Source organism: Miscanthus floridulus, chromosome 13, assembly GCF_019320115.1.
Source record: "Miscanthus floridulus cultivar M001 chromosome 13, ASM1932011v1, whole genome shotgun sequence".
Taxonomy (NCBI): domain Eukaryota; kingdom Viridiplantae; phylum Streptophyta; class Magnoliopsida; order Poales; family Poaceae; genus Miscanthus; species Miscanthus floridulus.
In genome coordinates, this window is record NC_089592.1 from 18015878 (window position 1) to 18087966 (window position 72089).

Consider the following 72089-nt stretch of genomic DNA (forward strand, 5'->3'; position numbering starts at 1 on the left):
TAAGAAGAAGATCAAGCCTAGCAATCAATCTACACAATTCAGTTCTAGCAACAGCAGGATCATAGTTCCAATTATGCAAAGACCCATCAGCATTAAAAGCTAGTCGAGACTGAACCCTAGAAGCATTATCAAGTTTCTGTTTGCAAGATTTTTGGTGCTTAAGAATGTGACCAGTACCAGCAGCAGATCTAGCACTCAACACAGTTCTACACATCTTACATATAGCTCTAACACGCATATCGACACCATTAATCTTCTCATAAACCTCCTCAAAGTCACCCTAGCACTTAGACTTGCGCTTACCAAGTCCAGAAACAGCACCAGAGGAAGGAGTACGAGTACCATTACCATCAGCATTACCATTAACACTAGTGCTCTTGGAGTGGGTATAGTCCACCATCCCTGTCCCCGTTGCCCCTGCATCGACGGCATCGACGTCGATCGCCGGCTGTGTCCCGCGGGTGGCGTCATCAAACACCGCAAAGGGGTCACGGCCATCGTCGTCGTGCTCCGGGGACAGCCCAGCCGCGACCAAGTCATCGTCGCCAGTCACAGGGCCCTCGGCCACGGACGGCTGAACTCCAGCACCGATCCTCAACGGTGCGCGGCTACGGCTTGGCCGCGGTGCCATTGTCCGTCGTCCATCTACGCCAAGGCTAGTTGACGACGAGGCATCGGCAGCAGACCTGCAAAGAAAAAGAACACGAAAAGAAGAAAAGGATGAAAAAATAATCCCAAAAACAGAATCAAAACACTGAGAAACGTATAGATCTAGGGGCTAGGGTTAGGGTTACGAATGGGGATGGACTTGCCTGCGCAACCGGAGTCGGATGAGAAAATGATCCCAAAAATAGAATCAAAACACTGAGAAACGTATAGATCTAGGGGCTAGGGTTAGGGTTATGAATGGGGATGGACTTGCCTGCGCAACCGAAGCCCGGCGCCGGAGAAGACGAGGGCCACACAAGGGCAAGACGGGATTAAGAAGGATGGCGAGCGACGCCGGAAGAGAGACGGGGAGGCGGACTCACATGTTCATCGACAAACAGAGGAGAGGAGTAAAAAGGAAGACGGAGAGGGACTGAGGGAGCAGGGAACTCAGGGAGAGGTGATGGAGCGGCGGCGATATCACCGGATCCAAGGACGACGGTCGCACCGGCGGCGAAGATGGATCGATGAGAGGAGGCGAGTGGCGACGAGCGAGCGACGAGCGATCGAGCAGGTGTAGAGTGCGGCAGGCGGTTGGGAGGCGAATGGGGTTAGGGTTAGGGTGGGGGTGGGGGCTAGCCGAGGGGGTCGCAGGTTATATAGGGAGGAGGCCAGGAGGAGAGGGGGGCGTTCTTGGGCCGTCAGGCCGCCGGACCTGCTTGCCTGCTTGCGGGCCGTGCCGTGCCGGCCTAGTGGGCCTAGGGTGCGGCCAAGCACGGTCCTGCACTCCCGTGCCGTGCCAGCCCTGGGCCCATTGACCTTCGGGCCGAGCCTAAATAGCGGGCTCCAGTGCCTGGACTCACGGGCTCGGGCTTTGTGCCCAGATATGTCCGTCTGCCCGTAAACATGCGAAATCCTGGCCCCGCATGGATATTTAATATGAAAACCGCTCGATCTCCCTCGCCCCCCTCGTTCGCCGCAGCTCGTCGCCCCGCCGCCGCCGCCGCCCGCCCTTCCCCTGCCCCTGTCCTGCCACCAGCGAAGCCTCGGGCCTCGGTCGGAACCCTAGGGCCCGCTCGGTGGGAGCTCCAGGAACGGCCGGCGAGGAGCGGCGGCCGCCGCCACCCGCGCCCGCCCTGCGCAAACGCCACCACCCGCCGCCGCCCTGCCCCTGCCCCTGCCCTTGCCCTGCCACCATCGCCGGCACAGCCGCCTCCTGCTCGCGCCGCCGACGCGCCGGTTCCTGGAGTTGCTCCGTCGCCCCGACGCCGCCGGACGCCGCCGCCTCCACGATCGACCGCCGCCGCCCCGACGCGCCGCCAACTCCACGATCTGAGCATCGCCTGGAAAAGGTAACATCGCTTGCCTCCTTCCTTTCCATTTCTCGGGAGGCACAAAACCCTAGCAGGATTCCGACTATGTATTCTCTCTGTCTCGCTGCGGTGATGGTGAAGCAGCAGGAGGATTCGTACCAGGAGGTCGGGGTACGGCGCGGTGATGGACCTGATGCTGGAGCTGGTGAGCAGAGGGCATGGGAAGGGTCCAACGCTGCCGTCCTCGACGGTGTTATCACTCCCAGGTGAGGTTCGCTCTTGCGATCCTTTTCGTTTATCTCGACTCCCTCCCCTCCCTCCTGTGATCCCGAACTCTTCTCTTACGAGCCCGCGGGTAGAGTGGAACATTAGAATTCCCATGGTCTGAGTCGTTGTACGAGTCAGGATCTGTGCTTAGGGTGTTCTGCAGATGCGATTTAGGGCGTTTAGGGTGTTTTGCGGATGTGATTTATTAGAACTTTACGGCAATAGAGTTTTCCTACTGGCTTGTCCTTAGTCCTCATTGTTATACTGAAGGTCTCAGTCCAATAGTCTGAAGTCTGAACTTCTCTCCTAATCTTCAGCTGATATACTTAACATGCCATTCTGATTGTAGCTGAGGAAGTTAGCTAAATATGGTCTTATGTGTTTAGATTTTCAGGTTGAGATGTCTTATATCTAACTGCAGACATCAACTAGGTGTGGTATTAGCTAAATATGGTCGTATGTTGTTGAATTTGCTTTTTTGGTGTTACTGCCACTTGTGAAACACCATCACAAAGTTGAACTTGGAGACACTTGGTAGGCTTTTAATTGAAGGCCAATTTGCAGATTTTATTTCAGACATAGCACAATAAACTGGCTAATTTATATATCATGCAACAGACTGACGTAGATATAGGTCAACCAAGAAAAGCATGAAAGAAACATGAGAGATGGTCAGTGCATTACTAATGTGGATGTAATTCATTCTGATGACATTCTTGTGTCAACAGAAGCAATTAGCTTGCTTTCAAGTAATGTTACTTTTATTCTTGAGATATACTGAGCTTGTTTACTTATCAGTTGGAACTAGGACAGCTTCTGATTCTGGCATAGGAAAAGCCATGAAGCTGCTAGGAAAAGCCGTCTAAGAAAGAAGGTAGTTTCATCTACCTGATGGTAGATAGTATTTTCCTTGTGCATGAGGACTGTATTTAGTTTCTGTTTTCTGTCTCTATGTTGAACAACTTGAGAATAGCAGGCTGAAACTTAGCCAGTTGGAGCAGGAGCTCCGGCGTGCTCGCCAACAGGTATGGTCGTCATGTACTCGTGTTTTTTTGGATTCGACAAATCTGAGCTATCGCCTTTGAATGATTTTATGGTAGCTATGTTTGTTCTAAAAAAAAGTTCAGAAACCCTGCCCTTGTGTCCAAAGAGAAGAGATCATAGTATTATGAAAAACATGATGATGTTCACAACATATTACTGAGAATCCATCATCATCGAAACTACTGATTATTATATTTATTAACAATATATTGTTGATATAATCAGTTGTTTCATCACAAACTAGATAGTGTTAGCTATTATGCCTCACCAGAAACAAGCTGCTACCATCCAGTAGTGGATTGCGTCTACAGTCTGATTGTCGTATTCTTATATAGAGTTGACAATGGGAAGACCCTTTTTACTTGGTTACTTCTATTCAAACTTGTCCTTGTTATGCTTTTTGGAGCAACAAGAACGGAAGCCAGCCTCAAGCGACTGGCAGCCAGGGGCCTGCAACAGCCAGCCGCCTGCAGTAATAGGTTAGTGTTGGACAATCCAACCACTGAGTCACTGACAGCAATAGCATCTCTAATGTGTAGCTAGGTGATCTACCTTTTCCAGATTTGAGCATTCGAACTCTGATTAGCATTAGCATCTAGAAATAGAGATAATCAGTGAGAAATTGTTATTTGTCGACTTCTGTGATCCGATCTTAAAAGTCTAGCAGCATATATCCTACATCAATTCTATCTAAAGATATAGAGTGTTGTCTGAAGGAGCTGTAGTCAAGCTGCATTTTCAAAGTTTTTTTTAACTTCCTGGTGATCAGCAAAGAGTTTCATGAATAATAGTTGCATAGGTTTTCCATTTTCAAAATTTCCTGAACTTCCTGGTCTATATACATTTTTAGGTCATGCATTTTCAATGTAATTCAAATAGGATATATGGTATTCATTTATTCATATAATTCAGAGTTTCCTAGATTCACATAGTTCAAAGTTTACTAGCAAGGTGTCACGGTTCAGTCCTTAGGTTTCGGCTGTTTTCCCATTGCAACGCACATTGTGGCTGTTTTCCCGTTGCAACGCACGAGCATGTTCCCTCTGTGGAGGTAATGGATATCGGAGATTTCTTTCTACCGATATAAAACATTATCTTAGACGCATCACAGAAAGGTCTATACGGTAGAGTTTGTGAGCCTGCGATGCCGTGCACTCCGTGACTATGTTAATTTCACGAACTTTGCTTTTTTTTTATTAAATGTCATTTTAACGTCGGTATTTAGTTTCACAGTATTATTATCTTATCGTCTTATCGTGCTATTGTGTTTTTAGTACAAAAGTTTAGCTGTTCCATAGCAACGCACAAGCACGAACTTTTATATTTCCCTCTTGCAACTGTCCAATCAATTTGAAAAGATCAATTCTTTGTAAAGAAACTTATTTCTTTTGATAATTTGCAGGTCTCTATCCTTCTTTGATAAGTTCTGTTCGAGTGCAATGATTGAGTGTTTTTCCACGAGGAGGATCGAGGAAGATTGAAATAGTTGGCATTCAGTTGATGTTTATTTCCAAGTATCCTTTTGTGGTAACCTAGCAGGAACAAGATAAATTGATATCATTCAGGCCTGCTTTACAAAACATTGTTTAGATGGGTCCTTCATAACAAGGTAAATACTTCTGTACCAAAACGTCATGAATTCGTCTGCAACCATTAGCTCAACGATTTCAGAAGCAGATCTTTGTTTTCTGGAAGGAGAAATATCTATAGGTGTCGGAAATAAAAAATAGCAGTCGTATACAAGAGAAAAATCACCTTGATGCAGTTTTGTGTAACTCATGTAGAAGGTCAAAGCAGTAGATTTTTAATGAATTGACTGAAACTTTTGTATGTACTCTGAACTTGTAGGTTTTGCCCTACCTGCACCTAATGGCGGTGGGATCTGCTGTTTTCCTCTGTCTCAGAATCAATACACGGTACAACAAATTTACTCATGATCATTGCAGAAAATTTAATTGTCCGTGTTTTCTTATGCATGACTCATCCATTACTCATTAGATAATAATGTATAAAATCTTATAGAATCCCTGATTGGACATTCAATATAATATACGTAGAACCATGACATTTTTAGTGGATATGATGTCTGACCTATGGGTTTAATTTGGTCTGGAGTAGTGGATTTTCTAAGAATGGATACCAATCCTCCACGTCTTGCGATAGCATTTTTATACCTCGAAAACCTCGTATGGTGTGCGCCACATCATGTCCGCTTTCCGTTTCCACCCACAGAAAAGAACAGGAGCGACAGCCCACAGTTGTCACCTTGTGTGGGCTCCTTTTTCCTTCTAAAAAATCTCCACCAATCACCAAATCATATGAATCCTTTGAATTCTTCTAGGCTTTTGTTTACTTCAATCTAGGACTTGCTCTTCTCGCCTATTCGCCCTTCCTGGCTGGAATAGGCACCCTAACCAATCCTCCTGAACTTGCCTCAGTGTTATATATATTGTTGAACATACATTATATTAGTTTACATACACTGTTCAGATTTAGCATCCAATACTCTTCAGCAGTGAGTACTGAAAATTGTAACTTGTAGACACTGTTTACTTCATCACTTCATTTAGGCTTAATACTCTAATCCTTATCTGATTGACAAACCTGATAAGTAGACTTTCTTAGGTATTTAATTTTTAAGGAATTCTCAGGAACACATGGTCCCATTTGATGATTTTGGCACCCCTACTGGTTGTTAGAAACTTGTGGAAGTCTACAGAATCTAAATCGTCACTTAGCTTTTAGAGCTGCAACTTGGTTCCATATATTTCGATAATGATCTTTGGGCTGCTACCTTACTGAAGTGATCATGAACAAGATGATAATTTCGAACCAAAACTTATTATTATATAAATTGTTATATCCGCCAATGAAAATTATTTTATTTGGTCACACATATTTATTTGTTACCTAAACTTGCCTCAGTGTTATATACATTGTTGAACATACATTATATTAGTTTACATACACTATTCAGATTTAGCATCAAATACTCTTCAACAGTGAGTACTCTATGTGTGCCTATCTATATATCCCATGCTTTAATACTGCTTTTGCAATAATGAACCTGCCCCTATGTCCGTCCCTCAACAAGAATAATAGTAAATGAGAGAATTACTTTGAAGCTCCTCTTTCTACAGACGTTGAAGAAAAAAAATTCCCTCAGCTTTGATCCCATTGCCAAACCATTAAAATCATGATGTAAATCACAAATTCAATGGCAATGATAGCATCATGCAGAAATACGCATAATTTTCAGGCTTAAGGGTGTACTGACCTCTCACGCCTTTCGGCATCATGTAGATGCAGTAGACCTGTGTGGCTGCATGTGCTTTGTGTGAAGTCAGACCATATTTCATATGTCACTATTGTCCCATTTGTTGATTTTGGCACCCCTTATGGGTTGTTAGTAACTTGTGGAAGTTTGCAGAATCTAAATCATCACTTAGCTTTTACAGCTGCAACTTGGTTCTAGATATTCGATAATGATCTTTGGGCTGCTACCTTACTGAACTCAGGTTCTGCCGCTAGGAGCAGGTGGTCTTAACTGCCGTAATTGACAGCGTTGCCACTCCCAGGTTAGCCTATATCATCACTTAGCTTTTACAGTTGCAACTTGGTTCCAGATATTTCGATAATGATCTTTTGAGCTTCTATCTTACTGAACTTTAGGCTACCGTCAACTTAGTTTGTACCACAATCACCATGAGTGCCACTCCTAGTCCCCAGGTTAGCCTATATCATCACTTAGTTTGTATTTGCAACGGAGGGAATAGTTACAAGTGCATAAATGTAGACATGGAAATGAGTTCCAATCCGTAAATGGAGTGCTCATGAAGTTGATGATGTTCTGTCTTTTCTCAATTGCATGCCATTGAGCAGTTGACGCAGCTGCAAGTATCTAACTGGAGCTGACCCTATCCCCTTGAAGCCCCTTGAAGCCTATTTATTCTTTGTTTATTTTAGCTTTTCAGCCATCAGCTAACAGGCTAAAATATGGTTACTCAAAGAGACAAGTACCTGATGCAAATGCATGTAAACGTCCAGCCCTTATAACTTGATTTAGACAATGCTTGTATTATCTGTACTGAACTGCAATTTTTTTTATGTTTCTGTCAGTGCACCATCACCATGCATTAGTCATCTCTGAGAGATAAGAGCACTGTAGGCTCTGAGAAATAGTACCACATGTTTTAGTCTGGACATTTGGAGCTACAAAGCTTCCAATTATACATGTTGGGCTCAATTAAGAGTTTATTTTCAAGTTACATATTTTTTTTTGTTTATCACAGGTGGAAATAGTTTCTGCACAGCTGTCGGTGATTTGGCTACATGTGCTTCCATTACTTTGGTTGGTTTGTAAGTCCTTCAGGCATACCTGTTCGTTCATAGTGCCAATTGTCTTCATTGGGTGTGTGATTGTGTGGAGCCAAATTTTCTAACACTATTGTAACTCTGACTATTGTAACTCTGATTGCTTTGGTATTTACTGCATGTATCAGTGTTTCCTAATTAGCATAAATTTTGATTCATTCATGTAACTCAGGGATAGGCTCTAGAAAAACTTGCTTACAGTAACTTTGTTTGATTATGTGGTTATCCTTCAGCTACTCTGTATTTTTTTAACTGAAGCTACTCTGTATCTTCGGTATTAGAAAATAGAATCAGATGACTAGATAACCCTGTTGTGTTTAGTGCTTGCGAGCACGGGTAGTACTATTCCTGTTTTTGTCAAATTATCGTCATAATTAATTTGCCAAATAGCTTTGCTGGTGCATAACTACATCAGCCTGTAACTGTGATGCGCGGATGCAGAAATTGTTATCTATTACATTATTATGTGATTGTAGTAGTTAATTCTCTGTCTGATAATACTTCCAATCCAATATAAAAAAAGTTTCTACTTTTTGAACTGGACAATGATAGGAAATAATCTGAACTACTATAGTTTTTGGTTGGAAGTCCATGTGCAGTAAATTTATACTTTGTAGTCTTTTGTTTGAAGTTCTTGCACTTAGTCCTGCTTGAGTTTAGTTGCCATCAGCTTTTCACCGTAAACGAATATCATGAATATCAATATTTTCTAATATAAACTTAGTCAAAGTACATTTTTTTAGATGGAGGGAGTATTTCACTCTTTCTAGCGTCAATGGAAGTTTTTATCACTTGCTCTCATGGACAAGTTTGATAATACGAATTTATTGGTTAATTTTGTGTTTAGTGAAATCACAATGGAACATATGCAAAATAATGAAGGTCGTACACCATTTGAAGACTTAACAAACATTCATCAATAGAGGATAATTGTTTATACTCATGTCCATAGACACATTCACTTGTATTATTTATGATAATTAAGCAAATATTTATCAACTTATTTTCAAACAGGTGACCATATAAGCATCAAATTCACAAGCGCAAATAGATGAACGTGCGCAGCAGTAAAAGAGAAGAGAAAAGCACGACTATGCATCAATGACTCAAGAAGAAAGGGATGAAAAAAAAAAAACTTAGGGAAAAGTATCATCAGACAAAGGAAAACACGGATGCCACCAAGCTAAAAAGGGAAAGGGAAAAGGCACGGATTGGCGGCAATGACTCAGGAAGAAATAAATGAAAAAATAGAAAGCGTCAGTGAACGATATCATCAGAAAAAAGTAGGTAAATCTAATTTTGCTTTTCTGAATTCAGTGTTGTCATTTTTAGTTTATTTAATATATAGTGAATGACATGTGGTACCAGTTGGAGTTGATTCGACCACGGAAAGCACTGATGTCTATGAAGATAGTGACCTGGCTACATCGAAACAACTCATACAATCCTATGAAGATTGATAAAGATAACACATGTATCCATTTTGGTTTTTTTTTCCTAGATACTAATTATTTTTTCTTGTGTTTGTATGATGTCGAGGCCAAGGTTAATATCATGTTATTATATATACGTAAATGAATACTCTGATAAATGTATAGATCAAAGTGGCATGATTGGCATGACTGATGCATCACCTGATCTAAATCCTAGGTACATTGTTTTTTTTCATTAATGTTATCTATTTGAGAAGAAAAAGTATAGTGGGCGGGTTCATGACAATGTAATAATAAATTAATGTTCTTGCAATATGTGTTCTTCTGTATTTTATTTGAGCCTGTACTTTTCTATTATATATAGGTGCTGTAAATGCATCCAGGTCCATCGACAATATTGTCACGTGTCCAAAAGAGCGTAAGCGTAAGCTAGATAGAGCACGAAGGGCTACAATGTCTCCTGAACAAAAGGCGCTTTTAAATAAGAGACGGCGTGACTTGTATGCACAGAAAAATGCTAAAAAACTGCAAATGACTCCACAAGAGAATAAGTTGAAACGAAAAGAGAGCAAGAAAAAATATAATAGGATGGTGAGAGAACATCGAGCCAACAATTTGCATTCAGACTCGATAGCCATGGAGATTCCTCACTTTAACCTTAGTTTATTTTCCCTTCTTCACCTCAATCGCATGAAGCGCCTTCACACGAGATTGAAATATGCAAATTGAGGGGCACGCCTGTTAATGTCGCGCCAACTGTAGTTCAAAATCCAAAAGTCCAGACCCCTGAAGTGGTTGCGATAGACCATACTGAAAGCATCTAGGCCCCTAGTTGGGTTTCAGTGATTAATGACAAAACGTGATTACGGTGACTAATGTGTGTTTTGCAGAGGCAATTAAGTTAGGTCACGGTAATGGAGATCGATTGGGCTATCATGGTGGTCATGCCCCTACGATGGAAATCGTTTCGGTTTTCAAAGGATGGACGACAAAGTTAAGAATGGACTAGTTCTAAGTGTCGTTTGGTGTTGAGGAGACACTTAGAGTAGTTTAGGACTTTGTTTTTCCTTTGGCCGTACTATTAAGGAGGGTATGGATGGGTAACTTGACCTAGGTGAGTCTAGTGAGTTAGGTGTGGTGCACATTTACTAAATCTAGGACTAGGTAGCTCCTAAAAAGCCCTTAGATCTATTGGAGTAAACTTCATTCACGTATGATTGAGAGTTGGAAGTGAATGGAGGGTCAAATACTGACCGGACGCTGGTTTCAGTGTGACCGGACATTGGCGCAGAGTCCGGTCAGTTCATTTGATCAAGGTGATTTCGTCTGGTGCGACCAGACGCTGAGAGGTGAGCAACCGGACGCTAGGTGCCAGCGTCTGATCGACTCCAGTAAGGTTCCAGAGAGGAAAAATCATGACCGGACGTGTCCGGTCACAACTTAAACACTAGAGTTCGGAAATAACTGACTGGAGCGTCCGGTCAACATGACCAGAGCGTTCGGTCACCCCATAGAGGCACATAACGGTTTGTTTTGAACATGGGTGTATAAATACTTCCTCTATTCGTGTGAGGGGGTACTTTTGCTCATTCCAACAACTGAGAAACACCTTTGAAAGTGTCAAGAAGAGCAAGATGCTAGTGAGGTGATTGAGATTTGAGAATCCCAAAGAGAGCTCTCATTAGTGAAAGCAAGAGTAACAAAGTGTGCATCTACCCTTTTCATTAGGCTTGTTGTGGTCAAGTGAGAGTTCGTGCTTCTTACTCTTGGTGATCGCCATCACCTAGACAGGCTTGGTGGTGATTAGGAGTTTGGTGATCATCCGACGGAGCTTGTGGATGACCCAACTCGAGTTGTGAGCAGGTTATGGGATGATTCACCGCGACGGAGTATCAAAGAATCAACCCGTAGAGAGCACTTGATCCTTGCACGGATCAAGGAGAGCTACACCCTTGCATGGGTGCTCTAACGAGGACTAGTGGGGAGTGGCTGACTCTCCGATACCTTAGTAAAACATCGCCGTATTCCTCCTTCTCTCTTTACTTTGGGCATTTACTTTGAGCAATTAAGTTCTTGTCATTTACATTCATATAATTGTCATGCTAGAGTAGGAATTGGAATATAGGTTGTTAATCTTTTGTGCGGTAGATCAATAGAAACTACTTTCTAGGCATAAGAGGATTAATTGGGCTAACCAGTAGGAACTTAATTATTACAAAGAATTTTAGAATTAGCCCAATTCACCCCCCCTTCTTGGGATATCTTGATCCTTTCAATTGGTATCAGAGCCTCGTGCTCATGTTTTTAGACTTAACTGTCTAGAGAAAGATTTCCTCACGAGGATGGTCCTCCTCCTATCTTTGAGGGGGATGATTTTCCTTATTGGAAAATCCGCATGAGAACGTATTTAGAAGCTCTAGATGTTAGGAATACTTAGAGCCACCTCACTAGGCTTCCCAAAACCTCGGGATGCTACACACCTACAAGGCGATGAGGTGAATTATGAGAAATAGAATGCAAAGGCTCGAAACATCATCTTTAGATGTCTTTGCAAAGATGTGTTTAACCTGGGTGAGGAACCACAAAGACGCCCATACACTATGGTCGGATATTTGTGCGCTCCATAGAGGAACAAAGAGCGAGTGTGAGGAACACTATCATCTTGTCATGAAAAAGCTAAATTTATTTGAGATGCTTCCTCAAAGAGAGTGCTAATGAAATGTACTCACGTTTGAATGCTCTTGTAGATGAAGTCAATGGGCTTGGACTCACTCAAATGCAAGCCATCCGACAGTTGTAAGAAATATTTTGAGTGTCCTCCCCATTGACAAATATGGCCATATTGTGACCGTGCTTCATCAAGGTGATCTTTCCACCGCTACTACCGACACAAATCTTGGGAAAGATCAATGCTCATGAGATATACATGCACATGACACCTCAAGATGGCTCATCCTCTATAAAGAAGAAAGAAAAAGACTTATCGTTTAAAGCTAGCCAAGAGAAGGGCAAAGCAAGACTTGAGTATGAGAGCTCAAGTGATGATGAAGTTGATGATGCTAGTCTTGCTCTCATGGTGAGAAGAATCGCCAAGATGCTAAAGAAGCTCAAAAAGAGTGGCATCAAGTTTGATGGGAAGAAAAATAAGTTTTTTCACTAGCTTTAGAAGGAAGCCAATCTCGGAGATGGATTGCTACAATTATGGAGAACTTGGTCATCTAGCACACCAATGCACAAAGCCCAAGAAAGACAAGTACAAGAACAAGTACAAGGGCAAGAAAGATGACTCAAGTAATGAAGAAGAAGAAAAACAAGCCATACAAGAAGAAAGATGACAAGAAAAAGGACTTCCACAAGAAGAAGAAGAATAGGAAGGCCTACATCATCAGTGATTGGCTCACAGGACATTGATTCATCAAGTTGCTCATCCGATGATGATAGTGATAATGAGAAGGTGGCCGCCATTGTGCTTGACTCTTCATCATCTTCACCAACACCACCGCTATCATCCTCTACACACCTATGCCTTATGGCCAAGGGTGAACGAAAGGTATCAAATGATGATGATAGTAGTAGTGATGATCATGCTAACAATGATGATTGTGATAGTGATAGTGATGATGATGAATTTGAATCACCTTCATATGATGAACTTGTCAAATTGTTAAATAAATATACTAGGATCATTAGAAAGACTAGAGCTAAGAATGACAAGCTAGAAGCTAAGAATGATTCCCTTTTAGCTAAATGTGATATAGCCAGAAAAGGCTAGTGTTGAGTTTAGAGAAGCAAATGATGCTATAACATCCAAACTCAAGGAGCTCAAATCTTATAAGAAAGAGCTTAAAGAAAAACATGATAAACTTGAGCTCATCACTAGCCATAACATGCTAAAAGAAGAATATACTACTCGTAAGATTAATCATGATAATCTTGTTATTGCTCAAGAATATTTATCCAATGAACCACATGATGCTACTAACAATGTTCTGGACTGCAAGCACGGTCTGCGATGGACTGCGTCCACTTCTCCCTATCCTCTCTCTAGCTCATGATGCGCTGGGTGCACCGAGCAGCTTAGGAGCGGTGGCTCCCTCCCTCCTATCTCGTGGTGGTGCTCCTCACCAGTGGCGAGCTCGCATGTTCTTGCATCGTGGTGGTTCGGCGCAGCTGCTAGGGGCCCTACGGCATGCGGGGCCATGGGGAGTTCACCGGTGAGCTAAAAACAGGGATGGCTTGGAGCTCTAGGTGACCGCATAGGTGTCACCGTGGCTCGTAGCAGCGCGGGTCAATGGCAAGCGTACTTGGGACATCAGCACAGCCCCAACATGGCTGCCACAGCCTCTCGGTGCTCTGGTGGACGTAGCTAAGGGGCTAGGTGAAGCTCTAAGGGCTCCGGTGAGGTTGGCCACTACGGTAGTGGCTCGATGGTGGCGACAAGCTACGGTGATGTGCCTATGGCCACGATCGGAGCCAAAAGTGGCTCATTTCCTTCAATTACGATCGTGAAGAGGCTAGACGACATGCTAGTGGTGACCAAAAGGCGTGGCGGAGTCCGCACCATGGAGAGGTGCATGGCGAAGCTCCTGCAAGCTTGCGGCTATGGTGAAACAAGGCAAGGCGGGGGCTTTCCGTTCAACTAGCTATGCGGCGAGGTGTGCGGGGTCTCAGTGAAGCTTGATAGCCAAATCTCGTCATGCGAGGTGGCCAGAGTTGGTTGGATCCTCTATGGCACGACACATCCCTCGGTGAGGCAAAGCTCGTCGAGGCACCTCACTTAACTCTACTGGCGTGAGATGGCTGGAATGAGGTGGTGATACAGCGGACATTGGCCATGGTGCCCATAGCAGGTGCATTGTGTTGGCATCGACATTCCCGAGCGCCACTGGCTCGACAAGGCTAGGCCTTGGCTCGTCTGCGTGTGTGTGTGTGTGCATAGCATCACCAAGGGGGAGAACACAGTGGCGTGGTAGGGTGTGTCCACGATGGTAAGCAGAGGCGACGTTGAGGCTCACCAGTGGTGGTGGTGGTGCTAGGCTAGCGATGCGGTGACAAGGTGGTGCTATGATGAGGTGGTGTAGTGCCATGCCGAGCTGCTATGCTGGTGTAGACGATCAAGGCATCATCTCCGGCTCTAGCAGCGGCTTCCCAGCGCTAGCAACTCGGCTTCCTCCTTCTTCTTCCTTCCTCCCTTCTCCGTCCTCTCTCAGTCTTGGTATGTGGTTGGTGAAGCCACCAGTGGTGCGGGGTGGTTAGGGGAAGGCTAGGGCACCAGCTTAGGGCTTTATAGCGTGATCACGGCCATGGCAGGCGGCAGACGACAGATGGAGAGGAAGGGGGTACGTGGAGGGTGGATATGGCCTCTAGGCTAGGGTTTAGGGCTCGGTGTGGGATCGCGAGTGGTTGGGCTCTCCTAATTTTGAATCCTCGATGGTTAAGGCAAGGACGGGCATTGTCAGGGGGGCATGGGTCCACGGTGATGTCATGCATGTCATGACGCAGGCTGGGAGAGGCTAGGCACGTTGGGGCTGCGGACATGGCGCGCATCCACACGTTGGAGCACAACGGCCAGGGGCACAGACGGCCAGGGCGTACGGGGGACAGCGGGATTCCCTCGGTCACCGATGCTCTGCTTTTGGAAAAGCAAAGGAAGGGCAGGGTTAGGGGATGATAGGTAGGGTCAGGCTATCGGTAGCAGAGTAGAAGACGACGACGGCACATCACGACACAGGCAGGCATGGCGTGGGCTGCTGCTGGGCCAGGTCAGCCACGCGCGAGCGCTGGCACACGCGCAGGATGGAGTTGGGCAGCATTGCTCAGGCTGGTGGCGGTGCACCGTGGGAACGGAGCTAGGCTGCGGCAGCTGGCTGGGCTGCTTTGGGTTTTACATTTGTTTCTCCTTTGCTAAATTCCTTTTCTATTTCTTTTCCCATTCTATGCTACCCCTTGGGCTCCTATGTGTGTGTACATGTATTGCCAAGCATGTACACACCCTTATGGGGTCCACTAGTGGTCAACTAGGGTATTAGGGTCAATGCCAAGCGTTGGCAACACACACACACAAGTTATTTGTAAACGTTGAGTTGATTTTATTTCATCACATAAAATCATGAAGAAGCGACTCACAAATTGAATTAAAAATGCATAATAATCAAGCATGCTAGTTTGGGTTATACTTGTGTAGCTACATGGGTGGTTTCCTAGTATGCACACTCACCAAGCATGGGTTTTGTTAGAAAAATGTTTAAGTTCAGATTTTTTGTTTTTGAAAAAACTAGGTTGTTACATCAATCTAGGCCCATCTAGTCCCATTCGACCTACAACAAATGGCTCAATGTTGGTATAAATTAATGCACATAGAGTAATCTGGAAAGCACACGGTTGGCCCCACATAGTCATCCTCTTGTGGTGATTTTTCTCGCGGCGGTTTCTAACCCCTATCTAATCCCGAAAAGTATATTTTCACTGTTACAAAACGTAAAGAGGATGACAGTGGTGTAAATCTATGGTAAAATCTAGGAAATCTACCTCATCCTAAATCCTCAGGTGGTTTTTCAAGTTCTAGAAAGATCTTAAGATGGTGGCCATTTACCTTGAATAGCGTACCTTCATCATTTTGAAGTATTACCGCTCCATGCGACGAAGTGATTATCACCTTGAATGGTCCTTCCCATTTGCTCTGAAGTTTTCCATGCTCGAATAATTTTACCCTAGAATTAAAAAGTAATAACTTATCTCTAGGGGAAAACTCCTTCTTCTTGATCCTCTTGTCATGCCATCTTTTCAGTTCTCTCCTTGTAAATCTTGGAGTTATGATGTGCTTTTTCACATCATCCATCAAGCTCAAAGAGTTGCATCTTCCCCTTAATTCCTACGGCGTCAAAAGTCCATGTTCCATCGCTTGATGGCATAGCGGGCTTTGAATTCTAGCTCAACAGGTAGATGACAGGTCTTCCCGTAGACCAATTGATATGGTGACATTCCAAGTTGTGTTTTATAGGCCGTTCTATAAGCCCATAGTGCATCTGACAGTCGATCTTTCCATGTAGTCCCCATCTCGTTGACCGTCTTTTACAGAATGTTCTTGATTTGTTTATTTGATGTTTCTGCTTAGCCACTTGTCTAAGGGTGATATGGAGTAGCGACATTGTGATGGATCCTATGTTTTGACAAGTAATTATGAAAATTCTTGTTAGTGAAGTGAGTGCCTCCATCACTAATCACCATCCTTGAAACTCCAAATCTTAGAAATATTGTTTCTTCAAACATCTTATTGGAGTTCTTTGAATCAGAAGCTTTGCATGGCATGGCTTCAACCCACTTGGAGACATAATCAATTGCCACCAAGATGTATTCATAGTTCTTTGATTTTGGAAAAGGTCCCATGTAATCAATTCCCCAGACATCGAAGAGCTCAATCTGGAGGTTGTTGGTGAGTGGCATGGCATCTCTTGAATTGATGTTCCCATGCCTCTAACACGCTCCACACCTCCTGATGAAGTCTTTTGTGTATTCAAACATGGTTGGCCAAAAGAATCCACTTTGCCAAATCTTCAAATGAGTGCGGGATGCACCTTAATGTCCTCCATATGGTGATGAGTGGCATCGTTCTATGATCTTGATACCTCCTTCCACCAGTACACACCTTCTGAGCAGGCTATCAGAGCAGACTCTGAAGAGGTACGACTCGTCCCATATATGGAGACGACTTTCGTATATGAGCTTCCTTTTTATTTTCCCCTAGTGGTACATAACCTCAACCATAAAGTTAACAATATTTACGTACTGTAACAACCCAAAAATCCACACACCAAAAATCCCAACTACAAATTTTTTTCTTTAAAACCCTTGAGTGATGATGTGGCATGTAGGAAAACCCCTAGCCTTGCACTAACTAAACCTACATGACTTGCACAAGTATCTCACCTCATCACCTTGAATTTATTTTACCACATAGCATACATCAAGTTGCATTATATTCAACATGGTGATTTGGATTTTATTGGATTATGTATTGATTAATAAAAGCCACCAAATATTTAATTCTACAATAAATAATTATATTAACATGGAACCAATATCCCAAACATATACCATGACCAACACTTTTCACCATGGAACATTATACCTTGGGTGCAACATGCTACTTTGATTTATATACACATGTGTGAAGCATAAAACAAAAATGGAAAAAGGAAAAGAAAAACAGAAAAGGAGAAAAGGGAGGAGTTAGCCTCGCAGCCCAAGCAACCGAGTCGGCCCAGCCTGTCTTCTACCACTAGCCGGCCCAGCTCACCCTCCCGGCTTCGCTGGCCCACGCGCAGCCGCAAGCAGGCCTGGCCCGACCATGCGCGGCCCACGCAGCCAGCCCGCACGCCACCACGCCGTCGTCTTTCCCCACGTTGGCTGACGGGTGGGACACCCTCATCACCCCCCTCCTTGGTCCCCTCCTCTGCATCCGGGAAACAGAGCGCAGATGCCGTGGGGGAAAAATCCGATGCCGCCTCAGCCCCTCTCCGCCGTCCGTGCCTCACAACCAACTGCGAGGCCATGTTGGATGGGCCACGCAGGCACCGACTGCCTGACAGGGTCACGCACGGTGCATGACCGCTGCCACACGCGCCTGCCATGGCCATGGCCAAGCCGTGGCCTTGTCGCCTCCCTGTCCCCCGCCTTTTTGACCAAGGAACACGAAAACGGTTTCACCAACGTACCCACGACCGCGTCGCGACCCCGTAGCCCAAGCCTCGACGTGATCACAGCCCTCCGCGTGCCCTTGGCCATCCCAGCCGCTCGCTCCGTGCCATGGCCAAGCTTCGACTATAAAAGCCCTAGCCCTGGTTGCCCAAGTGTGTTCCCGTGCCCCGCCGCCACCTTGTGGCCATCCACTGCACACTCGAGCCAGGAGAGAGAGGGGATAGAGGAGGAAAAAGGAGCGCCGAAGCCGCCCGACGTCGCCAGATTCGCCAGAGCGGAGGACGTCGCCCCGATCAACCACATCGGCGCTGCTGCTCGGCACTGCATGGCATCGTCTCGACATGGCCACGACCCGCCACTGCACCGCCATCCTTTCGCCTTCGACACCAAATATAGCCGCCGGACCGCCGCCATGACCGAATCGAGCTGCCACCATGGCCAAAGCCATTAGGGGCTCTAGAAGTCCCTTTGACCTGCTCGACGAGCCCGCTGGAGCATAGTGATGCTCACGCGCACCACATGTCCAGCCTTTGCCGCTGCAACCGTGCCATCCCCATACGCCGATGTGCTCGAGCAGCCGTCACCGTGGCTAGACCCCTGGGGAAACTTTGGCTGCCGCAATAGCCCCACCGTTAGAGTCACCGCACCTTGGAGAAGCCGTAGCACCACTCGGACGCGCCCCTTCGCCTCTAGCTAGGCTCACCGGTGAGGTACGCCACCGACGGGAACACACCGATGGAGAAACGGGGAGGGGCGGAGCTTCTCGTCACCCCGTGCACCGGGTGCACGATGCACCGCATGGCCTATGCTCGCATGGAGATGGTCCACCGTAGACCCAGCCTACGGTCCATGGACCAGCGCTCCTGAGTCCACTATGGACCGTGCCTGTGAACCAAAGCCCACTGGGAACCCAACTACGCCACGTGGCATCCTTTGCAGCGCGACACGTGTCTGGGCCGACCCAACCCAAATCTAGCCCTGTCTAGGCCCACCAAAGCCTAGTCAAGACCCAACCTGGTTGACCGTTGACCAGTCTGCGTTGACTGTTGACCGGGCCCACATGTCAGCGACACAGAAACTCTAGACCCACATGTCAGTAAGTGACGTCATGACAACGTCACGCGGGTCTCACCTATCAGTGACTGTGATCCATTGACCGTTGACTTGCCCGTTGACTTGATGTTGACTTTGACCAGACCCACAAGTCAGTGACCCAAGAGCCTCTGGCCCCACCTGTCGGAAACGATGACGTTGATGACGTCATGCTGATGTCATGCTGACGTCGGCAGGACCCCTACCTGTCAGCTCAGAACCGAGATGATGATGTCATGCTGGCGTTAGCATGCCACGTGGACCAGTCATAGTGTGACACGTGTCAGCCCTGAATTAATCAGCCTTTTCCCCAAATTCAGAAATGATTAAAACTTCAGAAATTCATAACTAATTCATACGACCTCAGAAAAATACGAAACTAGGATCAAAATTCATCTAAAATCGAGCTTTACGCAATGAACTCATGTTTAAGTGTATTTCACTCTTTTCAATTTTCATTGCTTCTTTATGCTACTCTATAGACGTCGCTAACGTGACTATAATTCAAACATATGCAGACTCAGAGGAGAACCAGACAGACGAGGATTGTGAGTACCGTGAGGAGTACAGAGACGACTTAACTGAAGGTGCCACATCCCACCCAATCTCGTAGCACCTATTACGCATGGCTAATATAGAACTGCTATTGCTTTACTTTACTATTATAATCATACTATGATAGGACTTGTATGGTAGTATGCTTACTTGATGGCCTTTACCTTGACGCAACCTTACCCCTGCATACCCTGCTATTAGGCTAGACACACGCTTACTGCTATATTTCATTGCTTATACTTCTACTACACTTATACTACACGCAGTAGTGACGAAACTAGTGCTGCGTGTGTGACTTAGGTGTATGGAGGGTGAGGGTTGTGTCGACCAAGTTAGAGTATACGACGAGCCTAGGGCAAGTCTTGCCATGGGGTGCTACCTGAACACCCCTAGATTGGATACCTATGGTGGGTAAATGGTATATGAGGTGGCCCTGGGTGTGAACCTGTGATGGGAGGAGCCTGGGGTGGAGGTGCTGTGGTGGCACGATAAATGGAAACCCTGATGAAGACATTCTGGCTTGGTCATCCCTAAGGCTTACTAGTACTCAGATTCACTGGGAAACCTTACGTACCACTTGCCCTATATGGTGCAGGACGGTCGGACTACTTGGTAGGATATTACCACTACTGCTAGGTTGATAGCGGACAGTGTAAGGAGGTACGGGGCACGGAGGATTCCCCCACACCCTTCCGAGACTTCATGGAGACCTTGTGGACCCGGCTCATGACTCATAGTTTTAGCCATCCTAGACTAAACTTGGGGTGTACCAGGGCTGAATGGTAGAGTGGCATTATCCTAGGCTAGCAAGCGGCCCGAATCAGCCCAGTTGACGATGGTCAGCGAAGAAGGCAGATCTTGTGGTTATGTAAAACCTCTGCAGAGTGTATGGTTGATCGATCGATACATGTGCCGACTTATCAGCTATGGACCTTTCCTAGGTTTCGCTTAAACTAGATAGTGAGATGAGTCCTTCTCTTCTTCCCTCGTGAGAGAGTGTCGGTGGTAGCCAGGGGCTATGGGCCTTGAGACAGTGCCGAGAGGGAGTTGGCCTATCGACTGAGCGAAGGTATGGGGATGGTGGTATATCGATCCCAGGATCGAAACCTGGCTCTAGAAAGGGAATGGGGTGGAATGTGTGTGGGAATGGTGTTAAAACTTGACCAACTATTATTATATCTTGATATGTTAAAACATAGGAAACCCCAGCCTTATAGGTTCCTTTTGAATATATCCAACTTGCATCTAATTTCCACAAAGCAATGCTCATAGGGTGGGAGTGGCCAGTACAAATCGTACTGATAAATTTTAGCACACAGGTTCTGCTGAGGAGTATAGCTTCGAGGAGTTTGACGGTTGAGGGGTTCATTCCTACGCTCGAGTTTGGCGATCTTATTTTCAAGCTATTCTGACTGAATGCTACTTTTGATTCCGCCAATGTGGCGATATAATAATTTATGTAATTCCATACTATTTGTACTCTGAAATTACGTTGTATGGATGTGATATTCGACTAGGATTTGGGTAATATGATCTACAACGGTCTTCTTACACTTCGACTCTATGGATTTTCCTTCGTGGAAATTCGGTCGTTTCAGTTGGTATCAGAGCCATACTTGACCATAGGACAAAACCCTTAGAAATTGACGATAGAATAGGACATGAACAGCCCTTCTTTCAGATATATACCGACCCTGCATTTACTTTTATGCAAGGCTTATCTATTATTGACCTACTACCACCTGTTCCTTAAAACATGCAGATGGCAATGAACGTCGACTAGCCGCCTCTAGGACTGCTGTCTCTGGACCACGCCAAGCTTACCTTCGACCTATGTGAGCTCGGGGGTTTTGCACAGACTCTCTGCTGAGTTCTCATCACGTTAGGAGTCCTCGACGAGCTTGTCCAGGTCACCCGCACTGGGAAGCCAGCTCAGGAAGGAGGAATCAAAGGACCGATTGTCACCTTAGTTGAGTTTCCAGCTAGCACTATCTTACCTTCTGTCCCAGCTTTCATCGAGTTGATTATAGAGGACATAGTCGAGGAGGGACTACAAGCTATCTCACACAAGGCACTTCGTAGAGTGATGAGGGACCACTATGAGCACCTAAAGACGACAGAGTTTCGTCTACTTCCCCAGGCCCTCGACCTTAGCCTTACCCCTAGTGAGGAGAGTTTCATAGCCGGCAGAGTTATCTTTGCCAAGGAGGACAGATGCCTTCGCATCTCAACTATTCACCTACTAGAGCAGGACAGATACGTGACCTAGCTGGAGCAGAAGAGACATTAGGATTAGGCCCTTCTGTGGGAGTAGCAGGAGCGAGACTCATAGGGAGTGCAGGAGCGAGCTAGTCTGCTTGAGACAGTTGCCAAGCTACTGGATGAGCTCAACCGCCATGAAGAAGTCCATAGAACCAAGGTCGCAGACTTACATGACAAAGCTGTCGACCTAGGCAATAGGAACTGCTACCTCGACAGCAAGGTCTTGGAGTTGCAGAGAGAGTTGGACGATAAGAAGGCTGAGTTCAACCGCAGAGGAGACAGAGAGAGGTCCAAGGGGATTGATATGCTAAAAATCCAATCTCGGAACAAGACCATAACTCAGGATCTAGAGGAGTTCAGGAAGAAGGCCGTTCGCAACTAGGGTCACCTGATCAAGGCACTCAGGCAGAACGAGTACCTACAGGACAAGTGTGAGAGGACATGGTAGGCTTGGCAGAAGTCTGACAAGAAGCGCCTTAGGAAGATGAAGGGTATGTGGGATCAGCTACCCAAGGAGATTCACAGCAAGACGAAGCCTAGGATAGAGGAGTTTGAGTTAGCCCCGACTCGCCTCAACCTAGACGCCTGCCCTACCCTACCTAGAGCCAAGCCTACTGAGGAGCTCACCGAGGCCTTGAAGTACATGTCCTGACTTCACAAGTCTGACGAGGAGATTGAGATTGAGAACAGTCGTATCCCAGCTGCGGTGTACGAGTTAGAGTAGATGACCCTGTGTGGTCATGAGTCATGTCAGTAGCTTCCATAAGTTGTACCCCATGATGTACCCCTTATGAGATGTAATATGAGACACTATGCATAGTATGATTCTCGCGAGTCTCCAAGTGTAGCTACTGGAGATGATGCCATGTAATAAAACCCATGTAATGAATGTTTTGGATCTTATTGCATCTTATGGATCTTAATGCTTCTTTGTATTGAATGTTGAATAGTATAAATGTTTTTCTTTAAATCATAAAAAAAATCATGTAATCATACTAAATTATAAGCACTTATGGCACACGCACTAAAATTCCTATGATCCATGTTGTAGATGCCGAACCACCGATCTAATCACCTAATGAACCGTGGACGTGCGCCCACCCCTGAACCAATCGAACCAAATGGGGGGTGTGGTGGCAACAACTGTGGCCATGGCCGTGGGCATGGACGTGGAGGGATACCCTTCAACCTAGAGAATACCCCGCTGCTTGAAGAAGAGAACATTCCACCGCCACCACCACCGACCCTGGCAGAGGTGATGGCGCAACAGACCCAGCTTCTTGCAGCTCTTGTTAACGGAGCAAACCGTCGCCAGGGAGGTCAGTATAATGACTTCCAAAGGAAGCTAGAAGGATTTCTGAAGCTAAGGCCACCTACCTATGATGGCACCAATCCTGACCCGCTTGTGGCCAATGACTGGCTCATGGAGATGGAGAAGAAGCTTGACCTCACTACATTCACCGACGATGAGTGTGTTGGAGCTGCCACACACCAGCTCACAGGTGCAGCACATGCCTGGTGGGATAGTTTCAGCGATTCCCATGAGGACCCTACCAACATCTCGTGGGAAGAGTTCGCTAAAGCATTCACTGGGTATCACATTCCCAAGGGTATCATGGAGGCCAAAGCCGAGGAGTTTCGCAACATCAAGATGGGAAAGGACAGGGTGACTGAGTACACTACTCGTTTCACCAGTCTTCTGCACTATGCACCTCCCTATGTTGTGAACTCTGAGAAGGAGAAGCTATACTATTACCGTAAGGGACTTAACCCGCACATCAAGCTGAAGTTTGGTGGTATTGAGAGTAGCATGCTGCATGCTCTGGTGGATCGCTGCATCCAGATTGAGAAGGACCGTGCTAAAGCTGGAGAGGAGTACAGGGAGAGGAAGTGTAAGCCTGAGGAGTCCTTCCGTGGATGTGATCGCAAGAGGTTCCACAGAGATGCACCATCCAGAGAACGCTCTCGCCATAACAGGGATGACAACCCTGGATCGAGTAGGGGCAGTGGAGGCTACACCACTAAATACTCCCGCCCTGCTCAGGATCGTTACACCCGAGACCGTTATGCTCAGGACCGCAATACTCAGGACCATTTCAACCGTTCCCGCTCTGTGAATGAACGCCCAGCACAGAACCGCTCTGCACCAAGCACTAGAAACTAGAAGGCACCCGCGCCAACCCCTACAGGTGGTACGCTTTCAAATGCTTCGCTTGTGGCCAACTAGGTCACAAAGCCGCTGAGTGCCCACATAACTCAGCTGCTCAGAAGTCTCAGTTCAAGGGATCTACTACCCGTGGATGTCTCAACCATCTAGACGCCGAGGAAGCATAGGCTACCCCTGACGTGGTGTACGGTATGTTTTTAGTTAATGACAATACTGCATCAGTTCTATTTGACTCTGGAGCAACTTGTTCTTACATATCATCCAAGTTTGCATGAGAGCATGACCTGCCTGTAACCCCACGTGGAAAGCCTATTATTACCAGCTCACCTTTAGGAGACCTAAAGTGCACCCACATCTCTAAGGGAGTGAGTCTTACCATTGAGGGTCTTATCTTTAAAGCCGACCTAACCCTGTTACCTTCCACAAACCTAGATGTCATCATAGGTATGGATTGGCTAACCATTCACCAAGGTATCATATCATGTTCACCTAGATACGTCCAAGTGACCCACCCATCGGGCCAAGTTATTAGATGTGAACCTCAGTCTGGAAAGTCTACTTCTATACTATGTGTCCTTAAAGCTAGTTTAGAACCACAAAAAGAGGAGACGACAGTTCATGATGTGTCTGTGGTCAGAGACTATCTCGATATATTCCCTGAAGAATTACCGAGTGTGCCACAAGACCGTGATGTGGAGTTCATCATTGATCTCTTACCAGGAATAGGACCCATTGCCAAGAGACCCTATCACATGTCAGTTGATGAACTAGCTGAGCTCAAGAAACAGCTTGATGAGCTCATCTTGAAGGGATATATTAGATCCAGTGCTTCACCCTGGGGATCCCCTGTTCTATTTGTTAAGAAGAAGGATGGCTCGATGAGAATATGCATTGATTACCGGAACTTGAACACAGTCACCATCAAGAACAAGTACCCTCTGCCAAGAATCGATGATCTGCTTGATCAACTTTGAGGTGCCAAGTATTTCTCCAAGATTGATCTCAGATCTGGCTATCATCAGATGAAGATTTGAGAGAGTGACATCACGAAGACAACTTTCGTGACTAGGTATGGGCAGTTTGAGTTCACCGTGGTGTCCTTTGGACTCATGAATGCTCCCGCATATTTCATGAACATGATGAATAAGGTTTTCATGGGTGAACTGGATAAATTCATGGTAGTATTCATTGATGACATCCTTGTATATTCACCCACCGTTGAAGAACATGAACATCATCTAAGAACGGTACTTGAGAAATTAGCCCAACATCAGCTCTACGCAAAGTTCAACAAATGCGAGTTTTGGCTATAGAAAGTTACCTTCTTAGGCCATGTACTATCAACTGAAGGTGTTGCAGTTGACCTAGCCAAAATTGAAGCTGTGAAAGAGTGGGATCAACCCCGTAATGTGACAAAAATCAGAAGTTTCTTAGGATTGGTTGGATATTATCGCCGATTCATCGAAAACTTCTCCAAGATAGCCCGCCCAATGACCTACCTTCTGAAGAAGACTAAGGAGTTTGAATGGACACCCGAGTGTAAACAAAGCTTCCAGAAATTGAAATAGAAGCTTACCACAACTCCTGTGCTAGCATTGCCTGATATCAGCAAGGATTTCATGGTCTATTGTGATGCATCCCGTCAAGGACCTGGTTGTATATTGATGCAAGGTGGAAGAGTGATTGCATATGCTTCCTGATAGTTGAAAGAACACGAGAACCGTTACCCAACCCATGATCTTGAGTTAGCAGCAGTTGTGCATGCCTTGAAGATCTGGAGACACTACTTGATTGGCAACAAGTGTGATATCTATACGGATCACAAGAGGCTGAAGTACTTTTTCACTCAGGAAGATCTAAATATGAGGCAACGCCGATGGCTAGAGTTGATCAAGGACTATGACCTAGAAATTCACTATCATTCGGGAAAAGCTAATGTAGTCGCAGATGCTCTCAGTCGCAAGAGTTACTGTCATACTTTGATCACTGAATCTGTACCACATGAGCTCAAGGAAGAGATTGAAGATTTCCAACTTGAGATACTACCGCATGGCTTGTTGAATGAGCTCTGCATACAGTATGATCTCACAGATCGTATCCGTCAAGCTCAGAAAAGTTGTAAAGAGATCGAATATCTCCGTAGTCTGATGAAACTAGGCTACAAGACCAACCACTAGGAAGATGAACTAGGAACCATCTAGTTCAAGAACAGAATCTGTGTTCCATCTGACCTAGTGCTACGAGAGGAAATTCTGTCAGAAGCTCACAATTCCAAGTACTGTATCCACCCTAGAGGTTCAAAGATGTATCAAGACTTGAAGAAACACTTTTAGTGAAAAGGTATGAAGACAGACATTGTGGAACATGTGGCACGATGTGACACCTGTAATAGAGTCAAGGCTGAACATCAAAGGCCTGTAGGATTGCTGAAGCCTTTTGACGTTCCCGAGTGGAAATGGGAGAGCTTATCCATGGATTTTATAGTTAGATTGCGCCATTCACAGAAAGGCAATGATTCCATCTGGGTGATTGTTGATCGTTTGACCAAGATTGCTCACTTTGTACCAATTAAGGCCAAGACCGATGTCGAAAAATTAGTAGATCTATATATTGAGCATATTCTCAGACTGCATGGAGCTCCCTCTAGTATTGTATCTGATCATGGTCCTCAGTTTGTGTCCCGATTCTAGGAAGCTCTGCACAAGTCTATTGGAACCAAACTTGATTTTAGTACCGCTTACCACCCATAGACAGATGGACAGACTGAGCGAGTAAATCAAATTTTAGAAGACATGCTTCACGCTAGTGTACTGAATTATGGCTCTGATTGAGAGAAATGCCTACCCTATGCAGAGTTCTCTTACAACAACAGCTACCAAGCCAGCATCAAGATGTCGTCGTTTGAAGCTCTGTATGGCAGACCTTGTAAAACACCTTTGATGTGGTCTCAACCGGATGAAAGATCATTCTTTGATTCCGCTAAGATCTAAGATGCAGAAGGAGTTGCTCAAGTGAAGGAGAATTTGAGGATTGCTCAAAGTTGATACAAGAGCTATGCTGACAAAAGAAGAAGAGAACTTGAGTTCAATGTGGGAGACTTCGTATATCTCAAGGTATCCCCGCTATGTGGAACTATCAGATTCCACATGAAAGGAAAGCTTGCCCCTAGATTTGTTGGCCCATACAAGATTTACAAGAGGATTGGAAAGCTTGCCTACAAACTTGAGCTACCTGAGGAATTGGCGGGTGTACATCCCGTATTCCATGTCTCACAGCTATGCAAGTGTTTGAGAGTGCCTGATGAAGTAGTTCCAACTGATACACTTGACATCCAAGACACTCTCGAGTATAAAGAGCATCCTATCAGAATTCTGGGTAGAGATAACAAAGAGACCCGAAGCAAAACTATTCCTATGTGCAAGATCTAATGGAGTAATCACACCGAGAGAGAAGCAACATGGGAGAAAGAGTCTGACCTCCGGCTACGATAACCTTACCTCTTCAAATAGTACGTTACGCTTTAATCTTGGGGATGAGATTCTGTTAAGGGGGTAGGGCTGTAACAACCCAAAAATCAACACACCAAAAATCCCAACTATAATTTTTTTTTTCTTTAAAACCCTTGAGTGATGATGTGGCATGTAGGAAAACCCCTAGCCTTGCACTAACTAAACCTACATGACTTGCACCAGTATCTCACCTCATCACCTTGAATTTATTTTACCACATAGCATACATCAAGTTGCATTATATTCAACATGGTGATTTGGATTTTATTGGATTATGTATTGATTAATAAAAGCCACCAAATATTTAATTCTGCAATAAATAATTATATTAACATGGAACCAATATCCCAAACATATACCATGACCAACACTTTTCACCATGGAACATTATAACATGGGTGCAACATGCTACTTTGATTTATATACACATGTGTGAAGCATAAAACAAAAATGGAAAAAGGAAAAGAAAAACAGAAAAGGAGAAAAGGGAGGAGCTAGCCTCGCAGCCCAAGCAACCGAGTCAGCCTAGCCTGTCTTCTACCACCAGCCGGCCCAGCTCGCCCTCCTGGCTTCGCTAGCCCACGCGCAGCCACAAGCAGGCCTGGCCCGACTGCGTGCGGCCCACATAGCTAGCCCGCACGCCACCACGCCATCGTCTTTCCCCGCACTGGCTGACGGGTGGGACACCCTCGTCATCCTCCTCCTTGGTCCCCTCCTCTGCATTCGAAAAATAGAGCGCAGATGTCGTGGGGGGAAAATCCGATGCCACCTCGGCCCCTCTCCGCCGTCCGTGCCTCACAACCGACTGCGAGGCCCCATTGGATGGGTGCCACGCAGGCATCGGCTGCCTGATAGGGTCACGCACGGTGCATGACCACTGCCGCATGCGCCTGCCATGGCCATGGCTGAGCCGTGGCCTTGTCGCCTCCCTGTCCCTCGCCTATTTGACCAAGGAACATGAAAACGTTTCGCCAACGCACCCGCGGCCACGTCGCGACCCCGTAGCCCTAGCCTCGATGTGATCATAGCCCTCCACGCGCCCTTGGCCATCCCTAGCCGCTCGCTCCATGCCATGGCCGAGCTTCAGCTATAAAAGCCCTGGCCCCGGTTGCCCAAGCGCGTTCCCGTGCCCCGCCGCCACCTTGTGGCCATCCACTGCACACCCGAGCCAGGAGAGAGAGGGGATAGAGGAGGAAGGAGCGCCAAAGCCGCCGGACGTCGCCAGAGTCACCGGAGCGGAGGACGTCACCCCGATCAACCACGTCGACGCTGTTGCTCGACACTGCATGGCATCGTCTCGACACGGCCACGACCCGCCACTACACCGCCATCCTTTCGCCTTCGACACCAAAGGTGAGCCCACGCACCGCCCTCTGCTCACCATCACCACCGGACTGCCGCCGTGACCGAATCGAGCCGCCACCATGGCCAAAGCCATTGGGGGCTCTAGAAGTCCCTTCGACCTGCCCGACGAGCCCGCTAGAGCACCGGGATGCTCATGTGCACCACATGTCCAGCCTTTACCGCTGCAACCGTGCCATCCCCGTACACCGATGTGCTCGAGCAGCCGTCGCCGTGGCCAGACCCCTAGGGAAACTTTGGCCACCACAATAGCCCCACTATTAGAGTCACTGCACCTTGGAGAAGCCGTAGTACCACTCGGACGCGCCCCTCTGCCTCCGGCTAGGCTCACCGACGAGGTATGCCACCGGCGGGAACACACCGGTGGAGAAACGGGGAGGGGGCGGAGCTTCTCGTCACCCCGTGCACCGGTTGCACGATGCACCGCACGGCCTGTGCCCGCACGGACATGGTCCATCGTAGACCCAGCCTACGGTCCATGGACCAGCGCTCCTGAGTCCACCGTGGACCATGCCTGTGAACCAAAGCCCACTGGGAGCCCAACTGCGCCATGTGGCATCCTTCGCAGCGCGACACGTGTCCGAGCTGGCCCGGCCCAAATCCAACCCTGTCCAGGTCCACCAAAGCCCAATTGAGACCCAACCTGGTTGACCGTTGACCGGTCAGCGTTGACTGTTGACCGAGCCCACATGTCAGTAACACAGAAACTCTGGACCCACATGTCAGTAAGTGATGTCATGCTGACATCATGACAACATCATGCGGGTCCCACCTATTAGTGACTCTGATCCATTGATCGTTGACTCGCCCGTTGACTTGACGTTGACTTTGATCGGACCCACAAGTCAGTGACCCAAGAGCCTCTGGCCCCACCTGTCAAAAACAATGACGTTGATGACGTCATGCTGACGTCAAGATGACATCAGCAGGACCCCACCTGTCAGCTCGAAACCGAGATGATGACGTCATGCTGGCGTTAGCATGCCACGTGGACCAGTCACAGTGTGACACGTGTTAGCCCTGAATTAATTAGCCTTTTCCCTAATTTCAGAAATGATTAAAACTTCAGAAATTCATAACTAATTCATACGACCTTAGAAAAATACAAAACTAGGACCAAAATTCATCTAAAATCGAGCTTTACGCAATGAACCCATGTTTGAGTGCATTTGGCTCTTTTCCATTTTCATTGCTTCTTTATTCTACTCTATAGACGTCGCTAACGTGACTATAATTCAAACGTATGCAGACTCGGAGGAGAACTAGACGGACGAGGATCGTGAGTACCGTGAGGAGTATGGAGATGACTTCACTGAAGGTGCCACATCCCACCCAATCTCGTAGCACCTATTACGCATGGCTAATATAGAACTGCTATTGCTTTACTTTACTGTTATAATCATACTATGATAGGACTTGTATGGTAGTATGCTTACTTGATGGCCTTTACCTTGACGCAACGTTACCCCTGCATACCCTGCTATTAGGCTAGACACACGCTTACTGCTATATTTCATTGCTTATACTTCTACTACGCTTATACTACATTAATGCGTGGTGGAAACTGGTGTTATCTAGACTATAGAGAGAGTGCTGCGTGTGTGACTTAGGTGTGTGGAGGGTGAGGGTTGTGTCGACCAAGTTGGAGTATACGATGAGCCTAGAGCAAGTCTTGCCATGGGGTGCTACCTAGGCACCCTTGGATTGGAGCCCAGGGTGTGAACCTGTGATGGGAGGAGCCCAGGGTGGAGGTGCTGTGGTGGCACGGTAAATGGAAACCCTGATGAAGATATTCTGGCTTGGTCATCCCTAAGGACTTACTAGTACTTAGATTCACCGGGAAGCCTTATGTACCACTCGCCCTATATGGTGCGGGATGGCCGGACTACTTGGTAGGATATTGCCACTACTGCTAGGTTGATAGCAGACAGTGTAAGGAGGTAGAGGGCGAGGAGGATTCCCCCAGACCCTTCCTAGACTTCATGGAGACCTTGTGGACCCGGCTCATGACTCATAGTTTTAGCCACCCTAGACTAAACTTGGGGTGTACCAGGGCTGAATGGTAGAGTGGCATTATCCTAGGCTAGCAAGCGGTCGGAATCAGCCCAGTTGACGACGGTCAGCAAAGAAGGCAGATCTTGTGGTTATGTAAAACCTCTGCAGAGTGTATGGTTGATCGATCGATACATGTGCCGACTTGTCGGCTATGGACCTTTCCTGGGTTTTGCTTAAACTAGATAGTGAGATGAGTCCTTCTCTTCTCCCCCCGTGAGAGAGTGTCGGTTGTAGCCAGGGGCTACGGGCCTTGAGACAGTGCCGAGAGGGAGTTGGCCTATCGACTGAGTGAAGGTATGGGGATGGTGTGGAGATGGTGGTATATCGATCCCAGGATCGAAATCTGGCTCTAGAAAGGGAATGGGGTGGAATGTGTGTGGGAATGGTGTTAAAACTTAACCAACTATTATTATATACTTAATATGTTAAAACATAGGAAACCCCAGCCTTATAGGTTCCTTTTGAATATATCCAACTTGCATCCAATTTCCACAAAGCAATGCTCATAGGGTGGGAGTGGCCAGTACAAATCGTACTGATAAATTTTGGCACACAGGTTCATCTAAGGAGTATAGCTCTGAAAAGTTTGACGGTTGAGGGGTTCGTTCCTACGCTCGAGTTTGGCGATCTTATTTTCAAGCTGTTCTGAATGAATGCTACTTTTGATTCCGCCAATGCGGCGATGTAATAATTTATGTAATTCCGCACTATTTATACTCTGAAATTACGTTGTATGGATGTGATATTCGACTGGGATTTGGGTAATATGATCTACAACAGTCTTATTACACTTCGACTATGTGGATTTCCCTTCGCGGAAATCGGGTTGTTTCACATACTAGGGGTCAGATTTTGTGACTTTGAAGAACATGTCCCACAACGAATCATTGATGGGCAGTTCCTGTGAATTCTCAAACTACATTCTTGACAAGTGATCGGCAACAGAATTTTCTACTTCCTTTTTATCCTATATTTCCAAGTCAAATTCTTGGAGTAACAAAATCCATCTTATTAATCTAGGTTTAGCTTCTTTCTTTGTGAGCAGATATTTCAAAGCAGCATGATCCGTATAAATAATCACCTTAATTCCTACTAACTAAGATCTAAACTTATCAATTGCAAAAACAACATCCATGAGTTCTTTTTTAGTTGTTGCATAATTAAGTTGAGGTCCTGTCAGAGTTTTGCTAGCATAAGCAATTGCATGATGATTTTTATCTTTAGTTTGTCCTAAAACTACCTCCATAGAATAATCTCTAGCATCACATATAATTTCAAAAGGTAGCGACCAATTAGGGGGTTGAATGATTGGTTCAGAGATGAGTGCTTTCTTAAGAATGTTAAAAGATTTTAAGCATGCATTATCAAATTCAAACGGAATATCCTTAGCCAAAAGATTTGTAAGTAGTCAAGCAATATGAGAAAAATCTTTTATAAAGCTATGGTAAAACCCTACATGGCCAAGAAAACTATGGATCCCTCTAATATTTATAGGAGGAGGTAACTGTTCATTTACTTTAATTTTAGCTCTATCTACCCCCATCCCTCTTTTGGATACCAAATGTCCAAGCACTAGTCCTTCTCTAACCATGAAATGATAGTTTTTCCAACTAAGGACTAAGTGCTTTTCTTCACATCCCTGTAAAACCTTGTCTAAATTTTCAAGACAATCATCAAAAATTTTTCCATAAACAGAAAAGTCATCCATGAAAACTTTCATGATTTCTTCAATCATATCAGAAAATATAGACATCATGCATCTTTGAAAAGACATTATACGGTAAGCATAAGTTCCATATGGACATGTAAATGTGGTTTTGCTTTGGTCATCTGGATGGATCAGTATCTGGTGATAACTTGAATACCCATCAAGGAAATAGAAGAAAGAGTGTTCGCCAGTCGCTCTAATATTTCATCAATGAAGGATAATGGAAAGTGATCTTTCTTTGTTGCCTTGTTAAGTTTTTGGTAGTCTATACACATCCGCCATCCAGTGATGGTTCTTTTGGGGGATTAATTCATTCTTTTCATTTTTAATAAAAGTTATGCCTCCCTTTTTAGGCACAACTTGAACAGGGCTAACCCACTCACTATTTGGCACATGATAGATAATCCTGACGTGCAAGAGTTTAAAAACTTTTTTCTTAACAACCTCTCTCATCGCATTATTAAGCCTACTCTAAGGCTCCCTAAAAGGTACAGAGTTAGGATTTGTAGGGATGCGATGGGTGCAAACAGCAGGGCTAATTCCCTTAAGGTCTTAGAGTGAATAGCCAAAGGCAGAACGATGTTTTTCTAAGACAGTTAGCAGGCATAGGGATTCTTCTTGAGAAAGTTTATCACTTATGATCATAGGAGAATCCTGATCATTATTGAGAAAAGCATATCTAAGACCAGAAGGCAGGGGTTTAAGCTCAATGGCGGGCTTAGGTGGTTCTAGCAATTCATCTAGAGGTTCAGACTCTATAGGATTTTCTTCTTCCTCCTCGATGAAGAACTGGGCATCATCTTCAAGGTTGGGTTCAATCAAATAATTAAGAGATACAACCTTAACCTCTTCCATTGGGTCTTCCTCGGGAATTGCTTCACTTTCAGCATTTAGAGAATGAGTAATAGGTATACAAAGCTTGAAGTTTTTTCTGTGTCTTCTATTCAACTTCCCCGTTTGTCCTTGTTGGATAAGTCTTTCAATTGGTTGTCCAATCAACAGGTCAAACTCCATAATATCAAAGATATAGAAGCTCAAATGAACTTTGGTTCCTTTTACCTGGATAGGGAGGACATACAAAATTCCCAAACTCAGGAGAATGTGTCCTGAAAGACTTTTTAATAAGTTTGTTGTTGGGGTCAATGCCATGTGTTTCAATAAATCAAGAGCAAAAGATGCTAACATGATATTAACACCCACAACATGGTTATAAAGAGCATTGAAAGGAGCTTTATTAATTTGGCAACGAATGGATATAGAAGGTGAATCTAAACGAATCACATCAGAGAAAAGCTCTCATTCTTCTAACCAATCATTGCTTATAATAGACACTAGCTCTTTTGTAATCTTTTTAAGGAAAGCTTCCTCAGAAAGGTCTAAAGGTTCTTCATTGGATGATGATTTTCTAGACTTCTGGGGTCTCCTCATGGTATGGTAATTCGAGGTATTTCCATATTCATCGAAAAGTTCATCCTCGAATTCAAGCATGAATTCCGAAATCGAAGTTTTCTCCTTTTCTGGTGGTTCAAGGATTTGGGATAGCTGAAGTTGGTGATAGTTTTGGTAAAGATTTGGGTTCAGCTATCTGGGATTCTATCTCTAATGGCTTCTCTTCTACTTCTTCGGGAATCTTCTCTAAGATTTTCATAAGAATGTTTTTCTCTCATTGGCAGAGATATGCAAGAACGAGCCTCCTAAGGCCGTATTAAGAAGCTTCGAGGTTTTCCTATCAAGACCATATAGAACTGTTGAAGAAGAATAGGGTCCTAAATGGCAAGGTTAGGGCCAGTATTAATAAGAGTATTAAAGCTGTTCCCATGTCATGCCTAGAGATTTTTTTGTTTAAAAGATAGAACCTCTGAACGAAGTCTGACTACCCTAGAGATAGGAAAGAATTGTAAGCAAAAGTTAGAACATAGGGCTTCTCAATCTCCTTAGTCTACTCCCTATGGTGAGATTATACCAACGTTTAGCTTTTCCTGGTCAAAGAGAAGGGAAAAAGCTTCCATCGTAAGGTTTCGTCTCACATGCTGGCAATACGCAAGTATGCATAGGTTTGTTCAAACTCATTTAGGTGGAAATAGGGGTTTTCATCATCTTCGCTCGAAAAGGGATTGATCCTGAACCATATTAATTAAACATGGGCGCAGCTCATAGCCAGATGTTAGGATAGGCTTTGAAGACTCTTTTGACTATAGGCTTGCGCTTGTAGGTGCACCATATTGGTAGATAGGGGTGGATTCTATATCCATGATAAAAAGAAAAAGATAAAGGATAAAAGAATAAAAGAATAATGATATAAGGATAAACTAGGTTCGAAGTTAACTGAGCAACCGTTTCTCCGGCAAACGGCGCTTAGAAATGCTTGTTAGTATAAATTAATGCACACATAGTAATTTACAAGCGTACGGATATTATACCGATGTAGCACTTCACCGGGAGTACCCTAGTTTTATATCGAACTCAAGGAAACATGTGTGAGAATAACCAAATCTAACTTATTCCAACTTCACAATCAAGGCTAGATAATAGGAGCGTAGAGGAGACTGCTAAGGTCTTCTAGTTCTAACTTCGGTAAGCTTTATCTTCTATTATTTAATTCTGGGGATATTATTGGAGAAAACACAGGCAGAGTATGTTTCCTATAGCAACAATATCCTGCTAGGCCTATTAACGGAAGGTGGACGACAAAGGATTCAACGAGGCTATAAGAGTCACCCTCATGAGCTACCACCGATCCGAAAAATAGGGTACACTCATGAGTAACCGAGTCTAAGCACCGCGCTTCTACTATGAATACTACTTTAACCCAGGAGCTACAAGGATTAAAGTACTTAAAAGAGAGTCGCAAACCTGAAGAACAATATGAGCAAGATGCTTACTTGAATTAGAAGTCGATTACCAGAGAAATCTCAGAAGCAAGCTCAAGAAGAATTTGATTCCGTCAGGGTACAAACCGTAGAGAGAGCTAATACAAGACTAGATCCTATTGAGGACTAATTTTCTCTTGATTGCTAACTCTGATCCTGGTGGACATATGGATAAGGGTTTCTGGCAGCTCTCAGGATCAAAATGAAACATCTGCCCTAGAGGGGGGTGCAAGCTGGTATATATAGCCTAGAGCGTCCAACGTGAGCCATTGAATTAAACCGACTTAAAGAACGGCGGAGATGATATCGTTAAGGCGGTGGAGAACCGACATAACAACGAGGCTGACAGGTGGGGCCCATAGGAGCCGGGCGGCCCCACATGTCAGAGACACGTGTCCCGCTTCAGTGATTCGTCTTCTAGAGTCTTTCCACGTCGATTAAGCGATGTAATTCCATGATTTTTTTTACGAATAGGTCCTACTTGACGCTTTTCTGATTTAATCATACTGAAAACACAGATTTACCAAAACTCTTGAAATTTGTCTGATTAAACCCTTAAATCTAGGCCATGTTTAGATTGCAAAAAATTACAACCCGATGAATAGTAGCACTTTCGTCTTATTTGGTAAATATTGTCCAATCGTGGACCAACTAAGCTCAAAAGATTCATCTCGTGATTTCCAACTAAACTATGCAATTAGTTATTTTTTTTACCCACATTTAATGCTCCATGCAAGTAGCTAAAAATTGATGTGATGGAGAGAGAGTGAAAAAATTTGGAATTTAGAGGTGATCTAAACAAGGCCCTATATTAGTGATCTATTTTAGCCATTTATACCTGTTATATTAACGGTTTGTGATAAATGCTAACTGCCGTCGACGCTCAACCGAGTGACCAACGTTCCTCCCTCGCGCGGTGCACGTCCATTCGTGTTAATCTGCTCCTCTCGCATCTCTTTCTTCCATGTCTCCCCCGCTCCACCACTTGTCCATTTCTGCGTGCCTGACTACCACTTGCCATGATGAATTCATGATGCACCACAGCAGTGAATTGGTGACGCAACCAGAGAGTGAACAGTCACGTAGCCTCGATCTCTTGCTGCTGTCCATACACATTTACTCCTACTGGTTACTAAATCCGTTCTAAATTATGGTTCGTTTCATTTTTTTATCACAAGTTTGATCACTAGTCTTATTCAAAAATTTGTGCTAAATATCACTTCTTTTTGTTGTGGCTTACTTTATTAACAAAAGTTCTTCAAGAATGACTTAAATTTGATTTTGTTTGCACAAATTTTTTAAACGAGATGAGCGGTCAAACTTAGAGTTAAAAAAGTCAAACGAATTATAATTTAAAACGAGGAGTACTTAGCTAGTGTTAAGTCTGTTACTGTGTATGCACGGGTTTGGTACAGACTACAGAAGAGGAGTTCAGTTCACAGTCCACATCCACATAGTCTCTAGTTTGGTGCGTGTATGTATGGACTACTACAGTACTAGATGGAATCTTTCATGGCAAGGCTCAATAATACGCGTATGATTGCGTAATGTTTGCACCTTACATTTCGCATCCCCAATGTGGAGCAGCACGAGACGGACAGAAGTGGATGCCAAGTTCGGCAAAAGGCCGAAAGGGGGCGCTTTATTTGCCCAGAAATGGTCCATCAGACGAGTATTGGGGTTCGGTATGTGCCTGCTGCCTACTCCCGTGCACATCGAAGAAAGGGGGCGGGCGGCATGCACGCATACATACATTCCTGGCCTGTGCTGTGTGTAAAGGCTCTCTCCATGCATGCATGCCAGTCTCTACGCTCCCCGTACGTCCTCGGATCACCGCATATATTTGGCTTGGTTGTCGAAGCACCACAGGCCTAAGGGGGGTGTCACACGAGGATGTCGCAAGAGGTGTTCGGATTTTAATAAAAAAATAAATTACAGAATTAGTCGGTAATCCACAAGATGGATTTATTAAGTCTAATTAATTCGTCATTAGCATATGTTTACTGTAGCATCAAGTTGTCAAATCATGTACGAATTAGGTTTAAAAAATCGTCTCGCAAAACAGTTTCAATCTGTGCATTTGGTTTCGTAATTAGTCTATATTTAATACTTCATACATATGTCAAATATTTTATGGTACAGCGACTAAAGTTTAGAAGGAGGAATTAAATACCCTCTTACTCTAGTTGCGATCATTGGTGACAGACACGACAACGGAATCGGTGGCAGATCGAGTAAATGGTGCAGTAATAACTCACCACACCGCCGCCGCGCGCCCTGTCCGTGATCGATCGATACTGGCGTCTTTTTGAGACATTAATCCACCAAAAGCGATAATCCGTGCTTGGGGGTCCGTCTTCTACAGAGCAAAGTAGTAAAGTTTTGTGGTTGGGGCACCCCGCCATTATACATCTAAAAAACAATCAGCAAAACGTCCTTGCAACATGCCACGTCTCGTGTCGGCACAGCTGCCAGCAGTTCCCTAGGACTTCACAATAGGCGCAGAGCCTAGCCACCAACCTCTACGACTGCTGCCTCCGTATCGATGATAGAAGTCGTCGTAAATTTTCTAAACTTTGACTAGATACTTACGACACTCATATTTTAAATAAATTTATTATAAAAATATATTCAACTATCTATTTCAGTAGAGATTTTATCTCAGTTTTTAACGCACTCATATTTTAAAAAACAGTGCAAAAGAATTTCATCCTCGTAAAACTCTCTCTACTCCCATGAAACTCACCGTCCCTCTCTTCATCAACATAGTGTTGTTGTATAAACAATAGTTCAAACACAAAACAACGATGCAAATGTAATTCATGCAAGGCTTATTTTATGGTGGGATTTCTATCTTTTATGTGAATCAAGCACGTTGAAGAATTGATTAATAAGACATAAGGGATTGCATATGCAATGGTCTTATATTTGAAGCTTGCTACATTAAAATAAAAAGTAAACTATATAAATGAACGGGTAATTCAACACAAGATGTGACTTGACGGCTTGAGTTGGTGAAGATAGCAAGGAATGGCTTCGAGGTACTAAGTTGTGGTAGAACCACCCGAAATAACACATCTTCGGAGGTGCATCGTCTTTCGCTAGACACTAAGCACCCGAAAGTTGGCTACACCAAGTGGTTCCGTCGAGCACACCCCAAAATGAGAACTCGAACAATCCACGTTTTTCAACCAGAATTCAATAATAAGAACGAGTTTACAATACTTAGTCCATTTCATACAACAAGAGTTCTCATAAATATATTATTACAATACCAAGTTCAGAGTGCGGAATTTAAACAGCGGAATTGAAATAAAACATCTAACGATAAAATGCAAGGATCCGTTAGTGCCCAGCAGAAGAATCCTCCACACAACAGCCACTCCTCAAGCTGCACCTGCAACATAGGTAAATAAACCCTGAGTACACAATGTACTCACAAGACTTACCCGACTAGTGGGAATAATTTTCCAACTCCAAATGATATGATAAGCTTTATAGTTTGCTGGGTTTCCTTTCTGCGAAAAGCATTACTAGTAGTGAATCCTTATGTATGTGTTTTATTAGCAGTCATGATTAGTTCATTAGCTAACCATTCTATGTAAGCAGTTGTTCTACTTTTAAGCAAGAGTTGAGCAATCAGATATATTCATCCCCCTTTATCTTTCAGTTCTTACTACGGTGCTAGACCATAGTCCAAGTCATATCGTATCACATGGCAATTCATGAACCAATATATCCTAGCTGAGTACCCCGAAACACCCGCCCCGCTTATATCCCAGGCACAAGCAAGACCAACCCACCACTCTCCTGTCAAGGGGTCCAAGTCCCGCCCAAACTTGGACTCTATGCCCCCACTCCTGAGTCCCAGACTCAGTGTGGTGCTTAGACCTCCACCATCCCCGCCTCTAAACAGTCGGTCCTGAAAGAGCCGGAACCCACGACAAGAGAGCAACGAGTCTTTCCACTCCTATAAGCAAGTATGTGCTTAGGATAATAAGTCTATGACCTGACTATCATCCACAGCAACGGATGATCCTTAACCAACACGGATAGAAAAAATAGTGTAACCAAGCTATGCCCCGTTAGCCGTGGGACACAACCTATTACACCCACCAATACCCGTATCATATCACTGCCCGGTCTCCATTTCCTTTCATCATTTTATCATAAGAGTAATAATAATAATCATCTATTGTGAGTAACGGTAGGATACTCACGCTACCGATAGCGTAAGCATAGCAGCTACTCAACCTATGCTAGTAGAACTCATAGGTAGGTTTATCTATACATGTAGTTTCAATATAAATCCTGTAACGTAAATGCACATCACGTAAATGCTAGTAGGACTTATAGGTAGGTTTATTCAAAATGAGGGTTATGCACCGAGGCTTGCCTTAGGCAGGCGGATTGTCAGCTATGTCAGTCATCGGTGGCTCTGAGGCTTCCTCCTGTATGAGGACCTCCTCCTCGTACTCCTCGATCACCTCCTTGTACTCCTGCTCTCCAATGGTCACCAACTCCACCAACTTGTTCTCTACATGCATGCGATGATGATGCAACACTTAGCATTTATGCAATAGCAACTCTTAAAATAAGAATATGCATACTAAACTACTAAGTTAGCTCTAATGACTAAGGCACTAAGCTAACTATCATCTTTACCAAGCAAAATATTTGGTTCAACTAACAAACACATAGCTTTACAAATGAAGGATATATCTTTATTTCTACTAATGATTTAATATATATTTGAAACAAAGAGCATTTAACTACCCTTATGTTTAGTCTATTCTAAAGCTACAAAAATTATAGTGAGCACATAATATTACCATGACGCTACTATAAAATTTTTAGTGTTAAAGCTATCATCCAATTTACCACAAAAATTCTTACAATAATTCTCCTAACAATATTAAACATTTTCAAATGACTTAATAGCTCCTGGTATCAACATGCATATATATGAACTAAGTACACTAACAGATAGAGCACAATTTTAGAAACTTTTGTTTCATAATTTTTGGACACCTACATGATTTTATATGATTTATCAAAGATCAGCTCAAAAATTATATTAGAAAATTATTTCTAATTCCTTATAAAAAAGAAAATTGAATTCTCCCGCGTGGCCCATGTGACGCAGCGCGCGCGCGACGGCGGCCCACGGTGCGGCCCACGCGGCGCTGGCCCACACGGAGATGGCCCATGATGGGAAACCTATGCGCTGGTATTTTTGCAAAATAGACCTCACACTTCTCCTGAATTACAACTAAGTACTAACACTATTTCCCCCTCTCTCATAACTTCTCACTTAACCCCCTGCCCTTTCCCTAATTCACCCGCGTGCACCCCCGATGACTCAGTGCACGACGGCGCGGCGAGCGGCGGCACTGAGCGCCTACTCCAGACACATGGGACTTGTGCGGGCCTACCTAACGGGTCAATCACCATCTTTGACCCGAGCGGCTACGCTATGAGGCGGTGCAGGATGACATGACTGGCTGGGGAAGGCTACAGCGGCGCGTGGCCATCTGCGACGGTGACGCCACTGTTTCGATAGGCTGGGGTAGCTACGGGCCTAATTGATTAGCGCGTGAGAGTCAGGAGGCTACCATGAACTAGGCCGAGGTGATAGTTGGGGCGAAAGATGATGGAGGAAGGTTGGCCACGTGTGGCCGTGCCGTGCGGCGGTGCACCGTGGCAGCACGATCGTGTCAGCGATGAAGGGGAGGCGGTAGCAATTTGACTAAGGCACGCAAGGTGCAGAGGGAGTTAAGACGATGCTAGTGGTGCAGGTGTATTAGCTCAGGAGAGACGATAGGAGAGCTGCCCACACCTACGACCGGACATGGCCATCTTGCCACGATAGTGGGGAAACTCCAAAATTGGAGCTCGACCGGGCGCCATTCAAAGCGGGGTGGAGATGGGTAGCTAGGCAGCTGTGCGACAGAGCCAACAACACGATGAATCAACTTGAGATGATCTCTCCCTGACGAATTTAATGGCGCGGCTCGACAGCGGAAGTAGAGAGAGAACACAGAGAGAGAGAGAGAGAGGGAGCGGTGAGGGAGGGGTAGCCAATGACTTGGCAAGGGCATACCTTGGTGAGACGAGGTTGGCGTGACCAGCGCAGCCCGAGGCCCGGCACTACCCAATAGACATGCACGCTCACGATCGGTGTGGCCCACGCGCCGCAGTGCCATCAATGGCAGCGTCGTCGTCATGGCGCGGGCGCGGAGGTAGCAGCGGCACCAACGGTAGCCGTAGTGGCAGAGGCGGTTAGGCATAGAGCGGACCGGTGGCCTAACGGTGCGGCTAGAGTGGCCAAGCCATGGCAAGGCCATGATGGCCATGGCCAGCCGGTGCATGGCAATGTGCGCACGCACGGCACAACCGCACGGCGACGTGGGTCAGCCATGCATGGTGACCATGCACACGGCGCCAGACAGCACAAATCTATGACGTGCATGAATTTTAAAGTGTTGATCATGACCAAACTGTTGCTCCTAAAACTAAACCGGCTTCACTACACTCAAGATGGAATATGGAACTACTAAATCAAATCATAGCACTACACCACTCCTCAACCCAATCTCTACAAATAAATTGCAAAACATAGCAGCGTCTTGCTGTCCACAAGCTTAGAAAATATTACTTAGCAATATTATTTTTCAATACCAAGTATTTCATTGTCAACTACAAAGTTCACATTTCAAACTTCATTTACGTGTCACATACATGTTATATAGCATTTTTGCTTAATAAAAATTGGTTTTAAACTCTACTTGATATACCTAAACTATTGAATCAACTTTCATTTAACATTTTATTGATCATTTTAAGTTACAAGAAATTGATCTACACACTTTACCACTTGCATTAACACAGAAACATGATGCTCATGATATGTTTTAGTAAATGATTTAGGGTGTAACACCGAGGGTGTTACAACTCTCCCCCTCCCCCTTAAACAAAATCTCGTCCCGAGATTTCATGTGAGTGCCTAGTGTAGGAAAAGGGTAAAAGTGAGTTTTTAACATACACTATTACCTCAACACACCGGGGAGAAGATGGGGATAACATTCTAGAATATAACTCTCCTATTCTCAAGTTACTTCATCCTCTAAATGGTTTTGCCACTGAACTTTATAAAATTTCACCACTCTGTTTCTAGTAATTCTCTCTTCTTCATCCAAGATTTTGACAGGATGCTCAATATAAGAAAGATCAGGTTGGAGAGGGAGTCCTTCAATTTCCACCACTTCCTTAGGAACTTGTAAACACTTCTTTAATTGGGAAACATGAAAGACATTATGTACTGCTGACAAGATATCTGAAAGTTGGAGACGATAAGCAACCGAACCACATCGTTCCAAAACTTTATAAGGTCTAACATAATGAGGAGCTAACTTTCCACGGACTCTGAACCGATGCACACCTCTCATTGGGGATACCTTCAGGTACACATGGTTACCAACTTCAAACTGCAAGGGCCTTCTTCGCTTGTCCGCATAAGTTTTCTGACGATTCTAAACCGCCTTCAAATAACTCTAAATAACACTAACTTGCTCTCGAGCTTCCAAAGTACCCACGATCACCCACTTCAACCTAGTTAAGAGGTGTTCTACATCTCTTGCCATACAGGGCCTCAAAAGGTGCCATACGAATGCTTTCTTGATAGGTATTGTTATAAGAAAACTCAGCTAGAGTCAAGCATTTATCCCACTTTTTGGATAAGAAATGACACAAGCCCTCAACATATCCTCAAGTACCTGATTGACTCTTTCTATCTGACTGCCAGTTTGCGGGTGATAAGCTAAACTCCTAAGGAGACGGGTACCAAGACATTTCTAGAGTTGCTTCTAGAAACGAGAGACAAATACTGACCCTCTATCGGAAACAATGGTAAGAGGAACTCCATGTAAGGTCATAACCCGATCAAAATACAACTTGTCATACCTCTTGGTTGAATACCTTATATCCATCAGGAGGAAATGAGCGGACTTGGTAAGGCGATCCACAATGACCCAAATAGAGTCATACCCCTTTGTCGTGCGGAGTAAACCCACAACAAAGTCCAAGGAAATATCCTCATATTTCCAAATAGGGATAGGAAAGGGCTATAGAAATCCAGACGTACGCATATGGTCCGCCTTAACCCTTCCACAAATGTCGCATTCTAAGATGTATTTGGTAATGTCCTATTTCATATTTGGCCACCAATACAAGTGAAGCAAATCATGACACATCTTGTTATTTCCTGGATGAATGGATAATTTGGAGTTGTGAGCTTCATCCAAAATCTGTCTCCTAAGCTCCTCACTTGACAAAACAACTAATCTGTTCTTGAACCTCACTACACCTTGATCATCAATACTAAAATGTGGACCACTCTCTTTAGCAACTAACTTCTTGATACGTGGAATTTCTGAAACATCTTGCCTTTGCTCAATAATAATTTGCTCAAGTAAATCTGAGACTAGAGCAATATGGGCTAACACCTCAGAATGGTTGAGAGACAAAGATTTTTCTTCAACTTGATGTGACTTCTGACTTAAGGCATCAACTACCACATAAGCTTTTCTAGGGTGATAATGCACTTCTAAGTTATAATCTTTGATTAACTCAAGCTATCTCCGTTGCTTCATGTTCAGCTTGGACTAAGTGAAAATATATTTGAGACTCTTGTGATGTGTATAAATATGCACTTTATTTCCCAATAAATAATGCCTCCAAATTTTTAGAGCATGCACCACAGCAGCCAGCTCTAAATCATGGGTGGGATAATTCACCTCATGCTTTTTTAGCTGGCATGAAGCATAAGCTATCACACATCCATCCTGCATAAGCACGCATCCCAATCCAGTCCTTGAGGCATCATAATACACATTAAATGGCCTGTCAATATCTAGTTGGGCGAGAACAGGAGCAGCGGTAAGAAAATGCTTTAGAGCTTGAAAAGCTTCTTCACAAGCCAGACTCCATGCAAACTTGACATCTTTCTAGATCAAATTGGTCATTGGTTGGGCTATTTTGGAGAAGTCAGGAATGAAGCGCCGATAATAACCAGCACAGCCAAGGAACTAATAGATCTGATGCACTGACTTTGGAGACTTCCAATTTAACACATCTTGCACCTTGCTTGGGTCCATAGAGATACCCTCAGGTGTCAGAACATGTCCCAAAAACTACACTCGATCTAACCAAAACTCACACTTGCTGAATTTAGCATACAGTTTGTGTTTCCTTAATCAAGTCAGTACTATCCGAAGATGTTATGCATACTATTCTTTGTTCTTGGAGTATATCAAAATGTCATCAATGAACACCACTACAAACTTATCCAACTCTGACAAAAAGACTGAATTCATAAGATACATAAAAATGCAGGAGCATTGGTAAGACAAAAGGACATGACTAGGTATTCATATAGCACATACCTAGTAGAGAAAGTTGTCTTTGTTATATCTTGTGGTCTAATCTTAATTTGATGATAACTCAAATGAAGATCAATCTTAGAAAACACCTTTGCACCAGCCAACTGATTGAACAAAGTATCAATACGAGGCAAGGGATACTTGTTCTTAATGGTTGCCACATTGAGAGAGCGGTAATCCACACACATACGTAGAGTATCGTCCTTCTTCACAAAAATAGCTGGGCAACCCCATGGTGAAGAGCTAGGATGGATAAAGCCCTTCTCCAATAATTCCTCTAACTGCTTCTTCATTTCTGCTAGTCCTTTAGGAGCCATGTGGTAGGGACACCATAAAATAGGAGCAGTGCTAGGTTCTAACTTAACAGTAAACTCCATGTCTCAATCCAATGACAACCCAGGTAGATCTTTAGGAAAGACATCCAAAAACTCATAGACCACAGGGATAGAAGCAAGATCAAGAGAAGCTTCAACATGAACAACAACTAGTAAGGCTAGATCTGAGGGTATAAGGATAGACACCCTATCCTCGGAAGAAGGAAGTCATAACTCAACAACTCTCTGCTTAAGGTTCATGACTACTCCATAAACTCACAAACAGTTCATACCCAGAATTGCATCTATGCCTTACCCAGGCAGCACCATGAACTGGAGGCGGTAAGTGTGAGTGGCTAGCACTAATCTGACTATGTCTGTCCGAGTATTAACATATAACTAGTGCACTTAGAGTACTAATTCTATAGGCAATAGGAATAGCCATAAGGGATATATTGTGCCTCTGTGCAAACCCCATGCTCATGAATGAATGTGATGCACCAGAATCAAACAACACATATACTGGGTGGAAATCAATGGTAAACATACCAGCCATCACAGGTTCATTCTGCAAAATCTCCTCAGCCTCAGTGAAGTTGACTTGTCTAGAGCGGCTTACAGGCACCTTCTTCGTGATAATCATCATCTTGACCAGATGGGAGTTGGTTGAAGGCTGGGAAGTCTATGCAGGCTAGTTCTGTGGACACTCCTGAGCATAGTGGCCCTCCTTGCCACACTTGAAACTAGCACCAGACTTGTTTTCCTATCCCTGACGAGGCAAAACCTATTGTCCCTGAGGCTGCTATTGCACCTACTGAGTAGGTGCACGATACTGGGTGGGAGGTGCCTAGTAAGCCTATTGAGACTAACGAGCCGGCTGTCCACTCAGAGAGTGATAGGACATCCTCCTAACAACCTACACCTTCTAAGCCTATAGGTGACTAGAAAATCCAGCGATCACCCGCTTGTGCTTCCACTTCGCCTGAGAATCACGCTGAAGTCCCTCCATAGCAATGGTTGCATTCATCAAAGCACCAAAAGTTTGATATCCCCCAGTGTACAGCTCCTTTTGCAAGATGCAAGAGAGGCCATAGTAGAAATGGTCCCTCTTCTTCTCATTAGTGTCTACATGGGTCCCACCATACTATGCAAGATGGTTCAACTTGTTCACATAATCCATCACAGTCATACTCCCTTGCTTTAGATCCAAGAACTCAGTCAACTTCCTATTTAGTAAACCAACGGGAATATAGTACTCACAAAAAGCAGTGGTAAACTCCTACCAAGTCACATGGTGGTCCATAGGCTACATGGCGTTGAAAATGTCCCACCACGCACTGGCAGACCCCAGAAGCTGTTGTGCGGCAAAGCGCACCTTCTGCTCTTCAGTCACAGTGAGCAACTGGAACTTCTGCTCTAGAATATGAAGTCAATGCTCCACATCTAGAGGCTCAGCAGTTGGTGTGAAGATGGGTGGGTGTGTCTTCAAGAAGTCCTGGTAGGAATAGGACCCCATGGGAGCGCGAGTACCACCCCCCATTCCCACCGTTGCCACCGGGGCCTCCACGGGCGAAGCCACCAATAGCCTAGGCAAGCATCTCTAAGGCATGGGCTGACTCGCGCTGAGCAGCCAGCATCTCTGCCATCATCTCCGCATGGGTCATCAGAGGTGGTGGCAGCGGAGGAGGAGGAGCCAGAAGTGGGGCCTCATGGCTGCCCCCATTGGTGTTGCCATTGTCCTCACCGCAGCCATTATCACCCTGGTTTGCCCCAACACTGGTACTCCCCCGATCAGACCTTAGGTTCATCTATAAACAGATAAGAACCAACCATTAGGGATAACCCTCTAGATTAGGAACAAGAGACTTAGAGAAATGATAATGCTTTTATTAAAGCATTCTTTTAGGTTATCCTATCAATTCACTAATCTAAATTATACTGTGTGGGAGGAGTTTAGTTTAAGTAAGATTCTCTTTTCATGATGCATGCATTAGCCTACCTGTTCACTCAAGCCAAAATATAGCAGCATTTGCAAAAAAATTTCGGCACATCGCACACTCACTTTCCGCTTGCTAAACGATTCTTACACAACGTAAGTTAGTGTACCTACAGAAATTGATTAGATAAAACTAGTGCCGCTATCCTAGATAGACCATATTGCTAGGGCTTATACTTATTTACATAATTTTATCGCATCCTACTTTTCACAAAACCTTTGTTGGTCAAATTTTAGGTTTTGAAAAGAGTTAAGAAACTCGCAACTCATTATCGGCTCTGATACCACCTGTGGCAGAATTGTCCGAAATAACACACCTTTGGAGGCGCTCGTCTTTTGCTAGACATGAAGCACCTCAAAAGTTGGCTACACCAGGCGGTTCCATCGAGCACACCCTAAGGGAGAACTCGAACAATCCATGTTTTTCATCTAGAATCCAATAATGAGAATGAGTTTACAATACTTAGTACATTTCATACAACAAGAGTTCTCAGAAATACATTATTATAATACCAAGTTTAGAGTGTGGAATTTAAATAGCGGAATTGAAATAAACATCTAACGATAAGATACAAGGATCCATATGTGCCCACCAGAAGAATCCTCCACACAATAGCCACTCCTCAAGCTGCACCTGCAACAGGGGTAAATAAACCCTGAGTACATAATGTACTCGTAAGATTTACTCGACTAGTGGGAATAATTTCCCAACTCCAAAGGATTGATAAGCTTTATGGTTTGTTGGGTTTACTTTTTGCAAAAAGCATTACTAGTAGTGAATCCTTATGTATATGTTTTATTAGCAGTCATGATGAGTTCATTAGCAAACCATTCTATGTAAGCACATATTCTATTTCAAGCAATAGTTGAGCAATCAGATCCATTTCACCATCTTTTATCTTCTAGTTCTTACTATAGTGCTAGATCATAGATAAGTCGTACCATATCACACGGCGATTTATGAACCAACGTATCCTAGCTGGGTACCTCGAAACACATGCCCCACTTGTACTCCAAGCACAAGCAAGACCAACCCACCACTCTCCTATCAAGGGGTCTAGGTCCTCGTCCAAACTTGGACTCCAAGCCCCTACTCCTGAGTTCTAGACTCAGTGTGGTGCTTAGACCTCTACCATCCCCGCCTCCAATCAGTCGGTCTAGAAAGAGCCGGAACCCATGACAAAAGATCAATGAGCCTTCCCGCTCCCATAAGCAAGTATGTGCTCTAAATAATAAGTCTGTGACCTAACTACCATCCATAGCAATGGATGGTCCTTAACCGACATGGATAGGAAAAATTGTGTAACCAAGCTATGTCCCGTTGGTCGCGGGACACAACCTATTACAACCACCAATACCCATACCATATTTCTACTCGGTCTCTATTTCCTTTCACTATTTTATCATGAGAGTAATAATAATAATCACCTATTGTGAGTAACGGTAGGTTACTCACGCTATCGATAGCCTAAGCATAGCAGCTACTCGACCTATGCTAGTAGGACTCATAGGTAGGTTTATCTATGCATGTAGTTTCAATATAAATCCTATAATGTAAATGCACATCATATATATATAGTGATTATTCAAAATAAGGATTATGCACCAGGGCTTGCCTTGGGCAGGCGGATTGTCAGCTATGTTAGTCGTCGGTGGCTCCGAGGCTTCCTCCTGTATGAGAACCTCCTCCTCGTACTCCTCAATCACCTTCTCATTCTCCTACTCTCTGATGGTCACGAACTCCACCAACTCGTTCTCTACATGCATGCGATGATGATGCAACACTTAACATTTATGCAATAGCAACTCTTAAAATAAGAATACGCATACTAAGCTACTAAGCTAGCTCTAATGACTAAGGTACTAAGCTAACTATCAACTTTACCAAGCAAAGTGTTAGGCTCCACTAACAAACACCTAGCTTTACAAATGAAGGATATATCTTTATTTCTACTAATGATTTAATGTATATTTGAAACAAAGAGCATTTAACTAGCCTTATGTTTAGTCTATTCTAAAGCTACAAAAATTACAATGAGCACATAATAATACCACGATGTTGTTATAAAAATTTTAAGGCTAAAGCTATCACCAATTTACCACAAAAATTCCTACAATAATTGTCCTAACAATATTAAACATTTTCAAATAATTTAATAGCTCCTGGTATCAACATGTATATATATGAACTAAGTACACTAACAGATAGAGCACAATTTTTGGAATTTAACAAAATTTGTTTCATAATTTTTGGACACATACATGATTTTATATGATTTACCAAAGATCAGCTCAAAAATTATATTAGAAAACTATTTCTAATTCTTTATGAGAAAAGAAAAACGAATTCTCCCGCGCGGCCTACACGCATGGCCCACGCGACACAGCGCGCATGCCGTGAGCGCGTGGCGGCCCACGCGGAGACAGCCCAATACGGTGAAACCCACGCGTGCTGCAAAATAGACCTCGCACTTCTCCTGAATTACAACTATGTACTAACACTATTTTCCCCTCTCCCATAACTTCTCACTTAGCCCCTTGGCCTTTCCCTAATTCATCCGCGCGCACCCCCGATGACTGAGTGCACGACGGCGCGATGAGCGGCGGAACTGAGCGCCTACGCCGGCCACCTGAGACCTACGTGGGCCCACCTAACGGGTTGATCACCATCTTTGACCCGAGCAGCTACGCTAAGAGGCTATGCAGGGTGACATGGGTGGCTAGGGAAGGCGGCAGCGATGTGCGGCCATCCATGATGGCGGCGCCACTGTTCTGGTGGGCTGGGGTAGCTACAGGCCTAATTGATTTGCACGTGAACATCTGGAGGCTACCATAGACTAGGCCAAGGTGATAGTTGGGGTGAAAGATGATGGAGGAAGGCTGGCCATGTGTGAGGTGAATTGGCTAAGGCGCGCAAGGTGGAGAGGGAGTCAAGGCGATGCTAGTGGTGTAGGTGAATTGGCTTGGGAGGGACGATGGGAGAGCTGCCCACACCCATGGCCGAACATGGCCTTATCGGCACAGCGGTGGGAAACTCCAAAATTGGAGCTCAACCGAGGGCTATTCAAGGCGGGGTGGGGACGGGTAGCTAGGCAGCTGTGCGACGAAGCCAACAACGCGACGAATCGACTTGAGATGATCTCTCCCTGACAAATTTAATGGCGCGGCCCGATGGAGGCAGTAGAGAAAGAGCGAGGGAGCGGTGGGGGAGGGGCAGCCAGCGACTTAGCAAGGGCGTGCCTTGGTGGGACGCGGTTGTCGTGACCGGCGTAGCCTGCGGCCAGGCACTACCCGATAGACACGCACGCTCACGACCGGTGTGTCCCGCGCGCCATAGTGCCATCAATGGCAAGGCGACGGTGATACGGCCACATGTGCGCAGCGTCAAGGTGGGCCAGCGGCGCGGGTGTAGAGGCAGCAGCACCACCAGCGATAGTCACGGTGGCAGGGGCGGTCGAGCGCAGAGTGAACGGGCGGCCTAGCGGTGCGGTCAGAGCGGCCAAGCCACGGCAAGGCCACGACGGCCATGGCCAGCTAGTGCGCGGCCACGCGCGCGCATGGCACAACCGCATGGCGACGTGGTCAGCCACGCGTGGTGACCACACGCACGGCGCTAGACAGCACAAAGCTATGGCGTGCATGAATTTTAAAAGCGCTGATCACGACCAAACCGTTGCTCCTAAACCTAAACCGGCTTCACTACACTCAAGATGGCATATGGAACTACTAAATCAAATCATAGCACTACACCACTCCTAAACCCAATCTCTCCAAATAAATTGCTAAACAGCAGTGTCTAGCTGTCCACAAGCTTAGAAATTTTCTAAGTGTTTGAGCTAATCTTAATTTCATATTGCATTTCTAAGCTACTAAAAATATTACTTAGCAATATTCTTTTTCAATACCAAGTATTTCATTGTCATCTACAAAGTTCATATTTCAAACTTCATTTAAGTGTCACATACATGTACTATAGCATTTTTGCTTAATAAAAATTGGCTTTAAACCCTACTTGATATACCTGAACTATTGAATCAACTTTTGTTTAACATTTTATTGATCATTTTAAGTTATAAGAAATTGATCTACACACTTTACCACATGCATTAACACATAAACATGATGCTCATGATATGTTTTAGTAAATGATTTAGGGTGTAACACCGAGGGTGTTACATAAGCAAGGGTGAAGAGCAAGCGACAGCTTGACATCCGAAGAACCTAGTTAGGGTGAAGAAGAAAGTACTTGCATTTAGTTGAGGTACCAATCAAACTATGAAGGTCACATTGAGGTGGAGGATCAAATATATTGCATAAATTGTTTGAAATGACTTGACGTGTTTGAAGCTAATTCTCATCTATTGAATGGAATCAAGTCACTCAAGATGGCTATGCTCAAGAAGAAAATCAAAGTTGACAAGTTGACACCCTCACTTGATGAATACGGGAGCTATGGCATTTGGTTTTGAAGGAAATCAACTCAAGTGGTTCAAATTCGTTTTTCATTTGATCTTGAGTTAATAGGTATACCATACTATATTAAGAGGGATGCATTATGTTGATAGATGATTATTCATAAGTGCTCAAGCCAACCCAAGTGAGGTTTGGTGAGAGAGACACACAAGTGCTAACACGCCGTGCTGTGGCAATGGGTGGCCACAACAACTTCTTCGGTGCTCTCGAGTTTAGTTCGTCGGAAGTTTCGACAAGTGTTAGGAGTTCAGGGAGTTGGAAGTCTCGATAATCCTCAGTAGTTTTGACGCCTCACGCGCCACCAACTATTCTAACCGTTGGCATTGTGTAGGCAATACCGGACGTGTTCGGTATGTCCCAACGACTCTATAATAGCTAGTTTTTCAAAGGGACTATAAATACCCCAAGCCTCCACCTTTGGAGGCTGCCGATTCTACTGGTTCCCATATACGTTTTTAGCCTTGAGAACACTCTCCAACCCTCTCTTAGTGAGTGTGTGATCCAATTTGCAAAATCCAACTTGTGGGTTGAGAGAAATTCAAAATTGAGAGCAAGCCACCATTGAGCACTTGTGCATATATTTGTCAATCTTGTGATTTGTATTTGTTACTCTTGGACTCTTCGGTCCTAGACGGCTATGCATCATCGAAGAGCACCCGAGAGATTATGGTGTGCCTCAGGAAGTTTGTAACGGTCGATTCTACCGCCGCAAGGGAAGGAATCAACTAGTGGAAGGAGAAAAAAGAAGTTAAAAAAGACTGGCTAGAGTTGACCTTTGTGGGTCCTCTAGAGCTGACCTTTGCTGGGTCGCTCGCAGCCCTCTCAACGGAGTGTAGGACTCGACGGAGTCCGAACTTCGGTAAAACAAATATTGTGTCTTATTTCTCTTTCAGTTGATATTTTTTATCCACTTTGGTTGTGCGAGCTTGTTTGCAGGCAACCTTGATTAAAAAAGAAATCGAAAAGGAGCAAGTTGGGCAGCTGACTGCAGAACCTGTATATACCGGACACGTTTGGTATCATGGCCAACATTGAATTATTTTGTTATTTGATCTAATCCTTTGTGTTGTAGGGTGTTGGCTCCTAGCTTTATTTAGTATCTTTCATATACCTTGTGGTTGAATCTTGAGAGGTTAATTCTCTGATTTAGAGTTTTTCGTATTTTAAGATGTTATTTTTTTTAAGAAACGTCTATTCACTTTTTCTAGGCAACATCCTCGATCCTTTCAGTGCCGCGGCTGTGGCAGTCCCTCCAGGTGAACATCACCTCTGTCTCTCTCTCCACGTGGCGACGGTAGCAGGGAGCGAGCAGCGTGTGGCTACGTACAAGCAGCAGCAACAGCTGCTTTTAGCTTGATGTCCTCGCACACCTTGCTTCTCTCGTCCCCTCTGGACCTGCACTCCACGCAACGTAACCGAGGCGATTCATTTCCCTTTCCTACACTCCGGACATACGTGTCACCCTTCCGCGATGCACCAGGCAAAGAAAAGCTGGGCGGCTGCATGGACGTATGTGTCCACCGTCGGGAGATCGAATTCGAAGAAAGGAGGCGGCCGCCATGAACGCATACGTACATTCCTGGCGTGTGCTCTGTGTGCATGCTCTCTCCAGTCTCCACTGGCGGAACCAGGCGGGGCCAGCAGGGGCCGTGCCCCCCAAAGCACAGTGATTTAAAAAAAAAAAAAACTACCTATAGAAAATTCAATTGCACAAATAAAAAATTATTATTTCACTCTAATTTGATGATTGATATTGTGCTTTTTTGTTATGAGTACTAAATATATGTATAAAAACGTTGAAAAGCTATGGAGATATATATATTTGTTGTACACGTAATCACAGCGACGAAGCCAGCGGGGGGCTACCCGTGCTCCAGCCCCCCCTACGGCCATGATTTACATGGAGCCCGGGCTTAGCCCGGGCTACCGCCATGAGGAGGAAGAAGAAGACAAGGAGAGGCTGGAGGAAGAAGAAGAGGAAGCCAGCCCTGGCTTTGTCGATTCCTGGCTTCGTCGCTGCGTAATCATATTTATCATGGTGTCATCATATTATCCGGCCCCGTTATTCAAAAGTTCTGATTCCGCCGCTGCCCGTCTCCATGCATGCCAGTCTCTAGGCTCCCGGTCCTCAGATGACCGCATATATTTGCCTGGCCTGGTTGGTACAGCAAAGCAACACAAGCTAGCTACTCCAGTTGCCATAATTGGTGACAAACACGACACCATCCATCCATCATAACAACGGAAATCGGTGGCAGATCGAGTAAATGGTGCAGTAACTCACTCACACCGCCGCGGCGCACCAGTCAAATAGTCCATGCCCGTTATGCGTCGTACGTGCATGCACGGTGTCTTTTTGAGACATTGATCCACCAAAAGCGACAATCCGTGCTTGGGGGTCCGTCTTCTACAGAACAAAGTAGCAAAACCCTTGTGGTTGTGGCGCCCAGCCATTGCAACCAGTCCATACCACAAGCAGTAACAAACGTCGTTGCAACATGCCACGTCTCGACGTGGCGGCAGAGCTGCCAGCAGTTTCTACGACTACACAATAGGCACAGAGCCAGCCTAGCCACCAACCTCCATGACTCAAGAGCACGCACAGAAAATCGGAAACCCTTGCTGCTCTGCTCTGTCCCATTGTCCCAACAAACGCCTTGTTGTCCACTCAATAAAAGCATGGCATGGAGTCATGAACAGAGGCGCGGCGTTTGCCGAACAGCAGCATGCTTGTTCACATGACCTCAACGCATCCACGTTCAGTTCAAGAAGACTCTCAAGTCGAGTCCTGTCCTGGCACAGCACAAGATTCCCGCTACCTGCCTCACCCACCACTCACAAGTCACAGGCCACGCAAAAGCCACTACTCTGCTCTGCACGATGCCGCGCCGTGCTCACACAGAGGACATGCATGCATGGCCGGCCATGCCATCACATGGCCCTAGGGCATCAACCAGCTCACAAGTCAAAACCCCACCCGCGCCATGGCGAAGAGCTCAAGAAATTCCGATTCACACGCAACAGACAACAAGCACTAGTAGCACACAACACCAACAGCCAACACATCGTTCCAGCTAGTTCACCATTGACTAATCATAGCCATATAAAACAAAACATTGATTAGATGAGCAGAGTTGTGGAGTAGTATCAATTACTAACAACACAGGTGGTGGTAGTATACAAGATCACCGAGTCCAGGAGGGCACAGCAGGGTGCACACATGCATTTTTCCAAGAACAAGAATGAAATTAAATTTATTGTGTTCCATATACTAAAAGAATACCACCCCAAAGCCGGACCCTAGACCCCTCTCACTCTCTGTATGTGACTCCTCCCCACTCCAGCATGTACAGTACAGACAGGCAGACACTGACACCCCGGCCCCACCCGTAAGCCCCTCCTACATTCCCCATTTCTCTCTTCTTCTTATACAAGGTGATTCCTTCCTCCTTCCTCTTCGGCGTAATGTAATGTATATATAATAAGTAGGTACATAATTAATTACCACGGGTACGGTAATTAAAAAAACTAAATCAAATCAACACATCTTTCAATTTCTGGACAAAACTAAAAGAAAAAGAATACAGAGAAGGGGGGAGGCAAAAAGAAGAAAAATCAAATTTTGGCGGGTACGTCGCTGGGTCGATCAAATGTGTGTGGGGGCTGCTGTGTAGTCTTCACTCTTCATCAACCAATCACCAGGTAGTACTAAGGATGGATGGATGGATGAACGAGAACGTACTCTTCCCCTTCGCGGCCGGCTCACCATATCATCATCATCAGGGCAGGTATGTGCATGCATGACGATGCTGGGCGGCGGCGGCTGGCTGCTCGGTCCCTCAGGGCCAGACGTAGAGCTCGTACCTCTTGCCGTGGTGGGCGGCGCCGTGCTTTCCGATCGCGCCGCCGTGCTTGCCGCCGGGCCCGTGGATGTGGGGGATGTTGATGTAGAGCACGGCGGTGATGACGAAGGTGAATGCCCACCAGACGAGCACCACCACGGGGGTCTTGCCGTGCTTCCCGAGGAGGCCCTTGGCGAACGGGTAGAGGTGGAAGAGCACCCAGAAGTTGAAGAAGACGCCGCCGGCCACCTTGAGCCAGTGCGTCCACTCGCCGTCCAGCACCTTGGCGAAGGCCACGGCGGATCCGATGATGTTGACGAGGATGATGATGATGGGGGTCACCATGAGCCAGGTCCAGCGCACCACGTAGAGGTCGGCGTAGGGGTCCTTCTTCTCGTCGCCCGCGGGCTGCTTGGAGGTGAGCTTGAAGGAGATGTCCCGCCGGAACACCACCTTCACCAGCACCTGGCACACGGCGGCCAGGTACGCGGAGCAGCTGGCCGTCATCCAGAACTGCCCGTTCCGGAACCACTCGAAGACGGTGACGCCCGCCCATTTCACCTCCAGGACGGCCAGGATGAGCAGCGTGCCCAGCACGATGGCCAGGTACACGTAGAACATGGTGGTGGGCCGCTGCACGATGAAGTGCCCCGTCACGAACGACAGCGCCGGCACCGTGGTGTAGAAGATGAGGAACAGCGCCGTGAACGGGTAGGTGGTGATGTTGATGTACGCCACGCGCTGCAGCGGGTGCAGGAACGTGCTCCCGAACAGCGGGTTGTTCCGGGAGAAGAAGATCTCCAGGGAGCCCGTGGACCAGCGGAGCACCTGGTACAGCCGCTCCGTCAGGTTGATCGGGGCGGTGCCGATGAAGGCGTGCGGGTAGATGGAGCAGTAGCGGGACCGCCACCCCTTGATGTGCATCCGGTACCCCGTCACCACGTCCTCCGTCACCGTGCCGTACACCCACCCGATGTCGCTGCCCCACCCGGTCTTCTTCTCGTACGCCGCCGTGCACACCGCCACGGCCTCGGTGACGGTCGCCTCGTCGGCCACGATGGCGGCGGCCTCGTCCGCGTCCGCGAACGGCGACGGGTGAGACGCCCTCGGGATGGTGTCCACGAACGCGTCCGACTTGCCGTACGACTTCTTGGGCAGGGGCAGGAAGCCGTGCTTGCCTTTCGCCACGGCGGCCTTGGTGGTGAGCTCCAGCCCGGGCTTCTCGTACTTGGTCTTGGCGAACATGCCGCCCAGCGACGGGAAGCACGGCCCGCCCACGTTGATCCTCGGCGGGTCGAAGCCGTAGAGCGTGATGCGGCGGAACATGCACCCGGTGCCGACGTAGATGGGGCCCTGCATGCCGTCCAGCGCCCGGAGCGTGCCGTCGAAGAAGATGCGGTTGTGGTTGGCGTACAGGTCCGTAGGGTCCACGCCCTCGAACCGCTGCGGGAACTGCACGAACGCCACCGTGTCGCTGTCGCGGCCGAGCATGAAGCAGATGCCCGCACGCAGCGCCTGCGAGTTGTTGATGTAGTGGTCGCAGTCTAGGTTGAGGATGAAGGGCGAGTTGGAGATCACGGCGGAGCAGCGGGTCAGCGCGTTCATGGCGCCGGCCTTCTTCTCGTGGTTGAACCCGGGGCGTTTCTCACGGGAGACGTACACCAGCATGGGCAGCCGCACGTCCACCATGCTGAAGTCCAGCGGGTTGTCCGCGCTCGCCGGAGGGCCGAGCTGACGGCTGTGGCTCGGGTGGTTCAGAAGCACCTGCATTTTTCCATGGAGCGCCACCGTTAGTTACTGAGGGTAATTTTTTTAACATTTACAGTGGCTCCGATCATGTAATTACTAATTACCGAGCGCAGCGGGTTGGTTAACTTTGCGATGGTAAAAGTGAATGTGTAATTACAGTAGTAATTAGTTACTCCTCTCCTACAGTACTTGGGGTAAAAGTGAAAGTGGCGGCCAATTAAAAAAACTGTCAATCAAGTTAATTACTACAGGTGGTTAGAGCAGAGTAATTTATCCGGGGAATCAATGATTGAGGGCGACCGAAGAAAGGCTACACACAGCACCACAGCTGCACAGCACAGCTCTAATCAGGAATCCCACCAGTGGCTAATTTGGGGGGGGGGGGGACCACCCCAAGACAAGCGAACAGGGCCGCGCTAGGGTTCAATGGGACAACGGGTGGGCCAGCTGGATGGCTCTGTCTGTGTCTGCCCGCCCATCCCATGGTGGACGCATCATCCGCCGTGGCGTCGTCCATTCAATTCAATGGTGGACACTGGTATCAGTACAGCTGCGGAATTAGTGTACGCGGCGGTGGTTGCGCTCTCAACCATCAGCCGCGTCCATTCCGTCAAATCCCTTGGAAAAACACCCTTCATCTACTAACCGATTTCGGCCACATGTGCATATCTGTGGAAGGATGTGATGCGATTCGATTCCCTTCCCCCAGCCATTTTGTAGCGGTATTGGAGTGGTAGCATATTCATGCAAAAATCAATCTAGTAGGATTGGAGTGGTAGCATAATCTAGGAAAGTACTATAGTAATAAATTTAAGAAGAAGGGTAGAAGAAGAAGACTCACATAGACGATGCCGGCGTGGTCTCCCTTGCGGTGGTTCTCCGAGGGCTCAACCCAGGTGCCCTCCCACTGGTTACCGTCGGCCATCCACGTGGCCCTGGGCTCGCCGTCCTTGAGCCCCCTGGCGGCGTTATACGCGTCGGACCTCTGCTTGATGTCGTGCTCGAGCCCGTTGATGCGCGCCTTGAACTCGTCGTACTCCTTGCGCACGCGGCGGCGGTCGTTGACGAAGTCCTCCTGCGACCGCCCCATGTACGGGTGCGACTTGAGCTCGAAGTAGCTCTCGGGGCCGCGGGGCTCGATGCCGTGCTTCCGGCAGAAGGGCACCCAGACGGTGGCGAACTTGGCGGCCTCCGCCATGGCCTCGTAGGTCAGCAGCATCCCAGAGTCGTCGGAGAGGTAGCACGTGTTGCGCTCCACGGGGTAGTCGGCGGCCAGGATGGAGAGGATGGAGTTGGCCGTGCTCAGGATGGGCTCCTTGAACGGGTCCGCCGTGGTGACGAAGATGTCCAGCCCCGGCAGGCGGGACGTCCCGTCGGCGCGGTCGAACCGCTGCCGGAGCACCCCGAGGTCCGGGACGCGGTTGATCGGGTTCAGCTTGGGGAGCTGGTCCAGCAGCCAGGAGAAGCCGAACCAGAACTCGCCCGCGATGGAGGTCACCCACAGCCACAGCGCGTCCGGGTTGCGGTGCGAGATACGCCAGATCACGAACAGCGTGAACGCGATCAGGCGGACGAAGATGAGCACCCTGCATCGTTAGTTAAAATTCAATTCCAAATTTTGTTTTCACTATAACTCTTTTTTATGACAAATTTTAAATTTACCATTTTTCCTAATCACGTTGCTGATTAACAGTAATAATAATAATAAACAAAGCGTGAGTGGTGATTGAGTGCATTCGCGATGTTGGGTCGTACAATAATTGGGGGTCCGTTCCGATGGGGGAACATGCATCATGTTGGAGGCCTCTCACAGCCTGAGGCGAGCATATGCGTGCGCGGCGCGGCACACGGCACACGGCACACGGCACGGCCGTGGCGAAAAGCGGGAGGCGGAGGAATCCACTCATGTGAGAGCGAGGGGAACGGAACCGCTGGCGTGGTGCGGGTGGCAGTCAATGCGCGTGAGCTGGGACAACGCCACGCCACCGACAAGCGGGGGCGCCCGTCGTTTCCGTCCTGTCCACGGGGCGGGGGGGCGGCTGCGGCGTGAAAGCGCCAGCGCCTGCCAGACAGGCAAGGCCATCCGCCGAGAGGGCAGAGCGGCATAGATTTGCAAGGAATAACGGTCTTTTTTTTTCTCCCTGAATTTTTTTCCTCCACCTTCTATTTTTCCTTCTGGAAACAACAGATTTCTTTTGTTTCCACTTGGGGGTCCTTCACCTACAAGCCTACTACCGCTGCAATAATGCTTTCCTGCCGGGGCCCGCCTGGAATAATTTTCCAGGCAAGCTCCCTACCACCACTCCTGTGTGTATGCTCCGGTAGTAGACCAATCCCATGTGAGGGACGCGCGCGCGGTGCTGCTGTACAGCGTGGACTCGGGAAAGCAAATCCTATACTACCAAGTACGTACTGATACGGTCTGAGCTGTAAATGGGCCGAAATCTAGTCCCCTCCATCTCGAGCTGTCGTCACCATGCCGAGGCTAATGTGCAGCTAGCACTACCTCTTCCTCCTTCTCTATCTAAAGCTTATGCTTTTGGAGATGTGGTAGTCTTTTTCCCTGGATGGATGCCCCAAGCTCATGCATGAAAGATAGGATTAGATGCAACCCCAAAAAGGCAGTTGAGCCCTCTTGAAGAATCCAACACCCCCAAGGAGAGACTACAACTGGAACACCCCCAACACCACCACCAGCCCCCCTTTCTGGGTTTTTTTTCACCCTCCTTTTCGTTTTTTCACAAACATCCTTCTTTCCTCCGGTCCAAAACTAGGTCATACCACTTTCACCCCTCAAAAGTACATGGAGGGGAAAAGAACACATTAGTGGACAGACACATAGCACAAGGCGCTTTGCAGCTATTACGCGGACTTTCTCACTAATCATCAATGGTCTTTACCGGAATTTGGAGGCTTTCAATGATGGCTTGCTTGGACTCACATGCAAGCCACGCGTAGTGTCGCCTCCTAGGCTGCTAGCCTGCTACGCAGGCAATCTGAAGAAAGCATTCATTCATGGATTTCACCAGAACGGCCCTTCACCGACTCCGGGGCAGGTAGAAAAAAATTATTAGCCGCCAGGGGCGGAGTAGGCCCCACCTGGCAGTGGGAGGGTCCCGGAACCCAACAAATTCAACTCCCTCCCCAAACGTTCCCGTCCAGCTGGCCCGGCCCACCGTGCAGCGGCGGTGACGACAGTGCCGACAGCCCAACGGGAGACGCGGTATCCCAGGTCGGGGCCTCGGGGGGGTCCCCTGCCAAACTGCAACGTGCACTTGTCTTCTGAGCCAGATTGATTGATGAGACTGAAATTTAACTGCCTGGTTTTGTTTTGTTTTGTTATTATTAATCCACTGCTGCAATCCTAGAGTGCTTGGAGTGGGAGACCGGGCGCTTGACTGGCTCTGGCTGACAGTGTTGTTGGGAGTAGATTCTACGGCGGCGTGTGAGGGCCGGCGGCGAGGCCGGTCAATGCAGCAGACGTGTGTGTGTGCGCCGGTGAGGAGGTGAATTCAGAGAGAAGAGAATCGACCGGCGAAAGGAAGGAGGAGGAGTGCATGTATACCTGTAGGGGTGGAGGAGGATGCCCTTGATCTTCTCGGTGCGGAAGACGGGGCGGTCCTCGAGCGCGACGCCTGGGTCGGCGCCGTCGCCGGAGAGGTCGTCGCTGAGGTCGACGGCGATCCAGCTCTCGTCGTTGACGGCGCCGATCTGGCCCTCGGTGGCGGCGACCGCCACGCGGTCCATGTCGGCGGAGGAGGCGGCGGACGCCACCGCGGCGGCGCCAGCGCACGCGCACACGGGGAACCCGCACACGCACCCGTGCTTCGCCTTAGCGTTGTTGCCGCCGCCGTTCGCCTGCTGCTGTCCCTCGCCGTTGCGCCGGCCGTCTCCGCCGCCGGGCGCCATAATGCCGGGCGCGCCCTCCCCTTCCGCTTTTGTCGGACACGGTGGTGGCTCTTCTCTCTCGAGGCAAGAGAGAAGAGGCCGAGCGGGGGATTGGAGGACGGAGAAAAGGAATGCGAAGCTGCCTCCTCTTCTCTGCTCTTCTGGGCTGTATGAGAAGGAGGGAGAGGCAGACGAGGAGAGGGAGAAGAGAAGGTGGTGGTGGTGTGGGAGGGAGAGGAGATGCGTGGGGGGAGGGACGGGATATATAGAAATTATGGGCCGGAATTCACTAGCCGAGTGTCGGTCGGGTGGGTTTGCAAGGCAGGCAGGGGAGGCTAGCTAAGCTTCCTCTGTATTTTTGTACGCGTCTGTACACGTCCCTCTCTGTCTTTTTTTTCCCCTCTCTCACACACTCCGTAGCTGCAGGTATCTACTCACTCAGCTGCTCTGTGAGTGAGACGAGCGAGCTGGATATGCGTGAGTGGTGGTGAGTTATGGAAAGGCAAGCACCCCCTCCCTCCACGATTTATATGGGTAATCAGCAGGCCGCCGACTCTCTGTGTGTTTGTTGTGTGTGTGTGATGAAAGGAAGAAGAAGGTGAGCTGTGCGCGTATATGCAGGTGGCAGGCAGGCATTTGCAAGCTGCGCTATGAACAGGCGCCATGAGAGGCCCATATGGGGGGCACCTACCTACCTACCAGGCTGCTTCCGCTAATGTTCCGTGTTAACGCCCATGTGATCCCCCTGGCTCCCCCTGGCTTCGTGCACTAGCTAGCAGGACTATACCCTCCTCCTCCGCCTGATTATTAATTTGCGGCGCTCTAATTAATAAAAAGTTTGTTTGTTTGTTTATTTATAAATTCATTCATCGCTCGCCCGGGCACGGCCAGATATGATGCGGATTTCTCCTCCCTCACACCCCCATTGGCATTGCGCCACATGATTAAACCTAGGCACTCACTAATCGGCGGGGAATAGAATAAAGCGGCGGTAATGATTAGTTTGTTTTGGCTACTATGCTCCTGTATTTTTTACGCGCTGAGTCCTGACTCCTGAGGGTGGACATTGGTCGATTGCGCTGTCATCAAGCAGGAAGAAGCAGGATAGCTAGCTAACGTCCTCGCGCGTCCTGATTGGAAGATTCCTTGCGTCCGGTCCGTCCTCCCTTCCATAAAATGGAACATGAGGGACGCTGGGCACGCGAGCAGCGCACGTACGTACGTCCGTCGTGTGCTGGACTCGCAGTGGTGTGTTGCATCCAGCTCACATCGGGGGCCGCAGCGGGTTAATTCCACGGAAAGTTCCGTGGCGTCTTCATTCATCCCCCCCCCCCCCCCCCCCCCCCCCCCCCCCACCACCACACACACACACACACACACACAATTCCTCCCATCCTGCCCTGCAATCTGCAACCGCGTGCATGGGCATGGCTCTGTAGATTCCTTGGCTCGGGGTTGGGGGCCCGGACTGAGTTTACTCCGGTCACAGCGGAGCGCAGGCAGAGAGCAACGGAGAGGATGGCGTTTTGTTCCCTTACAACCAATTGGGTTCACGGGGAAACCACCACGTTAACAACTGTAACTGTAACACGACGAATGCTGCTTTTAATTTGGGAAGGGGCGCGCCTGTACTTTCGTGTTTAGTTCCGAAATTTTTTGGCTTTTGGCTACTGTAACACTTTCGTTTTTATTTGACAAAAATTGTCCAATTATGGACTATTTAGGCTTAAAAGATTCGTCTCACGATTTCTCGGCTAACTGTGTAATTAGTTTTTTTTCGTCTACATTTAGTACTCCATGCATGTGCCGTAAGATTCGATGTGACGGTTACTATACAAAAAATTTTGGTTTTTGGGTGGAACTAAACGGGGCCTTTATATGCTTCTGCGTGGAAATTGTCATGTATGTGTGGTGACGTCAGGCTAACGGGGGTGAGGGCGAGGCTAGCGTCCGTCCTCCTCGCGTCCACACGACCACTCACACACTGACCCCCGCCGGCCCTGCGTCGCTGCGCCTGCGCGCATGGCCGCGCCGTCGCCCCACTAGATAGTAGATCACCACGCACCGGCGGCAGCCTATCGAGAGCCAGTGGGTAGTCGTACTTGGTACGACGACGGGGACGCGCGCGTCCACCGACCCCGGCGGCCATCTCTGTGGCGTCCGTCACGGTGAAAATCGATGCGCCGCCCATCGTCGCCTCGATTCGCAGCCTCTCACGACGCCTATACATGCACACGGTTAATCAACCATGTAAGCGAGAGCGAGAGAGATCATCATATCACCACCATTCATTAAAAATCTCGATCCACCGGTGAAGTACGCGTACGTAAACGTACCTAGTACGGTGATTAAATCCCCATGCCTCCAACGGTTTCCGGTGGAGTACACACATCCGCACGCACGGAGATCCAACTGCAAACGCCGGCACGTTAACCCGTCCCCCCCACCGGGCAACGCCATTAATGCCACCACCACCTCCACTCCGACTCTCCGAGTGTGTACCCGCGCAACGCAAGCCTCCTCCGCGACCGCGAGATTGCTGTATAGTATATACTAGCATTGACAGCTCGCCGTCCGTACACGCGCGTGGCCGTCCAAGCAACCGGCGGCGACGATGTGATGTCGTCATCCAGCGGTGGCGCCGGCACTCTGCGCAGGATCCGATGCCCGACCCGTCTCCGTCCATGCTGGGCAACCACTGTACCGACCAGGGCTACTACTGTTGCTAGCTTGCTAGCCAATGAAAGGCCACCCACAGTTACTGCACCCTGCTTCCATTGCCTGATGACCACTCCCATCAGATTGACTCCGATCCCAGCATAGGCGGAGGTGCCGTGCCCATTGTCTACCAAACCTTTAGGCTGCCCCCAACAAAGGGCCCAGAAAAAAGCATCCTACCTCATTTTATCCTTTTCAACGTCCCTATGACCTCGTATTCTTGAATTCTTTGCACAAAACATCTATTGATGTCATTAAAAGAGTCATCTAACTGAAAGGCTGTGTTCGTATCCTCACCATTAAACAATGTGTCAAAATACTCTTGCCATCGATGTCGGATCTCATCCTCCTTCACCAAGAGATGCTCTCTTTCATCCTTAATGCACTTAACTTGATTGAAGTCCTTTATCTTTCTCTCACGAACCCTAGCCATCCTATAAATGTCATTATCTTCTTCCTTCGTACTCAAATGTTGGTAAAGATCCTCGTACGCTCTACCCTTTGCCATACTTACAGCTCGCTTGCAGTCTTCTTTGCCACCTTGTACTTCTCTATGTTGTCCACACTCCTGTCATGGTACAAGTGTCTATAGCATTCTTTCTTCTCCTTAATAATCATTTGGACTTCCTCATTCCACCACCAAGTATCTTTAGCCTCGCCTCCACTTTCTTTGGTTACTCCACACACCTCTGAGGCCACCTTCCGAATGTTGGTTGCCATCTTCTCCCACATGTTGTTTATGTCATCTTCTTACTTCCAAGAGCCCTCTTTAATAACCCTTTCCCTGAATACCTCTGACGTCTCCCCTTTCAGTTTCCACCACTTTGTTCTTTCAATCTTAGCTTGTTTGTCCCTACGGGCACGCACCTGAAAACAAAAGTCTGCCACCAAAAGCTTATGTTGAGAAATAACACACTCCACTGGTATCACCTTGCAACCCAAACATGCTCGTTTGTCCTTTCTTCTGGCAAGGACAAAGTCAATCTGGCTAGAGTGTTGTCCGCTACTGAAGGTCACTAGATGAGATTCTCTCTTTCTAAAGAAAGTGTTGGCTATCATCAGGTCAAAAGCTACCGCAAAGTCCAGAACTTCCTCCCCCTCCTGATTCCTACTACCATACCCAAAACCTCCATGAACTGCCTCAAAACCTGCACTTGTAGTACCTATATGCCCATTAAGATCTCCTCCTATAAAAAGCTTCTCCCTACTAGGTATAGCTCTAATCAGGCCATCTAAGTCTTCCCAGAACTGTCTCTTAGCACTCTCGTCGAGGCCTACTTAGGGGGCGTATACACTAATTATGTTCAAGACTATATCACCAACGATAAGCTTGACTAAGATAATCATATCTCCTTGCCTTCTCACTCCCACCACACCATTCTTGAGGCTCTTATCAATCAAAACTCCTACTCCATTTCTATTCGCGACTGTCCCTATGTACCAAAGCTTGAAACATGTATTGTCCACCTCCTTCGCCTTCTGACACTTCCATTTAGTCTCTTGATCGCATAATATATTTACACGCCTTCTAGTCGCGGTATCAACTAACTCTCTTAACTTACATTTAAGCGACCCTACATTACAACTACCTAAACAAATCCTAGTTGGTTCGACTAGCTTCCTTACCCTTCGCACTCATTGACTCAGATGTGAAGACCCTTGCTCATTTTTCACTACACTTGGGCGTCGATGTAGCGTGCCACTAAGGAAGCGATGACCCGATCCTTGCTCACTTGACACCATGCCCAGATCGTGACACGGTGCATCACTAAGGGGGTGCCGACTCGACCTTTGCCCATTTAACACCATACCCGGGTTCTGATATGGCGCGTCGCTAAGAGGGTTACGTCCCAATGGTTTTCTTTCGGGTTTTATCTCCATTAGAATGGCTAGATTTAACGTTGGCTCGCCACGCCTATCACAACCCTCCTCCTTTACCAGGGCTTGGGACCTGCTATATTGAGACAACATAGGCGGAGTTATTTTGTGGTCTTCAAAGTATGCAAAATTTCTATTGGAACTTTAAATAGAGCTATAGTGTCTAATGAATGTATGGGATTATTGAAACATTATTTTTAAGACAAATCTACACTTGTAATTTTTAGATTTCCAAATTAAATAGGATATAATAATCAAAATTTCAAAAGTTTGACCATATCTTAATCAAAATGACATATATTTATTATCAGAGGGAGTACTTTTCTTTCAAAGTTAAAATCCAAATATATCCACTCACAAGTCACAAGGATAACCAACACATTGCCGTCTATGTACAACAATGCAACCTTCTATCTATTCATTTAAAGCAAACCAAAACCGTCATCGAGTGGTTCCTTTGAAGCCTAGTATTTGGTAACTTGGTGTATCAACCCATATCTTATCAACTTGTGGCCAACCCACCTTCACCATGGATCCCACCTTGCTCAACCTTTGGTGTGACCTTCACTTAGCTTAATCAAAACTTAGCTTGGGTGCCATGTCCTTGTGTACCAAACCTCCACCGCCCCCCCACACACAAAGGGCCCACAAAGGATCGGCAGTAATGATGGCCCTATTTAAGCTACATATAATACAGGGAAAGCACCATTAGTACTTAAGAGAAGCGTGTCTGATATAGTTTCTATTTTTTGACATAGATGGAAATGGTGGGAAGAAGCCCGACTAGATAAGCTACAGAGAAATCACACCGTTTGAGCTATTAATTTCATATTATATTACCCATAAGCAACTTATAAATTGTACCACATACGCCTGATATACCGTTGCATGGTACACTTAGTGAAACTACTATATATCGTTGCAATGTAAGTTTGCATGGTAAATGAGAAACTACTATATGCATGTGTAAGTCTATGATTGTCAACGAAATCTGGTCGACAGTCTACCGAGGTGTATGCCCATGGTAGTAGATGAATCAATGGAGGTGCGCGTAAGGAAACTGGATGGTGACATAGAACGCAAGAGGCAGCGATTAGGCAGGTTTAGGCCGTCAGCTTGACATAATACCCTACGTCCCGTGTCTTTGTGGATTGTATTGCGTATGATCAGATGAAAATGAGGGGGTCCCTACCCGCCTTATATAGCCTAGGGGTAGAGTTACAGATCGGTTGTTTCTATCCTTATCGGTTTACAAGTAGGAAGTTACAGATATTATGGAATCTAGCATATCTGAGTAGATTTCCTAGATCACCGAGGATCTTTACGCAGTCTTGCGATGCATGCTCACCTACGCCGTACTTCATGCGATGGCGTCTTGTAAGCTGGGTCTCGACTAGTGGTGCGACCCATGCGTGGTCTTGTGGGCTAGGCCTCCCCTAGCAGCTTAGCCCATGTACAACCCTATGGGTATCGGGGGTCATACCCCCCCACAGCTAGTCTCCAAGCACCTTGTATGCGCCGAGCAACAGCGTCTTGAGTTCGTCCGAGCTGTCTAACTTGTTGCTAATCACCAGGAGCAGGCTTTCGACCTATTTAACTAGGAGCCGAGCTGTTGAAGCAAGCGTTCGAGTAGTTTGAATGAGCATCCAAGCTGTTGAATACGGCATCCGAGTTGTTGACAATGGCGTCTGAGTTGTAGAAATAGATGTATAAGTATTTCAATTGGGAGCCGAGCTCAGGCTCATGTGAAGTCAAGGTTTGTCGGCAGGATGTAAGGAGCTCAAGTAAAACAAATTGAAGTCTTGGTCGGTGAAGTGTACACACTTAAGTGCCAATTGCGATGGCTCTGACAACGTGGTCATTAGGGTAGAGTATAGGCATTAAATGACAGACTTGACGAAGTTGAAACACCGTGAAGAAGAAACAGTACATGCACCAAGAGGTGCATTATACATAATGCAGTCCTCGAGCCTGCTGGAAGATGATGAAGGAATCTTGTAGTAGGGTCAATAAAAAATATACCGTCCCCAGCGTAGCTGAGAAAGCAACCAGTCCCCGGCATTGCTGAATAATCGAGTGACCAGGAAATCAGTACATTCACCGCAAGGTGAAGTGCACAGAATTAGTCCCCGAGCCTGCTAGAAGATGAGAAAGGAATCTTGTAGTAGGATCAAAGAAGAAAAATATGTTGTCATAAATATCTGGGAAAAAATTCCACCAAAGCAACACTTAGTATTGAATTCTGTTTCATTGGCCCATATTTGACGCGGTAGCCCACTAGGCCCATTTAGAAATCCAGCGTGGCATGCGGAGATTTCGGAAGAGAATGTGGCGGGGTAGGCGTGGTTTCCCAAAAACCCTGGAAGGCGGAAGGTTAAGGGTCGAACTATTATAAGAGTGTTGCGGTCCCGGCGGACATTCCCCACTATCTCCACTGCTTCATCGTTCTCCTTGCGCCCACGCCGCTGCACCTGGCAACCGCTCTGCCATTAGAGCAATCGCAAGTGCATAGTTTCCTCTCATCCATAGATTTGTGAGATGGCGCCGAAAAGAAGCCATGGCGCCTCGAGCAGGGGAGCACGTGAGTTGAACTACACCGAGGTGTGGATGGAGTCCGTCAGCAACGAGGCAGTGCTCAATCAATTGGTGGTGCACGACATGCTACCTGATAGGGCAACGGGGGGATGGCGTCCGGCTCATGGTGAGTGCTTTCCTACTCCTCGTGGTGATGAACAAGTAGTTTTTGAAGATTACTTCTACTGTAGATTCGGTGTTCCAATCTATCCATTCCTCCATGGGTTGATTGATTATTATGGGATTAGTCTTTGCAATCTAGGCTTGAACTCCATCCTTCATGTCTCTGTCTTCATCCATTTCTGTAAGGCCTATCTTGGCATTCTTCCCTATTTTGATCTCTTCCGCCACTTCTTCTACTCGAAGAGCCAGGGGGATCTGGATCTAGGATTGTAAGAGGGGCAAACTTGTAGCTCTAGGATGAGACGGTGGGTCAATACATCGCCACCCCTTTGAACATGAACGTGAAATATTGGGTGCAGCGATGGTTCTACATTCCTCAGGCAGAGCCATATGTGGCATGCGACATGGATCAGATCCCTGTTAGCAACGCTAGGTGGTCGAAGAGTTCTAGCACCAATAGAATGGAGCAAGTGACAGAGCTCTTGGCGCTGATAGATCAGAGAAGGTTGGATGGGGTGATTGTGGCAACAAATTTCACCTTTCGACGGGTCTAGCCCAATAAGGAAAGGGTACATCTCGGGTATGAGTTCTAGGGGGGAGACCGATGGTACCCGAGAGGTGCCCAAGGAGATCAGTCGGGATGAAGTTAAATGACACATCTCAATGATCTTTAACCTTGCGAGGCATCTTAGGATCGATGACCAGCAGAGGCCCTTCCATGTAGGGAGCCTCCCACCATGGGTAGGAGTCTTATTTTTTGTTTCATTTAATCCTTTATCTGTTGCAATGTATTCATTCATGTTCCTAGAGATTCATAGGTAGGACCGGGCGGTGTACTTCTCGGTGGTCCCATCGGCGGACTGGCCAAGGGGAGTTGATGCCTGGCCGAGCAATCCCTGGTGTTAGGCTAGCTCAGAGATAGGTGGGGACTGCTTGACCCACCTTGAGGACGAGGACAAAGATGAGCTGATGTCGCATGTCCACGAGAAGCTCTGAGGGAAGCAACCCGCTAACAAGGAGTCATCCCTGAAGACAAGGAAAATAGCAGCTTCGTCTCATCGTGAGGAGAGGCCGAAGAGCATTGGGGCTTCCGTGCTACCCCAGAGACGGTAGATGTATGTGTCGAGCTTGTCGGACGACGATGAGGCGGCGATGCCTCCTTCCCTAAGGGCCATGACACCTCTGCCGTCTATGTTAGTAGGGGTGGAGACACATGAAAGGCGGCGAATGCAGGAAAACACCACGCCGGTACCCGATAGTGCTCGGGCGGTACCCGCAGCGGTAGCTTGGGCAGCACCGGTAGTCCCCGAGACCCCACGTACAACTCTAGTGGCAGCAGCGTAGGTGGCCACCGAAGCCCCTGGGACTACGTGGGTTACTCCAGCGACGCCCATGGAGGTGTCGGGCAGCTCGAATGCCTGAGTTTGTGGCTCTGGGCGATCATGCTGGTTCTGAACAGCATGGCCGGAGTCCCAATTGTAAGTTTCCCTCTTTGTGCATAATTCCTTTTTAGCGCTGTTTGCTGATTGTTGATGAGTTGTTTGTGGGCCGAAGTGCGAAGTCGAGTGAAGACCTACAAGCTGCTGCTACTGATGGCGTGGAGCATGCGGCGAAACCAAAAACTCCCTATGTCTAGCAGGAACAAGGGGGAGCATATCCAGTTGCCCCCACCGAGCAGCCAGTGGCTGTGGAACCGGCTGCCCCTGCCATGGAGGTGGGGCGCACGACGAGGGGGATCCGAGCAATGAGGTGTTGTGGGCCATAGGTGTGATGCTAGCTTATCCTACCGGAGCAGGCACAGAAGCCGTAGGGGATGCACCGAGCACCACGGCGTGGGAGCCACCCACAGTTGCTGAGCAAATGACGGTGAAAGCATCTAGGCCCCTAGTTGGGTTTCGATGATTAATGACAATACGTGATTACCATGACTAACGTGTGTTTTACAGAGGCAATTAAGTTAGGTCATGGTAATGGCAATTGATTGGACAATCAAGATTGTCATGCCCCTACAATTGATGAGGACATCACTCCTTCGGATGTACCCACTGATCCTCCAATCGTCATGCAAGGTCTAATGACCTGAGCTCGAATGCGTCAACTCAATTTAGAGGTGAGCTCGTTCTTAAGCGATCCTTTTCATACTTTTAAGAATAGACTAATATCTAATGATGTTATCTTGCTTAGGAACATTGGAGAGGGTCATCAGGGACTTAGAGGAAGAGGTGGAGGTATTGATGACCAGCAAGGACGTTCAACAGAAACCGGAGGCCCGGTCCAACATGATTTTGATTCTGCCTCGGCCTCTAAGACCAGTTTGCCTTAAACTGGTGACCCAGGACGCATCCGGACTCTGTTTTCGACGATCCATATATGGTTGGAAAGCTAATTTGATAAGGAAGCGAATCCAAGTGGTCTCACATCAAAATACCTTCATAATCAATGGGAATCATCGAAATAAGTCAGCATCTAGAATCTGTCAAGGTGCTGCGACACCGTCTTTTGGTCCGTTGGACCGTGTATCGTGTTTGGGTCCATTAGAGGGCGTGTCCAGGGTAGGCGATGATCCTAAGACCTTTATAATCATACGCCGCCGCCATCATTAGGTTTTGGGTTTTGCTTAGATTAATCTGTCAAGAATAGGTTCGTCGTTCATCGGTTTGTGAGACCCCAACTTCGTGAGATTAATCATTCATCTGTAATTTGGTTGCTTTCTTTCTTGTTCTTGCTTATGTTCTTCATTGTGCAGGCAGGGATTAGCCTTCTTGACAAGGTCAACCAGATTTGTGTCTCAGTTGATAACCAGAGGAGTTGTGGTGCTATGATTGCAGGGTTCGATCTTTCGATCTGAAGCCGAATCGGTGTGTCATTCTCCTCCACAACGATAGTTATCACTACCTGATGGAAGATCGGGATCCCCATTTGTATTAAGTGGTAATCAGAGCTAAGGTATACCGTCAGGTTCATATTTATCCCCTAGTTTGGAGTGTTTCTCATTCGTCCCATAGTCCAGTGTCATACTTTTTTTTCATGTCCTAGAACCTTCCGCGCCATAGCCTTTGCATATTTCAGCTTCAGAGTCTGTCGTGTTGAGTTTGTGTCCTGGTCGAGGTCTTGTTACTGGTTAGGTCATGTTAGAGTCTAGTTCATGTGTTTTCCCCCATCGTTTCCATCAAATCTTTGCTTTTGTGACCAATTTGCGCACATTGTTCCTGTTTTATCCTCTATTTCGGAGCCAATTCTTAAAACTGGTCTAGTTTTTGCATACGAACTCGGATTTTGATGTTCCATATATCAAAATCGATCAGAAAATTTTTTGGATCCATCTATCCCCCACTTTAACGGGGTCAGAGATTTTTATTTTCATCAAAAACTAGTCACAAGATCCTCTTTTCGTGGTCATAAGCTTTTTGCCGTTTTTGAGCACGTCTTCTGAAATTTCCACATGCCACACCTTTCACTTGTTTAGGCTCATATTTTCTGTGATTACTTCTTTTGTGCTCCTAAATGAAGAAAAATATCAAAAAAATAAAAAGAAAAAATCAAAATTTCCCAAAAAAACAACGACAACCCAAAAAATAGAAAAAAGAGAAGGGCAAAAGAGGAACAATATCTAGAGGAGCACATAGAGAAGGCCAAAGTGAGCTGTGTTAGCATGTGCTATCTGGTTTCTTGTTTGTGTTGCTGTTGCCATCCACCATACTTGTTTTTCACACCCCTATCACCTTGCTATCCACCATA

General features: G+C 46.6%; 2 protein-coding genes and 1 pseudogene across 2 annotated transcripts; 1 reads left to right on the forward strand and 2 right to left on the reverse strand.

The window, feature by feature from the left end:
• Nucleotides 1-1554: 1554 nt before the first annotated feature.
• On the forward strand, nt 1555-8554 carry LOC136499539 (uncharacterized). The gene is made up of 6 exons (XM_066495157.1): nt 1555-2000; nt 2106-2227; nt 3027-3751; nt 4675-4881; nt 5121-5188; nt 7565-8554. Exons 1-3 carry the CDS (start codon nt 1555-1557, stop codon nt 3092-3094), a joined length of 636 nt encoding a protein of 211 aa, XP_066351254.1. The 3' UTR covers nt 3095-3751; nt 4675-4881; nt 5121-5188; nt 7565-8554.
• Nucleotides 8555-54678: 46124 nt separating this feature from the next.
• On the reverse strand, nt 54679-61558 carry LOC136501219 (probable mixed-linked glucan synthase 6). Its single transcript, XM_066496718.1, has 3 exons — nt 60736-61558; nt 58012-58756; nt 54679-57185 (listed from the first exon to the last, which is right to left on the reverse strand). The coding sequence occupies exons 1-3, from the start codon at nt 61077-61079 to the stop codon at nt 55419-55421; spliced, it is 2856 nt and encodes a 951-aa protein (XP_066352815.1). The 5' UTR covers nt 61080-61558; the 3' UTR covers nt 54679-55418.
• A 1361-nt stretch (nt 61559-62919) lies between these two features.
• Nucleotides 62920-72089, reverse strand: part of LOC136499540 (uncharacterized) — a 16864-nt pseudogene continuing 7694 nt past the window's right edge.

Bases quoted from the DNA above. Each gene is read 5' to 3' on its own strand.
- LOC136499539 (XM_066495157.1), top strand. From the start codon at position 1,555: ATGCGAAATCCTGGCCCCGCATGGATATTTAATATGAAAACCGCTCGA. The intron at 2,001-2,105 runs GTAACATCGCTT...ATGGTGAAGCAG, and splicing joins CTGAGCATCGCCTGGAAAAG to CAGGAGGATTCGTACCAGGA. The intron at 2,228-3,026 runs GTGAGGTTCGCT...TTTACTTATCAG, and splicing joins GACGGTGTTATCACTCCCAG to TTGGAACTAGGACAGCTTCT.
- LOC136501219 (XM_066496718.1), bottom strand. From the start codon at position 61,079: ATGGCGCCCGGCGGCGGAGACGGCCGGCGCAACGGCGAGGGACAGCAG. The intron at 58,757-60,735 runs GTATACATGCAC...CTAACGATGCAG, and splicing joins ATCCTCCTCCACCCCTACAG to GGTGCTCATCTTCGTCCGCC. The intron at 57,186-58,011 runs GTGAGTCTTCTT...GGAAAAATGCAG, and splicing joins ACCACGCCGGCATCGTCTAT to GTGCTTCTGAACCACCCGAG.